General features: G+C 41.2%; 1 protein-coding gene across 1 annotated transcript; it reads right to left on the bottom strand.

Moving 5' to 3' along the window:
* Positions 1–26,019: 26,019 nt before the first annotated feature.
* On the bottom strand, positions 26,020–60,844 carry LOC121627350 (prospero homeobox protein 1-like). Its single transcript, XM_041966211.1, has 7 exons — positions 60,778–60,844; positions 56,851–57,266; positions 56,090–56,728; positions 54,641–55,876; positions 49,007–49,114; positions 41,436–41,630; positions 26,020–27,818 (listed from the first exon to the last, which is right to left on the bottom strand). The coding sequence occupies exons 2-7, from the start codon at positions 57,199–57,201 to the stop codon at positions 27,633–27,635; spliced, it is 2,715 nt and encodes a 904-aa protein (XP_041822145.1). The 5' UTR covers positions 57,202–57,266; positions 60,778–60,844; the 3' UTR covers positions 26,020–27,632.
* Between the last annotated feature and the right edge of the window lie 11,245 nt (positions 60,845–72,089).

Below are 72,089 nucleotides of genomic sequence, written 5' to 3'. Positions count from 1 at the left end.
GACGTGGCTGAGAGGTTGCTGGTTCAAATCCGCGCACAAACTCTAAGAAGCTTTAGGGTTGTTTGTGGTTAACCTTGTCTTCGAAGCTTCATCCCAAACCGAATCGCCTTGTGTGTGCTCATGTGGCCTCTGGAGGCCTTGTATAGTCGATAACATAAGCTTTGCAGCAGAATCCTTGCGTGCAGGTCTCAGTATTGCTGGCCCCGATGGGACAGAAACCACTTACGTTGGTGATGTTGACAACATTAGTCCGACCCGTTGAGCTACACGGCGGTCCTCTGCCAATCTGTCTTTTTGAGCGAGGATTGAGCCTTTCCAATCTGTCACCCAACCCCCTTCTATCTGCTTTAATGTTGTACTTTTTTTTCTCTTTCCAGATCTCAGTTTGAGTCCAGCATTTTTTGTGTTTTGTATGAATGAGTGGAGAATGAATGGGGAAAAGCAGTGGATATTGATGGAAATTGCATAATTTTTTTCTCTCATTTCCCCATCACTCAATCCTCAGGAGTCAAAAAGCATCAATCAGCTGCTCGATGGTTTGAGTAGATGCTGTCTCCTGGAAACCATGGCTTTTCAAACAGCCGCTGAACATAGCTGCTGGGATTGCGTGACAAAAGACAGAAATAGCTTCTGCATCCGCTCACAGCTGATTGTGAATAACAGGACTGAGCTGTTTGCTGGCAGCTACACAGATGGCTCACTGCAGATCTCTGAGGGCCCCTGGTGGTTCATAGATGTAGCAGCAGCACAGTAATGTGATTACAAAGAACAGTGTATGTATACACTGTATACATTTCTGTAAAATACACAAATCACAAAAGATGCAGGCAGATAGAAGATAGCTAGAAGATATATCTGTCAGTTGAGAGAATGACTGATGATGGTCTGAAGTAATCTAGTCACAGATTACCTGGAATCGATAGTTCATCTTGATTCTCTTTAGGGATAATTCCATCAAAAGGTATCACAGCAATCATGTTATTTAATGACAAATGAAAGCAATGCAGTTAGGGGCGTTTTAACCAACACTGCAGCTGAGTCGCACTTGTCATTGAAATAATAATGGGTCTGTGGGGACATCTGGGGGACGCTATCAGGAACTGCAAACAGAGTACACTGAATCAGTACTGCAGCATTTTACTCAAAATATTCAAAGCAGGTGGAAAGGTACATCATTGCAGCTCCATGGCAATCAAGCACAGGTGAACAAAAATATATGAGCCTTAGTAGTAGCAGTGTTAATCCCTCAGGCAGAGTTGTTCCATGCCTCATTGGTCCTTGTCATTTTGTTCTTTTAGATTGTCTTTAGAATAGTAGAAAAAGATTTAGCTTTTCCAAAATGACTGCAGCACAGTTTAGGAAAATGTCATTAAACTATAAAAAAAATTATAAAATTATACATATAGTTTGAGCGGACTATTTAATATCTCTCGTTGTGACGCGTTGCCAAGGTCACCAGCTCTGGCCATCGAACCTGCAGCTCAGTCGGCCGCAGCTCTTATATTAGGCCTAATCAGTGGAGGGAAGTGAGATGATTGCATCTCGGGAGACAGCGCAGATGAACATCTGATTATCTCAAGGTCCGCCTCAGGGATACGAGGATGGTGGATGCTGGTGTCTGTCCCACTCTTTCTGTAACGCTTCAGTATCGCCTTAAAAACAGCATTACTGCCCTTGAACACAGTGTCGCTAATGATGTTGACGTTTCTGAAGTGTTGATTAATGCCGGCGCTCAAACTCCTAAAACTGGCAGCACTGTATTCTCCTCCTTCCTTAGTCGACTGGACAGACGCATAAAACAGTCAAAATGTCATTGAGAGTAGTGGCAGTGTAGCTCTCAAAGTTGATGTACATGTTTTTCTGAGGTAGGAAGTCTCTTAATGTATGAACTGCCCATTTCGTGGTTTTCTTCGTGTTTACCTCGTCCTTTTCATCCTCTAAATTGTTCAGTTCCTCCGGTGTCACCTCCTTGTGTCGCATCTCCTTCTTATATTCTCTTCTCTCTTTCTCTTCTGCTGCATCCCAGTCTTCAAAATTATCAAATTCACCAAATTGGTTAAATGAAACTATATAATCACTCATGTTTTGTCTACTGTCTTGCCGTTGTGATAAATAAACTGTGAAATAACGTATGTCAACATATGTTCTGAGTTTCTGTTGCCACGGTTACCAACTAGCGTTTGAGCCAGCGCAATCATTTAGAACAATCAGGCTAATTGACCGGAACTTCTTTTATAGGTGTCCTATAACACTTTTTAACGGACACCCTGCAGCCAATCAGAATCAAGTATTCACCCAGACCATGGTATAAATGAGGATACTCAGGTTTACATCATTTTTGCCTAGTTTGTACTGTTTAGAAGAACCATATTATAGGATGAGTGTGTAAGATGCAGTTGCATCTAGTGGTGAGATTGCAGATTGCAACCAACTGAATTCCCCTTGCCTCAAACCTTCCTTCTGGGAATGCAGGTGAACCAGTGTGTGTCGTGAAAAATGCCAAAGGGTCTTCTGAGAGTCCGTTCTGGGCTACTGTAGAAACATGGCGGGGCAACATGGGGGACCCCGGGAAAGAGGATCGGCTCCCTCTGTAGATATAAAGAGCTCATTGTAAGGTAACAAAAACACAATGATTCTTATTTTCAGGTAATTATACACAAATGGAAACATACTTAGGAATATTATATTCAATTTCTGCCATATTCTGCCAGTAGATCCCTCTTAATCTCAAACATGGGTAATTTAATATTCCAAAGGTTGGTTGGTTTGTTTGTTTTTGATTATTGTGTTGTGCACATACAAGTACCCAGCCCACATTAACTTTGAAAACAGAAAAAAGTGTGGTGAAAGATTTGTCAAACCTGATCATAACTTCTTAGATTATGTTGAAGAACTTTGTCTTCTGTCCCAGGCTCTGCAAGAACACAGTAGGAATGAAAGACATGTTACAAAAATGAGTAGCACCATCATAGAATGAGCATTAAAACATGAGTCTCACCTAATCACATTAAAAACAATAGGGGGACCATTCAACCTGCCTGTTTTTAGAAAATAAAGAAATGATTTCACCTCACTAATCCCGGGATGTTGATGAAAAATGTCCCAATTAAAGAACTTCCCCATGTAATTTCTCTGTATGTTCACACAGAATGACGTGAAGCTATTTTATATCAAAATAGTTAATCTGGCATCTTCCGTTGCATCAGAATCTCGGACCTGTTAAGATTGTGTCAAAGTAGGATTGAGCTCCTCGTGCACTACCCGTGTATGCCTCTAGAAAGTGCTGTTGCTCTTGAAACAGGAGTTGATTTGAAGCAGCAGGACATGTGAGGTCAGGGATAGGGGGTCAGTTCCTTCTCGCCTTTGCTATTGAATTGAAATTGAATTTTTAAGACATTTCACTTTGAATAAATGCTTTAATGCCTTTTATTTGCAAAATACGAAGGGTTGTTTCACTAGAGCCCGCCTCTTCAGAGTGTGGACCAGAAATTTGGTCAAAGCAAAGGGTGACACACTGTCCCCTGTTTATTCATTTAAGTGTATATATCTGATTTAATTCATGTGATGTCTGAAATGAATAATATACACATATTGTTCTCTTCATTTTTGTAATTTTTTATATACACTCCAATGCATACTTCCATTTTAAAAATAGTTCAAACAAGCTGACCAATTAAAAACATAAATATCCCAACATACTAATAAATGTAAAATAAAGAAGAAAACACTTCAGCTGACTTTTTATTATTTTTAAACAGAGAAGTTCTTAATTCACAGCTCAGCTCCTTTAGTATTTGATGGTGGACAGCAGACAACCGATAAACTTCAGTTGCTTCTGGGTCTGGTTTGAATATGATATATTTCTTTTACTGATGTGTACAAAAAGTCAAAACTTCATTTGACACATTTTTAAAATTCCTATTATACAAGAACAGTAGTAAAGAAATACTCTGACAGACCAGTTTTGCACTGGTAGTGTTAGTCTTAACCATTGCTACATTTTAGAAAGGAACAGAAAGGAAACTCGAGATTATTTTCATTTGATTAACCATGTCATCAATGAAATTGAAAAAAAAAGGCTTCAGATGTCTTGTTTCATTTGACCAAAACCCAATGCTAATCCAAGAAGCGAATGAAAGGAAATGAAGTCTAACAAAAAAGCACATTTGAAAAGAACAACCTGAGAATGAAAACAGTTATTGCATGAAAAATGACACACAACTGTCAAAATACTTGCTGGGAATTCATGTCAGCTCCACATTTTTGCTTGGTCTTTAGCTGGGTGGATGTGTTTGTATAGCTGGAGCTTCTCTGTCACCTGCAGCCCACCCTGATGCCAACAATTGTTAAGTGTCACCACAATCTTCAATAATGCTAAATAAGCTCCTGTCCGAACTCCTGATGCCTCCTCCTCTCCGTGTCATTCAGTCTGGCAGAAGCTTAAACTGATTGGTGGATTTTGGATAGAAAGAAAAGCAGGCCGAACCACACAGGTGATGACCCTGACTTCTTATCTTGCCTTCCTCCCTAGATCCATCCATCCATTCGACTCCCGGACCCCATTTCATTTTTCATCATTTTCACCCCTCCCCTCCTGCTCCGTCCGAGATGAAGATTTGGCTCTCGCTCATCCACTCGGCCCCGCACGACCGCCGTAATTCAATTTTTCCAATCTTTCTAATCTAAAGATTTCGTTTTCATTTTTCTAATACTATCAAAGCAAAAGGGGGGGTGGGGGTGAGGGAGAGGATGCTGTGGTGGGCACACAGCTTGGGCACCATTTGTGAATATTACAACCTCATTTTATTCCTTGTCTTGATTAATAAGAGACTTCTTTGAACCCGTCCCTCCCCCCTTCTCCCTCATGCCTCTTCATCTGTTTCTCTTCTCTCTGTCATTTTTATTGTTCTCTCATCTTTTCATCCATCCCCCTTTTCTTTCACTCTTTTCTCTTTCTTTTTCATCTTCCTCTTTCTTTTCTATCCCCCTTGAGTTGCATCCCAAGTCCCAAATCATTACGATTATGTGGCTCTGGGAGGGGCAGCAGGAGCGTATGGGGAAATGTTAAATCCATGATGGATTACGACGTCCAGATTGTCATTCTGAATTAAAGAAAATGATAAGGAAGATATGAAAAAGAAATATAAAAACAATCATAAGTAGATTTAGTTCTCAAGGAGAAACCGTGTTATAATGACAAGAGGGTGGGGGTGGTGGTTGATGTTACTGCATTCAATCACTGAATATCAGCTCGGCGTGTCCCCTTTAAACCTTCCCTTGGTAAAACCCAGCCGGGCTTAACCGGGACCTGCGTCCGCTCAATTTGGGCTCTCATCAGGAAAGCACTTGGCGGCCATCTTGTTTGTCAGATCGTGTTATTGCTCTCCTCCTTCAACTATCTGAAGAGCAGAGAAGCTTTCTAATAGCCGGTTCTGCTGTTTGTGTGTGTGTGTGTGTGTGTGTGTGTAAGACAGCAAATAGTTGCATGCTTTAGCGTCAGTAAATTTTGTTCAGTTTTGCGGTATCATCTTCCATATCTTTTATTTGCACTATTGTACTGCTGTTGATTCACTAGCCCAGTTCCCAAAATCACTTGTTTAATGCCTTTTTTTTAAAGTCTCATTGTGATGTCAGCAAGGTTTCCATCCAAAAGTAGGACAGATTTTACCCAAATTTCCAGAAAATAGGCAAACGAAAATATGAATGAGGGCTGGTTTCTATCTATGACTGTTTTGAGAATATTTGGAGTTTTATCAACAGCTGGTGGCGTTAGTTCTTCAGTTGGATGTCACTCAACAATTGCAGAAGAAGAGGGTTCAATGAGATGGCACATTAGTGCCAGTCACCACTCAAACAGTGCAAAATAGCGTAGATCCCATGTTTTCTGCAGCCGCTACTTTTAGGACTGATGACTCTGTATTATAAAATGTTCATACTTCATTGTATCAATATTGTAATATTCAGTACCTAATTCATTGTGCAACCCCTGTTACACTGCACTGTTATGGTTTACCTGCCATTTACAAATGCCTAATATATATTATATCCAGACAGAGAAAACTACTACTACAACTTCTGTCCTCACATGACTCTGCATTGCCTATGTGTAGTACAATACCTTTTTATTGTGCACTATTTGCACTGTCACTGTTTACCTGCCTCATCCAAGTGCCTTTATTTAGTAAATATATATTTTTCTTGTTTAATCATCGTGTTTTTATCTTGTCTTCTATTGCGACTGGTCTCTGAGAGTTGTATGCCTGCAATGACAAATACATGAAAAGGTCTTATGTCTTAACTTGTGTTTGAAAAAGACACATCAGTAGAATGAGTCACTTTAAGATCAGTTGTCCTGTGATGTTGACATTCTCACTGTGGGATGATCGAGGTTATGCTCTTTAACACATGGAATCAAACACTGAACACAGACAGTGAATTAAAAATCATTCTGGCACTGCTTAGCGCTACAGAAACTCAAACAGCAACTTGATGAAGGGATGATGTTTAGGGCAAGACTCAGCAAAATTATTTATCTAGCACCATTCAGACACAAAGCAATTCAAAGTGCTTTATAGGGACACATACATAGATTAAAAATCAGACAATAAGAATTTATGAATAAAAATAAAAATTGCATTTAAAACACAAGAACAAAAAGCGAAAACAAGCAAATAAATAGTTACAGATTAAAAAGAAGCTGCTTATCTCATGTATTGGACAACCTTGGTTAACAATAATGTTTGAAGCCCTGGTTTTAATGAGCTGATATTAGCAGACCTCACATATTCAGGAAGCCAACAGGTGGGGAGCACAGAAACTAAAAGCTCCTTCACCTTTGTTTTGACCCTGGGAACAGTGCGTGAACCTGTTCCAGAAGACTTGAGGGGTTTTGATGCTTCGTAATGTACAATTAAATCAGAGATGTATTTAGGCCTGAAACCATTTAGTGCTTTATAAACAACAGGATTTTAATTCAAATCCACTTTCCACTTTCTTGGTGTTTGTGAGAACTCTGACAGCATGAAGCCCAGGGAAGACACATTACCTGTGACCTGGTGACCTGTGAAACACAAAGAGCTAAAGCTTTAAAGACTTCTTGCAGTTGCAGACACTGCCTCAAGATGATTTGAGTAAAGCAAGTCAGCCCCTGTTTGTGTGTGTGTGTGTGTACATGTATTATATTGTGGGGGACATAAATATGAAATCTATATGAAGTCCCCAAAAGTGATGGAAACTTGACTGCGTGAGCATGAACGTGTGTTTGTGTGTGTAAGATCAAGCTTGTCGTCTGAAGATGGAGGGGGGAAGAGTGGATGAGGAGGAAGAGTCGGATTAGTTGCAGAAGACTGCGCTGTCTCCGGGGAGATTATGTCCCCCGGTCAGCAAATGCTTAAACTCAGATTATATTCATGAAAAAAAAAAAAATCTAATTCCTGACATGTGGTCTTTTTTGGAGCAGAGCTCGTCTTCACCTTTGAAATTTCGTCTCATTCCAGTCAGGATGTTGATCGATCACCATATCATTATATATGGGAAGATACCTATTTGCTTTGAGTATTGTAACCCCACAAAGAAAGGACTGTGGATTTTGTCCCCATCATTTATATTGAGAGCATGTTAGGAACGTATCTTATAATGGTCGGGATGAAGAGGACACTGTGCTTTGGCACTTTTGGACTCCAATTGGGAACATCTTGATCCAGTCTAGCATTATTTTTTCCAAGCATTTATTTCACTCTCCTGTCCACCACTACTGTAGTAATCTGTCGTGATCTGTGAAGTCAAAGCAAAATAATCTCCCAAATATTTTCAGAACATTTCATATCATCATATGTTTGCCTTCATTATCCTTATTCAGAGGCTTTCAGTGCCTTTTGTCTGTCCTCTCTGTTTGACTCCCTGACTTTGCTCTCTCACATCTGGACTTGTGCAAGAAAAGGCAGGGGGCAGTAAAAGAGCATTACATGCTAATATGCAGGGCCGTGCCCTGCTGTATTACACAGTGCAACAGGCAAAGTAAGCGGCTTTGAACAGAAAAACCCTGGAGCGTATTGTTATGGATAAACAATGTCTAATTGATTAGTGTGTGTTTTCATTTCAACAGGCAGTGAACATCTTTCTTTTTGCATCTTTTCTGATTTTGTGACCAATGTGCAGCAGAGTGACCCAATAGTAAGACAAATGCTGGAGTTTAATGGAATAATAATACATTGTAAATATTTTTGCAGCCATGTGCTAAAGCCCTATGAGCACCACTACTCAACAACATATGTCTGAATTTAATAACAAATCAAATTACAAAAAAATTAAACTTCAAGTTACGAGGCCATTTTTATCACAACAAATTCAAACCAGAGGCACCTAGTTTTATTGTTGAAAGTTTATTTTGAAAACTTTATTCTTTAATAATATATAATATTGTTGTTGGGGTTTTTCAGTTACAATAAACATTAGATATTAATAATTCATTAAAACAGAGGTGAACATGATGTTGCAGGAAATCTTCAGATCTCATGTGCACACTTTATAATCGCACTCCAGATGCCCCGCACCAACCCTGTTCTTACGCTTTATTGCATGTTAGAGTTTCCACAGCACCACATGATGATAGACCCATAATGAATCGATTGACATTCATAGTTTTCCATCCTATAGCTATTGCACTTTTAGCTTGTAAGAGATAAAAGTCAGGTCGCTCCTCTTAGTAATAAAATAACTTATATGAGATAAATACCCAGGATTTACGACTTTGGCAAGCAGGGGGCTTTCAGTATTGTTATCTGGCTAACCAGGTCAAGAACCTCCTTCCACATTATGTTCCCATGAGCAGTGGAACAGCATTCCTTTAGCATTGTTACATTTGAAGCATGTGTCTGGCATATTTGTATTGTAGGAACTTGAAAACTTCATTGAATCTGGTAAAAGATTCAAGACTCAAGTCCAATCCCAACCAAGTCACTGGCTGCCCATCAGGTTCATCAGGAAAATATTTGAACCAAACTGTGTATTCATCTGGCTACAATAATGCTGTTTAAATGCATTCACAGTTTGTACCTTTATTGGACTTCTTTACTGTAGCAGTGCAGAAAGTGTGTGGATGCTAACAAGACAACTGAAGGCTTCAGAAAATTTAAAAAAACTTATATCCTCCACCAAGTAAAATTACTAATACCACACTGTAAAATTACAGCAAGTGAAAGTCCTGTAAGTGTAATTGTGAAAATGTGCTTTAAGAATTAAAAGTAAAAATACTCAATGCTGTAAAATGTCCCCAGTGAGTACTATCATATATTATGTCATTAGAGTATTGCTCATGCATTAATGTAAAAGCAGGATTCCACTGTTGTAGTTGGTTGAGGAGGAGCTCATTTTGAACTATATTGTGTAGGACTGCTGCTGAATGATTGTTTTCATTCTGGATAAATCTGCTCATTATTTTTTCAGTCAAACAATTGTTTGGTTTTTAAAAATTCTGAAAATAGTGAGAATTGCTGTCACAATTATCCAGAGCCCCAAGTGACACCTTCACAATGCTTGTTTTGTCCAAACCTCAAAATTATTCAAAATAAATTGAAATTATTGAAAAGGAAAAGGTGCAAATCATCACATTTGAGATGGTTTTGCTTGAAAAATGACTTAAACAATTCGCAAAATGGTTACCAATTAATTTTCTGTTAATTTTGTGTCCAAAAATCTTAATTGTTAAAGTCGCTATAGTCACTGAAATTTTCAGATATTCCGCTCTTAGACAAAGTGGAGTAGGCATATAAAGTAGCATGAGTAGTAAAATACAGGTACTTCAGATTTGTACTGAAGTACAATATTTGAGTAAATGTTATATTCCGTCACTGCTCATTTGCTTACCTTACTGCTGACCACATTTTCAACTCTTTCTGCTGTTGAAGCCTTCAGTGTGCTGTGAGCTACAGAGCTGGAGACAGGGAATTCCTCAGTGTCCCGTAATGTTCGCAGTAACTGTAAAAAGAATTGGTGCTAGAGGATGTTTGTGTATTATAAACACACATCAGATTCTTGGCATGTCTCGTACTGATTTACCCTGGCACATGCCAATCTGAGAGCTTAACCTTGTTTTAACCCCAATAAAACTCTTTGGTGTTCTCCTTCAGCCCCATTGTTTCACCTCAGACCTGCTTAGCCGCCAACTGACAGCTGTCCACAAGTGTCTTTGTGTGTGTGCGTATACGTGCATGTGTGCATATGTGTGTTTTATTTTCCATGTGCGCGCCCGCTCCACCAGCTGACCTGCCACTGAACCTTGACTGCTGCATGTTCAAAGAAACCGCACAAGCTTATTTGTAGGCTGTTTGTGTGTGGACAGACGAGCATGGGAGGCCCGAGATTCTTCCCCCCGTTGCTTCTCTTTCATGCCAGTTATCAAGCACTTGTTCATATTCTTTCTTCATTTCTTCCAACTTGCTTTTTTTTCTGAATTTTTATGCTTTCTTTTTCTACCAACCGTGACTCTGCTCTCCCTCCTTTTCCATCTACTAGTAAGCAGTTCCTTTAGGACAATGCCCAGTGTGTCATTTAGTTATTTATAGTATGTGTGTGTTTCTGAAGAGGGCTCTTCTGGGAGCCCTATCCATTTCTTGATAAATGAAATTCCTTGGCCCACTCTGGGGTCTTAACGAAAGGACAACACAGACACTGAGCTTAAGAGACTCAGAACATTTAACTCACATGCAGCTGCTCTACATGTCAAGTTTTTGTCTTTGCTCACATACATATTTCATCCACAAGCAGATTTCCTCTGCAGTAAAGGTTGCATACAGTCATGCAGATGTGTTAGATAGAGGAGCCTGAACTGGGTTAAACCCCAATAAAATAAAGTGAACTGAAATCACCAGATTAATGATATCTAACTACATTGCTGCTCGTTTGGGATTTGTATTTTGCTGTCTTGCATTTTAGCTCTGCATTATTGCATAAGAAGTTTTGTAGTTTTGGTTGAGGTGGAGTGATGCAGCCTACCTTGTGGTTACCAATGCTGTCCTCATGGATGTTTGCTTTGTTGTGCAACAAACTTGGCGTCTGCATTTATTACCTTCCTTAATGTGCGCAGCAGTGTTTTATTTGACTCAGAATACCCCAAAAGTTCCAACATGAAGAAACCCATTTTTATAAATGGGTGGCAATTTACAACAATGCCTTGCTTTTGATTTGTTTTTTTTTTTCCCATTGTAATATTGTTTTAGCATCCCCATCACATTAACCTTGTCTTCTGATGTGAAGCTTTCTTGATCCATGAAAGGAATTACTCCTTTTTTGGTATCTGTCAGGACCGTCACAGAATAGTAGAACTGAACAGGATTTGGTGGATTGCTCAAGGACACGTAGGTGGACTGGATATTCAGTTATAGTCATTTTATCCAAGGCCAGATATTGCTGTTCTTTTGACAGGATCATTTTGCCATAAAAAGGCCTCTCATTAGGTGGTTGTATCTCCCTTGAAATGCTCAAAGCACCATAGAAGTTTACCCAGTGCCCAGACTTGCATACTTTACTTTTCTACATTCATCATCAGTTATATTTTATTTGAATTTAAGTGTTGCAATAGTATCTCCAGAAAAAATTAAATTAAAATTTAAATTCAAAAATCCATTAAATCATTTTGAAAATGTGTTTTTTAAAGCATGTTTATGATTGCAATAAACATGTACAACAAATACATTAAAAATCTGACCTGTCATCAAAATTCATCACTAGAATCTGACACATTGCCTTTGAACAAATACATAAAAAGAGCCGATCTGTGGTTCTTACCTAGATTTCCTGGAACAAAAGAGAGTAATGAAGGGAAAGGAAAAAAAATGAGAAAGATGAGAGCAAAGAGAGGAGGAAATATAAAAACGTGTGAGTTGGGGGATGTCAGGAGAGGTTGGCGATGTGGATTAAAATGGAACGGCCCCGGGCTTCACTCCATTTTTGTCTGGTTAAAGGACAAAGTGAGAGGGGGAAGTTAGTCCTCGAGTGTGTGCACAGATGAGGGTGTATGATCTGTCCTCATGCGTGTCAGTTGATAGAACCCCTGGTATTCTTGAAAGGCTCTTATTGACAGACTTAATGCCATTATTGGACATGAAACACGTGGCTGACACACTCTCTCAAGTGTATGTGTATCCGAGCAAATGCCAAAAGCATGTACTAATGTGTGTGTGTGAACCCCCTGTATCTCTATTGATTTCCACACCAGAAGTCTCCTCTCGCTGCTGGTTGAGTTTTACCATTGCAGGGTGTACAGTCGCTGCCATCAGGATGTCTGACAACTCACAACAGAAAAAAACCCATCCTTTGATGAATAAAAGTTTAAAAGCTTTAGCGGCTAATGCATGGGCTGCAGAACTTTTAGAATGGCAGGTAATCTCTAAAATCTACATTAGTGCCTTTGATTCATCTTTGTAGTGATCCCCCGCTGCAAAATCTGGAACTGGACAGTCATTTTTCAGCCATTTTCACTGCTTTGGTGTTGTCTTTGACAATATGACATTGTTTTAATGACTTTACAAACCTATTGAGGTAGCATCAATTGAAAAGCATTGACTGGACCAAAAGGTGCAGGTGTCCTCGAAACATCATTTTCATTAAATTATTTCCCGTTATTCTTTGAAGCTTTCAGCAAATCCACTTTTTTGTTCTTTTCTTTTTCTTTTTTTTTTTTTTTGCAACTGGAAGGACCATTGTTAGTTAAATTAAATCGCTCAGAGAAAAGGCAGCACATAAATCTAGTGGCTGTAGGAAGCTGCCAAAATTAATTTGTGGCCAATTCTGTTCAACCAATTGTCGCCGAGTTTCTGTAATTCAGTCAACAGACTGTATATACAAAATTGTAAGCCTGGAGAATCAAGGTCAGTAACGCACATGTGGATAACTTTTGTTTTTACAATCCACCAAGACTTAACCTGACATGTCAGATCACTTCATCATCTTAGAAAAGGTCAGGCACTTTAAAAAAAATACTTGGCAGGTGATTGGATGAACCAGTTGTCTATCGCAGTCACCTGCAGTGCTGGCTAACTTCAACCAATCAGATCAACAAACTATATGATCTCGTAGTGAGACTCTTGCTGAGGCCAGTCAGGAGAAGAGTGAAAACATCTTTTCAATGGAGAAAACCCCTCGGTGTTGTTCTTTGCTCTTGTTTCAGTAAAGAAATGCTCTCCAGTTCTAATACAACTGATGCTAAAGCAACATCTATGCTATGCTGTTGTCTTTGAACTAACATTTGCTTCTCTCACTGCTGTCACACCTAAACCGCGCCTGCCTGTAGCTGCCATTAGTTCCTCATAGGATGCTCATTGGTCCGAACCACTGTGGTTTGTCCACAAGTGCAAAACTTAAAACCTGCCAAGACGGATTCTCGGCTGGCGTGTTTTCCCAACTAACGTGTTAAGCCACCAAAGTTACGCGGTAACACAAACAAACTAACCAATCAGGCAGCGGTAGACTAGCAATAGCAGTGTTCTGCCTGGCGAAAGTACTGTTATTGTCAAAGGAGTCTGGTGGGTTTCACATTCACACACACACAGAGTGACATAATGGCTGTTTCTGGTTAAACTAGAAGGACCGTCTCTTTTACCAAATGTCCACAATGTTGACAGACAGAACAATCTGAACCACTTTGAGTGAATGCACTTTGACGGTCGCAAGATTACATTGCAGCCACTGCATGGATGAGATGATCTGAGAGACCTGTTAGTCATTTAGACTCCAAAATGACCCTTGAAATGCTTCACTGTTCCTGCATGTACTAAATATGTGATGTGAAGTCATTTGTCTCTGTCAAATATAGTTTCTTTCTTTTACCATCTCTCTTTTTCTTTTTTACTGTCACTCTGGCTTTCTCCCCTCTATTCTTTTGCTGCCTCCTTTATTTCTGTCTCCCCTCCTCACCCCTTCTCCTTCCCCTTCGTGTGATGAAAAAGTGCAGTCTTGGCGTTTCAGTCTCATATCAAATGCTCATATGCGTAAAGGGAGACAGAGACAAAGATGCCAGCCAGTGTTACACTCTGTGTGTGTGTGTGTGTGTGTGTGTGTGCGCGCCAGGCGAACATTGCATTGAAGCACCAGTGAACATCTGGCCTATGTGCCAATGATTGGTTGGGGAAGTTCCTCAGGATATAACACTTGAAAATGTCTTGGCATGTCTGCAACAACAGCAGTGCAGTTTTTGCTGTGTGTGTGTGTTTGTGTGTGTGTGTGCATGCGCATTGGTAAGTGATTATTTGTGTGAAGCGCGTCTGTGAGGGATGATTGCATTAAATGTGTGAGGAAACTATTATGTGTGAGTGAGTTTAAGGTGATTGTATCTTCTGTTTGTGTGTGAGTGGTGATTGTTCAGTACTTGTGTGTAAAATTGTCTTCTTGTGTGTATGTGTTGGGAGCGTTTACTTCCCACCATTAGCTCTAAACCCTTTTTTGAGCAGGCGGCTGATTCTTCCCTTGATTACTATTTAGACTTCCACTCGTTTACCGAGCGCCATTTCTCCTTTGTTTTATCTCTCCGTTTATACCTTCTGCTAGCTCGTTATTCGTCTTTCTCTGGAATAGTTTTATTTACTTTAGCCGTGGTTCCTAACAGTACTTCCTAGGTTCAACAAGAGGCCAGTAGAAGTTTTTTGTACTTTCTTCTCCTTTACATTTCTATTCTTCTTCACAATTTCTTCTCCCCTTTGTGACTCTCACACCCTGATCACCTAATAGGCTCTAATAGGCTACACATGCATGGTTTTGAACGCCACTGATCGCACATGTGTCTGTTTGTGTTCGCGTATGCCCGTAAAGGAGACAGTGGCCCTCGTCGGCGACGTCCGCTCAGTGGTGGCGGCAGGCGGCGGGCCATGGAAGATGCGGCAGGGTTGTTAAAAGTGTTGTTAAGAGAGCGGCTGGCAGCTGTTCCTGACAGGTTGGGGATGGAAGGACAGATGGTGTTTGATTAGCGAACAGACCGCTTATGGAAGGAGGGATGGAGGGAGGAATGAGGGAGGAGGAGATGAATATCAGTTTGGAGGGAGGATAAAAAAAAGATGGAGGGATAGATGGAAGGATTCTTTGACTTATAGATGGAAATATTATTAACGGAAAAAAGTATATTTGGATGTTTAGTCATGGATACATAACTTTTTAACAGGTTGAGGGATGTTGGAAGGATAGATAGCTGACTGAATGGCTGCCATATGTAACAGCCAGAGGAATCAAATCCTAAATACAAAGATGCAGGATTGATAAGAGGATGAATTAGGAGGAGAAGGAGTATGACCTGATGGAGAAATGAAGTGATGCAGAGCGTGCTGGGAGGAGGAAGTGAAAACGCTGTCGGGGCAGCTGCTCCAAACAACAATTAGCTTCATTCACCTGGGTACCATCTTAAAGAACTGATGCAAATGAACCTGCAGTGCTGGCTGATTAAAGGCTGTTCAACAAGCGAAGTGATCATTGCAGCCAGTGATGGTCCGATTGAACCAGTCGTTTATTTGAATGATCTCTTAAAGTTGCTTGTGTTCAAATGAGTAATAATGGGAGCTGAATGTAGCTTTCAGGTCAGTGCGAGGTCAGACGGTGCGCTGAGGCTCTTCTTGAGCAAATTGAAATCGCAATTAAAACTATATGTAACAGTAGAAATCTAGACAGTCTAGACAAAGAAGTACACACTACAACCCTCAAGCTGACATGTTGTTCTCCATGTTTATGGTTCATTTTCAGAGATCATTTAGTTTGATCATCATTTAATCAGTTGAATATTTTCTGAATTATTCATCCAATTGTCGGGTCGATAAAACCTCACAAAATACCACCACCAGTCCAAAACCCAAAGGTATTTACTGTCACTTAAGACAGATGAAAACCAGCAAATCCTCACATTGGAGAGGCTGGAAAAGAGAATTGTTTGGTGGCAAAAGGGGACCAAATAAAAATAGTTGATGATTATTTTTCTGTTGATTAGTTGATTTCTGTTGGTCGATTAGTCCGCAGTTGTTTCAGCTTCACAAGACAGTATGCAGAAACTGTCCCAGTTGTCATAGTGCTTTCTGCGCGACTAGCACCTTATACTCACTGTGGAAAAACTCCACAGTTTTCTACAGTTTGCTGAAATTTTTAGTCGTTATTGGAAATGAACCTAGAAAAATAGGTTGAGCACAAAGCACTACTGGCAGCGAAACCTTCACCTCTCTTAAAATTAGTCTAATGAACCAATTAATCAGTTTACAGCCTTTAAACAACCCAAGATAATTAAACTGAAGATTTTTTCAACCTTTCCTTTTTAATTCCTTAAATTCACGACATTCAGATAAAGCTGTTTCGCTGTTTAGATGTATTCTAGCTTTATCACCAACTGAGTATTACCTGTTTTCTCAAGGCACGACAGTGTCAAAAATAAATGTGCTTTGCGTGGGTTTGGATTGACTGTTTTGGTTTTATTTTTTGATGATCCAAATAAACATGCAGTGTACCGAACCTTCGTTGCCATTTGGTTAATGTGAAATGTTCTCAGTTTCCTAACGTGACTACATGGTTCAGATTAGGAAATGGTGATCATGGTTTGGATGAAAAATGCTATTGCTGGGTACGTTATGTAACTCAAGTACATTAGGAAACTTTAAAAAGTCAACATTGACTTTTGGTCATGAGACACAAACAGTGGTCCTCTGGGTGAGGGTCCTGTGTTTGCTTGACCCATCTATCCACTTTATGCTATGTCACCTGACTTCCTCCTTTGCTTCTGTTATAATTACTACGATAAATGTAAATGTGGTTATAATGATCAACCTGCACAGATTACTCATATGGTATATAGTATAGTATAATAGTTCATCTGCAAGAAAGAAATAAACTGCATGAAAACGTTGAAACGTGGAATTTCTTTTCACGACTGCTATCATAGTAAAATGCTTCATTTTTGCATTTTTGCCAAAGTAAAGATTCAAACCAATGAGCTAACCACCAAATTATAAGGTAAAAACACAGTTGTTGCAGTTGCTACAGTGAAGTTAGGCTGTTTTTGTCGTCATTCTCACTGTTGAAATTGTAATCTTGTTGCTAGAGACATCAACTTGTGCTCCTGCCTCATCCCAGGCTATTGCATCTGTCTACCATTATGGCATTGGATGTGAAACAAACACACACACACACATACCACAGTCCACTTTAGCAGCAGTTAACACAGAGAAGACAGTTACAGCTATTAGAATAATGTTGAGGAGAGATTTTCCTCCATAATAAACTCTCTCCCTACTCCATAATAATAGCAGCCATTACCCAAGATGTATCACTGTCATGCCATCTCTGCGGACAGTAAGTGTGTTTGTGTCTGTGTCAGTGTGTGTGTGTGTATGACGGGGTGATTGAGAATGAAACAATCAGCAGGCCAACACAAACACAGCTGTTTTATTGTTGCGCTGCTCAGATGTGCTTCCACAGGCAGACGGTGTGTGTGTGTGTGTGTGTGTGTGTGTGTGTGTGTGTGTGTGTGTGTGTGTGTGTGTGTGTGTGTGTGTGTGTGTGTGTGTGTGATCACATAGAGCAACGAGTGACCCCTCCTCCTGTTCAGCCCCTCCTGTTCGAATGAAAAGCTCTGGCAGTACACCCCTCATCTCTCTCCGTCTGTATTTTTTTTGTTGTTCTTAAAGCTGAAGTCTGCAACACTTTTACATAATGTCTCACTATTATATTAATCTGTGTTGTTGAACGCTGCATACAAGTATTACCTAGGAGAAAGAACTTGGACGAGATCACTAAATGATCATGATTGTTGTAGTTGAATGTCCAGAATATTAATTTATGTACTTTGTTTTCTTCAAAGAACTTTGTCACAGACTTTGTTGAAAACCTTTTCAGACAAGACGTTTTACCACCTCTTGTGTCTAAAATACTCCCTAAATTACTTTAAGAGGCATTTCAGCGATTTAGTATCTAATTTGCGAATTTGATACCTCATCTTCAGGTGTCGGCTGGCATCTAGTACCAACCTGATACTAGTGCTCTCTTGTTAAGTCTGTGTACCTCATCACATGGAACACATTTAATTATTTTTAGACAAGCTAACATGCTTGATGTGCTCAATATGGTCGATGTCCTCTCAATGAATTGCATGTTGGTCAGTCCATTTTAATGAAACCAGCCTTTCGATCTTTGTATTCGTCGGCCACCATACACACTCTTCTGACTGTGAGCCAATCAAATCAAAGCAAAGGATAGCTCTGTCTCAAGCCGATGTTTTATTGACTTCCTGTCTAGCTTTACTTTTTAGCGAGGCAATTAGCATGGTTCGAGTGATGGCAATGAGGGTCTCTGAGTCCACCACTTTGGTCCAGACTGAAATATCTATAAGCTGGATTGACATGAAATTTTGTACAAACATTCATGTTGACTCTGGTGACTCTGGTGATCCTCTGACTTTTCCTCATGTACCACCATCAGGTCAGAATTTGTTTGTACAGTATTTTGGTTTTTGACCCCAACGTTCCCATCAGCCTCAGCTGCAGTTTGTGTATAGTGTTAATTATCCAGTGTCATCATGCTAATACACTAAACTAATATGGTGAACAAGGTGAACATTACGCCTGCTAAACATCAGGATCTTAGCTCTGTGAGCATATCATCGTGCTGACATTAGTATTTAGCTCAAAGCATCACTTTGCATATCCTCACAGAGGTGCTAGCATGGCTGTGGACTCGTGGCATTGTTTTTGGCCTTTTATTTTGTGAATAATTTCCTTATCACTTTATTTTATCCTGATTACAATTTTACTTCTTCTTACTTCATAGAAACTGTATTTTTGCAGTCACTTTGCAGAAACCTACAAACTTTTTATCCTGCCATTATCTTCATTGGAGGTCTGGTAATGTATGCATTATTGCATGCAAATGCTGCCATACAATTGTATGTATTTAAACATGTACACTGAAATGTGTGTTCTTCCATTTTTAAACACACCTTGTTTTTTCTTTCATATTTTCTGTGTACGTTAGAGAGAGAGGGGGGAGGAAAAAGAGAGGCACGTTGAGTGCTGGCACTTTATTCCATGCTGGTGATGGTGGTTGGCATTGTGTGATGCCAGTTAGTGTTTGGCGCCAACACACAGAGGGCATGGTGTGTGTTTGTGAGTGTTGGGGACGTAAGTGGTGTGAGAGGAGGACAGAAATAATACCTATGAGAAAGGAAGAGGAGAGGATACAGGAGAGGTAACAAGGGGAAGAGGAGAGCGCAGTGTCAGTGATGAAGGGGTGAGAGAGGATGAACAGAGGAGGGGTAGAGGAGTGAGAAGGATGGTAGGGCAACGGGGGCAGACAGGCCTTGTGCCTTTGTGTGAGTGTGAGTCTGTACCTATGTCTTTTTGTGTTTGTGTGTCTGTCTGTCCCTGCGTCTTTGTACTGGCTAATCTAGGCGTCAGCAGCTTTTTGAGGCTTTTGTGCTGACAATAATCACACAGCGCTCCTCTTTTCAATTCATCAGCAACAACAACAAGGGATCACATGTCCCCATACAGAATCCAGAGAGCGAGCAAGCAAGAGGGAGAGAGAAGGGGGGACTGGACAGGGTTAAAGTGGCCATCATGTTGCCTAGTTACTGCTTGGGTTGATGGGGATTTGGTGTGTGTGGGCAGGCACAAATCCAGCGGCGATAAAGACAATCACACAGTTACACTATTACAAATATTGTTCATTTTGTCAGCTGTTTTAGTAGTCCTGTGTCAAATGTAATTGTTAGTTTTTAGCATGTTTAGCCAACCTCATCCTGGTTTTTCTAGTCAAGTTTTAGTTGACTAAAACTGTCCGTTTTCGTCTTATCTTAGTCAAAGACAATCTTAACTAGTGTCAAACCTAAACCATGAATGTTTCTGTCATTTCAGTCATTATATCATTCTCTGATGAAAAACACAGGTTGAACTAGAAAATTCCCTCTGGGAAATTTTGAAAGGGACACGGGGGGCTACTGCCGGGGGAAACCATCTCTGTCAACATGCACATGATCATCTTTCACTGAGCAATGATTGAGGAGCTGTAATCACATTAAGTCTTCTGTGTGTGTGTATCTCTGTAATCAAGTTGCCTGTATTTGCGTGCATGTGTGTGCAGTAGAGGAATGCCTCAGTCAAAGTCAAAGTCAGCTTTATTGTCAATTCTGCAGTATGTACAAGACAAACAGAGAATCGAAATTACATTACTCTCAACCTCTGTGACAAGACATATATTACAAAGAAACTAGACAATTCCGGCGCCGCCGAAATTTTGACAGTGGCACGAGGGGGCTGCTGGTGTTATCTATTCATGGAGCCAGTATATTATCTACGCCAAAGTTTTGGATGACGGGCGAGTGCGAGTACAACGATTACAGCGTGAAGAGAGCAAGAGTGGGTGCAAAGTATCTCAGCCATCATCAAGACGGACATGTCCCCAGATATAAAGTTTATAGACTGATAGAATTAAAGGGAAAGGGGGTGGAGTTTTGATTTTTGTGAAAGATACCATGCAAAGCGAGCAAATTAATATACCTGCAAGCAGCCTGGAATGTGTAGGGGTAAAAATAATATTATCCCCTCAAATGTCTTTTGTTGTTTTTGCTGTTTATCGACCTCCTGCCACTACAAATGATTTCTTTGACTGTATGTCTGATGTTCTAAAACAGAATGCAGGGAGAGAAGTGATACTTATGGGAGATTTTAACTTAAACTGGCTTGATAAAGCGCGTAGGAAAAAGCTAAAGGACATTCTCAAAATATTTCAGATAACACAAATGATAAGTCAACCTACAAGAATAACAAAATCTTCTCAAACACTACTAGACCTCATCTTTACAAATAAACCAGACAGGATCACCAAAACTTACAATCTGATCACTGGTTTGTCAGATCATAATCTCACATTGGCTGCCAGAAAGCTGACCAAATTACGTTATCAGAATCAACACAAAATGACAAACAATCCTAAGATATCTTTCATCTCAAAGAAAGACTTGGCACTTATTGAAAAAGAAATGAAGGAAATTAGATGGACTGACATTTTTGATAACAAATTCTGTGAACAAGCAAGTAATGATCTGATGATGGCTTTTAAGGCTATAGTGTTGAAATATACAAAAATAAGAAACAAAACACAACTTGGTTTGATAGCCAACTATGGGACACAATGAAAATGAGAGATACTGCTCTAAAAAAGTTTTTAAAGTTAAGATTGAGCACTGATCATTTAATTTTTAAAAGTTTAAGAAACAGGGTTACACAGCAAATTAGAAAGGCTAGGGCAACTTTTTTTCTGGATCTCATCAGGGATGCCAAGGGGAACAGTAAAAAATTATGGAATAGCATCGATAAATTACTTGGTAAAATATACACATGAGAGTATTCAGCTCAAAATAAATGACTCTATCTTAAATGATAGTCATGCTATTGCTGTCCATTTTATTGATTATTTTTGAAAGTCTGTGCAGCAACTTAGTCAGATGTTTCCGGAAACAGACCCTCCGCAACCATTTATTTGTGAGGGGCCTGTATTTGACTTAAAAATAATTAATGAGGCAAAGGTGAATTCAGTTTTATCAAATTTGTTAAATAGTAAGGCCAAGGATATACACTGCTTGGAAATTACTTTTTTAAAGCTACATAAAGAGTCTGTCATTTCTTTAACTACAATAATAAATAAATCCATAAACGAAGGCATTTTTCCCAGTACTTTTAAAACAGCTATAGTGACTTAAACTTAAATCTGGTGACGCTCAGGAGGTCAGTAACTACCGCCCCATTATTATACTCCCAGCAGCCTCAAAGGTCCTGGAAAAGGCAGTGGCAGAACAACTCATTGCCCACCTTGAATCCAAGGATCTTTTACATCCCTGGCAGTTTGGATTCAAGAAAAAACATTCCACTGACACGGTTTGCTGCTACTTCCTTGAGGAAATTAAAACCAACTTAGACCACGGTGGTGTGGTTGGCGCTGTATTTTTAGACCTGCGCAAGGCCTTTCATACTGTCAGTCATAACAAACTACTTCATAAACTTCGTAATTACAATCTTTCATCACATACTCAAAATTGGATCAAATCATACCTGAGTGATCGTCACCAGTGTGTGCGTGTTAACAATATACTCTCCCCACTTAAAGCCTGCCCACTGGGTGTACCACAAGGATCAATCTAGGGGCCATTACTTTTTAGCATTTATATAAATGACCTGCCTTCCGTGTGTGATGATGTCAGCATAATAATGTATGCAGACGACACTGTCATATACACTTACGGTAAGAGCGCTATAGAGGTTGCCAGGACATTAACCAAGGCAATGAAAAAGGTGGCTCTCTGGCTACACAACTCTTGCCTTACTTTAAATTTAGAAAAAAAACTGTAACTATGTATTTTACCAATAGGTTCACATTGAAAGAATGCCCTAACGTCTTAGTAAATGGGCAAAAAATTAACAATGTGGATAAATTCAAGTACTTGGGTGTTTCCCTTGACCCAACTCTTAGTTTTAAGAATCATGTAAAAAAACTGACAAACATACTGAAATTCAATCTAGCTAACTTTAGATACATAAGGAATTCACTCACAGTTGAGGCTTCCAGTATGTATCTGAATGCCATGATCATACCATATTTTTTAAATTGTATTACAAGCTGGTCTCAGTCAACCAAAACAGTTTTGAAACCACTGGAATCATTATACAAAAGTGCCCTCAAAATTCATGATAAAAAGCCACGGCGCTACCATCACTGTCATATACTCAATAAACATGAAATTTTAAACTTTGAAAATCTGATTAAGCATTCAAATGTCTGTTTACTTTTCAAAATTATTCATAATGCAGCAGCTCCCCCCTTGAAAAAATATGTTACACTCTGTTCTGAAAAGTCAACAAGAACAACAAGATCTGCCACAAGGGGTGAGTGTAGTGTGCCCCAACGCAAAACTGTATTTGGGAAGTCATCATTTTGTATTGCTATGACCCAATGGAATTCTCTGCCGGCAGACATCATTTCATGTAAAAGTCCCCACGTTTTTTCACATCGTGCCAAGCGTTGGCTAGTGTCCACTCAAGAGTGCACACACTTAAATTGTGTGTGTGTGTGTGTGCGTGTGTGTGTTGGGAGGCAATCTGTTTTGTTCTGTCGAATCTGCTTTTATTTCTCTATTTATCTCTCCTATATATTGTACCTCTGCCTTGCTCTACGATTTTATTAGTAATTTTTCTTTTATGTATTATTACATCAACCTGCCCTGGGACTACAGGTGGAAATTAACAAGTTGCTATAACCTGGCACAATGCATATTCTCTTGTACAGGATTAATGTCTTATTGTGCGCTGTCCCTGTTGAAATAAATAAATTACATTACATTACATTATACCACTGTTTCTCAAGCCTGGAGTACCACTGCCCTGCATGTTTTAGATGTATCCCTGCTCCAGCACACCTGACTCAAATGAATGGCTTGTTATCAGGCCTCAGCAGAGCCCAGTAACAAGCTGAGCATTTGAATCAGGTGTGTTGGAGCACACCTTACTTGGAGCATGGAGTATTGTCTTACATGGAGCAGCAGAGCAGGGAAGCTGGTGCAAGATCCCTCTTTATTTAAATTTGGTGGGGGCTAACCCTTTAAAATTGAAATCAGAGGCGAAAGGAGATCTTTGTCTACAAAAGAATCCAAGAATTTTGTGTCTCCTATTCACCGTTTGGAGTTTATGGCAATTAAAAAAAAAAAAAATCAGGTTATTTCTCACTGCCTCTCGCACTCTAGCTGATGACATCACCCACTCTAGGGGCAGAAATTCAGAGCATTTTTTGACAAACTTTATGGTCTTCAGATGGTCAGGGATCGAAAACCGTAAGAGATATCAAAAAGTGAGCCAAGGTACATTTTGAGCCGACAAAATTATCTACGTTTTAAAGTTTGAATGAAGTCTCTAGGAGAAAGTATGGCGAGGCAGCGGAAACTTGAAAAAGGCTGAAATTTGAGGACATTTCCCATTCATTTCCTATGGGAAATTTTCGCCCCTACACCTATGAAATAGCTGCAGGGGCCAGTGACTCAGTGCGTTGCCCCGTGTCCCTAACAATAATAATAATAATAATAAGAAGAAGAAGAAACGCGCAGGATAACAATAGTAGGGGCCTGTAGGGGCCAGTGACTCGGTGCATGTGCCCCTAATGATTTAGAATGCAGCATTGCAGAAAGTGTCTGGTCTAGTGATCCGCTGATATCAACTTAGGGAACACATCCAGACATGAAAGATGTTCTGATGGTCATATTTATTTTGAAACAACATGATTCAAGAAACTGGTCTGTGGCACACTACTCTCGTTGAGGCTGGTGTAAAATAATGAGAGCGGTGAACTCAATAAAGCATTTTGAAACCAACCTTTTGGTTGCCCTAAAGCACATGACAAACGTTCCTTTTGAATAAAAGTGGTAGGCCTCATAAAATGGAAAAGAAATCTGTGCACACACCAGTTGCAATCTGCTTGTATTAAGTTGGCAACCTCAGTTTCTTTGGGTGAGCCTTAATGTTTCTCTTCAGGTTTGTGGCATTCTTACCAGCTCTTTTATGGCCACATTGATTCCCTTCTGATAAAGCAATTTTTTTTTTTCTCTGTCCCATTGTAACAAAAAAGGGCCTGAATATGACCGCATTTGTTTTTCCCAAGCCCTGTTGTTATCATTGTTAACTTTAACTTGCTTTCTGTAAAATAGCCGATGTAAGTTACCCTGAATTCTGACTGTGTTCATTGTGTGCCGCTGGTGTCGTCCTGATGTAGCGGCCGCTGAACAGGAAACAAAACTGCTGCATTGAAAAGAAAACAGTCTTTAATGTTTCATCTCCATCTTTTTACATCAACAGCATTAAATGTTGATGTCGTGGCAGTTAGTATTTAATGACATTGGTACAGTCTCGTCGTTGTCTTGTCTTAGTCAAGGAAAAGCATTTTTTTTCATATTTTGTCATCCTTTTGATGAAAAAAATTAAAATTAACACCACTTACAAATGACCCCTTCTTTTTTTCTCAAAGAATAATTTATTTCATGTTGCAGTGTGATGGATAAACAATGAGTAAACCACTGGTCAAGTCTGTAGCAAGCATTAATAATCATCATCATCATCAGAATAACATTAATAGGAATAATTATTTCATTTATAAATAATAACAATATCAGAGTGATCAGAGTAATTATTACATCTATACAAGCTACAAATATCAGCATTTTGTTGTATGACTTTTTTTTTTCTTTTTCTGCTGTTAAAACCTTAAACACTTCACACATGACCCGGCCAGTGCAGCTGCCCCTCTTGGCCACCCAGAGCACGAGAAAAATCTGTTTTTCAAATGAAGGTTTGTTTACGTCCAGTTTCAAGGTTCTTGGCAGAAAAGGGGGGTTACAATTGGACATTTTGACATCTGTGAGTGTAGGAGGCATGAGCTCAATTTTGAGAATGGCTGATTGTACCACAGTTAGTTGTCAGTGTTTTTAATAGTGTTAAAATCTTCCGTGCAAGTGTTTGAGTCCAATCAATGCTTAAAAGAGACACTGTGAAGTCTGTATCGCCAAAGGTTAGCCTGTCTCAGAGCAACATGTTTGTGTAGTGTGGGAATGATGTGCTGCTTAGATGATGGATATGCTTGCACAGATATGTACAACCCCGATTCCAAAAAGGTTGTGACAGAATGAGGTAATTAGCTGATCCTTTTTGACATCTGCTCAATTGAAAACAATTCAAATTCAAATATATTTAATGTTTGACCTCATCAACTTCATTGATTTTTGTATGTCTGCTTATTCTGAATTTGATGCAGCAACATGTTTTAAACAAGTTGGGACAGGAGCAACAAAAGACTGGGAAAGATGTGGAACGCTCCAAAAACACCTGTTTGGAACATTCCACAGGTAAACAGGTTGATTGGTAACAGGTGATAGTATCATGATTGGGTATGAAAGGGGCATCGTGGAAAGGCTCAGTGGTTCACAAGCAAAATGAAGCAAGTTCACCACTTTGTGAACACATGATTGTATGAAGGAGATTAATACCTGGGCTCAGGAACACTTCTTAAAATCGTTGTCAGTGAGCACAGTTTGTTTGCAAACGACTGCATTCTGTTTTTATTTGTTTTACACGACATCCTAACTTTCTTGAAATCGGGGTTGTAGATACTCGTGTTTTTCTTTGCCAGAAATTAAAGAACAGAAATGCCAGAAACAGTGTTGCCATTACATAGTTTGTCCACCAGAAATACTGAAGTGTATTTGTTAACGATAAAATGTCCCACTCAGTACATAACTTTGTCACAAATCCTACATAAAAAATGTCATGGTTCCTTGTCAAAAATGTCTTGGAGGTTGGGGCATTCTCCAATATTGGTATTAGTGTTGGCCGTGCTGTAGTTTTGTAAAATAAGTGCAGCAACCAAGGTTAACGGAGCAGATTCATGACGGCTTAAAACAAGATTTCCCTATGGTTTGTCTCAGGTTTGAAGCAACTCTTTTTCTAATATTGTGAAAAGTGGGACTGTGAAATATTTTGTCTTTGATGCTCTGGGTGCCTGAATGCAACATGAGTCTAGAGGGCGGTCAGGGAAGGGTGGGGCAGGGAGAGCCACACAGTCAAAAAACACCCAGTACGTCTCAGTACAGTAAGAAGAGGGGGGAGTAAAAAGAGGAGGGGGAAAAGAAGGGAAATAAACAACAACTAAGTTTGTTGCCCAGTTGGTCTGGGTTTGGTTAAGGATTTGGGAATGCTACTGTGCTTTCCTATTCAAGAGGTGTGTGTGTGTGTGTGTGTGTGTGTGTGTGTGTGTGTGTGTGTGTGTGTGTGTGTGTGTGTGTGTGTGTGTGTGTGTGTGTGTGTGTGTGTGTGTGTGTGTGCGTGCGTGCGTGTGTGTGTGTGTTTGTGTATGTATGTATGTATGTGTGTGTGCATATAAGAGCATATGTTTGTGGTTGTGTGTGTGTGAATGAGGGTTTATAGAAGAGAGGCTGTAAGCTTATACAAAGGAGAAAAAATACAGAAACACCACTTTTTTTTCAAAAATGTCCATGTAACTTAAAACATCCACAATAAAAAGATTTTTATATATTATCTTCTTCATTTTTAGTTCGCTCCGGACCCCCAGTCATGGGCTGAGGATTGATCCATCTTCTTTCCTCATGCCTTTGTTCCTCCAGAGAGGGAGTAAGAGCAAGCTTGGCCGAGGTGGAGGAGAAAGAGGAGACGGGATTTCAGCGAGGAGGAGCTTTCCTGTAAGTGCAAGGAGGTTCAATTTTCACTGTTTTGCTTTTAATTTATAAAAGTCTCAACATAATTTGTAAATTTGAACATCGTCTGCCTCATAAGTCCGAGCCCTCGTAGAAGTTGTTGAAGAGGATTTTTTTTCTTTAGAAAACATTTTGAGGGCAGTTTTGTTTTTAAAAGATGGGCTGAACAAAAACAACCACCAGCAAACCCCTCCAGAAGCCTCCACGTAGAATCACTTCAAGTCTCTGCATCGCGTCATGAATGTCAAACACCTTAAAACGCATTTCATTGAAGACCTCAACCTAGTCTAACTGCGCCTTGGAAGGCATTTTCTTCCAGTCTTCTCACGGTCCTTGGAGGTTTGTCTTGCTTGCAGTGTTTCCTCCCTCGCTTTCGTCAGTCATGGAGGAGTTCTTGTAGACAGTTAGGAGATTTGAAGACCTCGGGAACCTCGCTGTCCAGTTTGCAGATCACCTTGTAGATGGCCTTCTTCCAGGATGGGTCTGCATCCTTCCCAGCCACGATGGCATTAAAGAACTCGCGAAGAGTCACCTGGGCCACCTCCAGAAATCGATCAGGAACCTGACAGAGATGAAGGAAGTGAGCAAAGGATGAGGGAAAGAGGTAGAAAAACAAAAGGAAATCATTTTTTGAACTGAAGAGGAACTTCACTCTAATCCTCACTCTAAAAATACAGAACTGTGTTACTTCTATATGAGCACATGCACGTCTTCTGAGTAGAAAGTACATCATATGGTCAAATGTAACTCATTCTAAACCTTTGTGCATCAATCTGCTGCTATAACAACCTCTTCTGGGAAGACTGCCCACCAGATTTTGGGACTTTGCGGCAGGAAATTGCTCCCATTCAGCCTACAAAGCATTGGACGGGGTTGACGTCTGGGCCATGTGCGGGCCAGTCAGTCCTCGCCAAACAGAGGAGGCCATATCTATATGGACCTCAGTTTGTGTAAGGTGGCACAGCCATATAGGAACAGCCTTCCCCTAGCTGTTGGCACAATGTTAGAAATATCATTATGTTGCTGTAGCAATAAGATTTCCCCTTCTTTAACTGAAACTAAAATAATAAAGCTCGACAACAAAAGGACACAAAATCTTGTAGCCACATATTTTTGACCATGTAATATATTTTATTGGTTATGAGAATCTTATTAAATGGAGCTGCATGATTGGCAAAACTGAGACCTGTGCTAATTAAATTATTGGAGAACACTGAAGCACATAATGAACATCTATTGGTTGAGTTACTTGAGATGATGTAGTATATTACAGAACAGTGTTGATAATAATAGAATATTCAACATTCTTAATGACTAATGATGGTGTAGTTAATAAGTGGGGGATGTTTTTGTTTCTTTCCTTTAAATTCACAACAGAATTTTCTTTGTCCAAAAAAAAAGATCACAGCTGACATGCAAACATCTTCATACTATGACCAAGTATTCAGATACAGAGAGTTTGCTGTTAGAAAAGTAACCAGTAATCAGTAAAATGGTTAAAAATTAGTTTTGTGTGTTTCAGGTGTCCTTATATTACTATTCCTGTAGTTTTTCTTCATCTGTGAACTTCCTCTAAATACACTTCCCCTTTCTTAACCGCTCCCAGCTGTGTGTGTGTGTGTGTGTGTGTGTGCTGGTGTCAGAGTTCCTTATGCACACACTCACATGTAATGACACACTCAGTCCTTGACAATGGCAGGTGAACAGTTGTCTGTGGTCTGTCACAGCCTCTGTGTGTGTGTGTGTGTGTGTGTGTGTGTGTGTGTGTGTGTGGGGCAGAGTTAAAACAGGAGCAAAGGGATTGCAGGGATCCAATTGTCCTTTCCACATGCAGGCATAAATATACTGTCATCACAAGGCTTTTCGTGTGTTTGTGTGTGTTTTAATGCTGTGTGTGTGCTCATGGCAGTGTTTGACAGCCGAACAATGGCACACACACACACACACACACACACACACACATTTTTCATTCTTTACTCTGCCCTTTCTCCCGGGGGCAAGATCATTGAAAGACACTAAACAACCTGACTAGATCCCTCTTTTTTCTTCTTCTTTGTTTCTTTTTTTTGCATGCAGATGTACAAACACACACACACAGGAGGCTGACTCTTCCAGACGACGTACATGCACCTATATACCCCAACAAACACACACGCAGAGGACGACAGAGTGCCGTCTGGGTGTAACCCCGTCACGCGTGGCAGGACATGCCAAGGTTAGCCGCCACCAGAATGGATGAATCACCCCACATACACTTGCGCGCGCACACACACACACACACACACACACCCTAAATGATTCCCTGGACTCTCATATACTCTGTCTACCATCACCTACCCTCTCTCTCTCTTTTTAGCTGGCCCCTTGAGACCACAGTTATTTCAATGAGGCCCTCTGTCACTGTCTTGCTATAGACACTACTGTACACACACAGACACTCATGCACTTCTCACACACACACTAAAGATTAAACTTAAGCAGTGCTAACTCCAATGCACACATGGTCAACATTTACACATTTGTCCATAAACTGTGATATCATTTAAACATTTACCCTCCACGGTTCTTGCAAAAGTTTACCAAAGCTGGACATACACTGTACACAATTTGAGCCCGTTTTTGACCCTATTTGGGTCAAAGCGCCTGTGTGAATCAGCAAAGCGTGCATCTCAAAGCGCCATGGCAACACGACGCGTTGTGTGGACACAAACTATGGAGTCCAAGTTGGTCGAGCTGTGGCAACAGCATACATGCCTCGTTGATGCACAGAATAGCACAGATTACCAAGACAGTACGTTTCTGCCTTGATAGCATGCTAGCAAGCAATCTCTATTGACAAATGTCAATAGCTAGAATGGGAACAGGGTCTGACGGGCCGTGCAGTGTGACCACTCAGGTCGTGGCTTGACGATCTGGCCATACAGTGTGAGCTCATAAATTGTGAACTTGGTTTTACATTGTAGACTATTTACTCGTACAGTAGGAGCTGGAATGAAACAACACTGAAACAACAAAACTCGTGCAGTGTATGCCCAGCTTAACCTGTCAGTTTTTCTTCTCTTTCATGATGCTGCTGCTGCATTTAAGATCTCAGCAGTTAACTTGGTGAGTCAGTCCTATTAGTAGAGATAGGAATGATAGCCAGAACTCCAAAAATAAGAATAAGACCCCACTTGAAATGAGTGAGAATTATCTTTAAACAAAAAAGGGAAAAAAAGAAATAATCATTAAACCTCAGCAGGTGCCAAAGCATATCGCTGTTCTAAAAGTCTAACCCTTCTTGTTTTACCTCTGCAAGAAAACACAGAAAGCCCCAAAGTCAAGCTGCTGTTTTTAATAGTTTCTGTGAAACCGCCCTCTGGGACAAATAAAAGTTGAAACCTGAGCTTGATCTTGAAGATGAATGCGTCTTTGAGGCGTCCTCTCCCTCCTGCATTATCCCTTCATCCTTTGTTCAAATTGGCTCTCATCTTAAAAGAAAAGACACAATCACTCCTTTTGACATCTTCCCAGAACATCATTTTAATATTTCTCACCTTTCTATCTCTTTGGAGCTCAAATTGAATCTTATTCTGGTCACTTTCTTAAAAGTTGAATGCATCAGTGAAACATGTGAAATACAGGGGTGCAACTAATCTTCTCAACTCCAGTTTTGCTTTTTCTTCTGTCCCTGTGCTTCAATCTGTTGTTTGATATCTCCATCGCAAAGAGTTGTGAAACAAAAACCAGCATGTACAGTAGGACAGTAAGAGATTCTGTGGCCTTGACCTCAGAAGGCTCTGGCCTGAATGTTTCTGTGTTGCTGGCACTACCCTGTTCAGCACAATGATTGGTGTGTTTTTAAAATGTTTCAGGGTGACGTGTGTCATCGTCACAGCAGCGAGAGGGCTCAAACTGCTGAAACAAGACTGCGACAGGGAGAGAAAAGGACATTGCTGACGGGCAGACAGGTAGGAAAGCACGAGCAGAGAGAATGAAACGAAGCCAGGAGGATATTGTTTGTCTCTCTGGGTACCAGCTCGACTGGACAAACGCATACGGACACACACTTGGGTCCAGATGCCCAGATTTGTCTGGCCATCGTAAATCAGTCCAATAAAGAGATCTAAATTAGGCCATCATCAATACAGATGGGCCTGTTTCCCCGTGTGTGTGTGTGATGTACTCCTGGCTTGGATCTTGATATGGTTTGTAGTTGCCAGGAGAGAGAGAGCGAGTGAGCGAGGAATGGGGAAAGTGTGAAAGAAATTATCAAGAAGAAGAAAGACACTTGGTTCCCAGTAAACATAATTCACATGATTGCTCTGGTTTGGTGGGTAAATATTGGATGAAGGGAGGCTCAATTACTCTTCACACACACACACACACACAGGTGCAAGCACACACACAACGAAGAGGACAAGAGCCTGTAAATCTCTAAATCGCTGCCCAACAAAGAGGCCTACTGGGACGCCCTCCCTCTCTCTTTTTTCCTCTTTCTCTCATCCTCTCACTCCCTCTCTTCTTCGTCCTCCTCGCCGGCTCTTCTGCCCCTCGAATCTCTTTGGAAATATGAGAAATACAAGCTCACTGAGTGTTTATTTCACATCACAGGCACTTATTTTAAGATACTTGAAGTAAAAAGTTCCTAGAGTGCTGATGGAAACCTTTGCTGCACAAATGTCAACTGCATGAAAGCTGCTGCATCTGTTTTTGGTTTTCCTGACGCGTTCACTGCTCTTCCTCAGCTTTTGCACTGTATTGCATGCTGTTGTTATTTGCATTTGCAAATTTATCAATCATTGTGTTTTGGTTTCATCATTTTCATCTCTGTCTCATTTGCATTTTAGCAATGTTTGGAAAGTTATGACCCATCTGATCAAAGTATATGAAGAAAAAATACAAAGACATATTCAAACATCTCAAAACAGGAAGAACAAGGACATTATTAAACCACAGTACAGTCTTAAACCGCAATTAACATAAAAATCTTCAACAATTTAATTTGCTTGTCTAAGGACACTAAAAAGTGTCCTTAGACACTTTTTTAGTGTCTTTCCTGTAAAATAAAAAAAATGTGTTTTCTATGTTTCAAGTAGCACCAACAGCAGCTTCTTGTTAGCAATAAACATGAGCATGAGCAGTGAAAACACAAAAGAGCGCCACGTGCAGGAACTCAAACCATCAAAGTGCAGGAACAGCACAGCAGTAAGCACTTAGCAACAGTGACGTCCGCTTTGCTAATTTTGTCATTTTTTACAGTGCAGACCACAAGCACAAAAGGGCAGTGTTGCACTAAAAATTATTTTTAGAATAAAGGAGAGCCTTTTATAAGTAGGTTACTTCTTTATGGATACACTGCCCCATTTTAACACATCCAAAATAGGAGAAAAACTTCACACTGACTTAAGTTACACATGCATGTGGAACAACCACAGAGACAGCATCATCACCCAGAAATTATCACTTATCAGTGAGTAATTTCACTTTATCCATGACAGTGTGGCACAGCAGCACACTCAGTCACACACATAGGAAACCGTCAGTGAGCAGAAGAATCACTTTATCACAAACTATGATTTAAAACACTGTACTCACTTTGCTCACCATCTCTCCCAGCTTTTGCTCTCTGATGACAGATGCTACAGGCCCTCACCCACAAAAATATTCCACTTTAACACCTCTTCTTCCCCATTACAACAAAGACATGTTTGTCAAACCAAGACAAAAGCACTCACAATGAAGGATCTGTGTCAGATCTTATAAATATCGTCTTGGAGTGCTGCCTTCTGTGTGACTTCATGTTTAATGCTACTTCATTCTGTAAAGAAATCCACCAAAATCCAACTATTTCTACCGATTCTCATGCTGTAATTATATGACGTCTTCTCTTCCGCCTATAAATTCGATTTTTTGTTTTCATAGCAATCAGGGTTAATTTATTGCGCAAAGCAGCTAAAAATGTGTCAAACTCTTGAAGATAAAACAGGACAAAATATGAAAATCACTTAACTAGTGTCAAAATAATAACACAAAATCCTTGAAGCATTTTCTTGTTTTAAGGAAATTCTGAATTTAGGACTCTAACTGAAGTAATAGCTTGGTGTGTTTTGCTGTTTGAGGTAAAGTCACTGATGTATAGTGGCAGTAAATGCTGGTTGTTGTTAAATAAGCTCAGTAATAAACAGCATGGTTTAAAGTCATGTAAATTCTCCAAGCACTTCCCTGACCTCTGAATTCAATCTCTGCTATCCCCCTTCTCCCTTAAAGCTTGCTCATTTTTCTTTTCCTCTCCCCGTTTATCCCCACCTCCCTCCTTTCCTTTCTCCCTGCCTCCCCCTCCTCTACTCTTCTCTGAAAACAAGAGGCGTGGGCCGTGTGTGTGTTTGTGTGTCCTCAGCTGACTACCTATTCACCTCTCCACACATCTTGCCACCTGTCTTCCCACCTTTCTGTTTGTTTCCTTTCCATCCATACTCGCAGTCTTGCAAAAAGCAAACGCGCACACACACAAACACACACATCAGGCTCTTTTAAGAAACTCTTATGAAATCACTGTAGAAACATGTTGGATTCTCAAGGTGTATGAACAGTGCAAAGTGCCTCTTATGTGCCTTACCTGGTCATTGATCATTTTTCACCCAACTTTCAAACTGTCTTTCTGTTTCTCGTCTGTCTCAGGGTGCTGCTCTTACCAGTCTCAGATGACCCTCAGCTCACACACACACACACACACACACACACACACCTCAACACTCTCCATTTTGTTGCCATTCATTTGCTCTGTGGCACTGAGGTTCACTTTGCCGTTGATCAAATCATCGAGATAATACTGGAACTCTTTCATGTCCTCCTTCTTCTGTGGACTGAGCTCTGTGGCTCTCTGTGTGTGTGTGTGTGTGTGTGTGTGTGTGTAGTTGTGTGTTTGAGTGGACATATCATTTTTGTGCCAACACACAAGCATCTGCTTCCTTTTTCCTCCTGTTCTCTCTCATTCTCCCTCTCTTTCCCTGCTATCAGGCCTGGCTTTAGTCACGCACACACACACACACCCTGGCAGGAAAATACAAAGACACACACACACACACACACACATATACACACGCTCACAGATCCACAGTTGAGACTCTTCCTCTTCTTCATCTTTTCCTTTTCATCCATTCTCCTTTGGCAGAAATTAAGAAATGGAAATTCCTACTTTGACACTGTAAATCGTCTTTCTGTCCTGTTGATAGAGATGTAATTGTAGGAGGATTAAGGGAGCAAAGATGGACTCTGGAAGCTCTTGGTGGCCATATACTTTGTGCTGTTTTTTCCATCTCTGTCTGCATTCCTGTTTTTCTTATCTGGATCTTTATTGCACATTGAGTATGCTCCCTCTTTCTCCCTTACATCCGGCCTCACACTGACACAGATTCATACATTTTAAGGACACTCCTTAATTTGTGTCCAAAACATGGTTGTTTTGGTTTGTCAGCCTCTCTTTGCTCTCTTGCTGCAACACACTCTTGCTGAATGTCTGTAACTGTCCTCCTTTAGGGTGATATTACCGTGACAGACAAATTACACAATTGTGAATCTTTAACATTTAGGAACATCTAATAAAATTGCAAGCTACTTCGACTGGAGTGTTTAGGGGCAGAGCTGTACGATAAAGCATAAAAATTAGGACTTGATGTTGAAAATAAAACAACTTCAAATCCAGGAACATTAAATCGTTAAGATGAGTAAGACGATGAATGGCAGGCCTTGCTTGGCCACCCACCTTGAATATTTGACCATAGGGTCAATGAAAGGATTTGTCCCTGCTTAGCAAAAAATATCTTAACGCAGCTTTGAAAAAAAAAAATGTTAAAATGCTGCCTCATTTTGTCATCATTCAGAAACCTGAAAGACTTGCCCTCAAGGACCTGGCACTTAAAAGTTGCATCGTCAAGACTTAAGACTTGGCTTTAGTGCCTTGCTCAACGCTACTTTAACTGTAGCTGTTCAGGGACGAGAGAGCAGGACTTCAGTGTCATTCACTTCTGTTCCTCTATGTTCCTGCTGCACCACACATACTGCACATAAATAGCAAAATACAGTAACCTGCTGGTGAGATACTGTTTGACACAGTCACCCATATTTGCACAGCAGCCATTCCAAAGTAAAGCTGGAAGCACGGGGCTGGAAAGCTCACACTTTTGCAGGATTAATATGAAGTTAAAAAACAAAATAACTCATGTATTTTAGATAAATAATCAGCATTACATCCCTGTCTCTCCATCATAGCGTCAGGGTCACAATGATGTGCCTGCTGCCGTTTAAAGAGCAAAATTAAAGGTAAAAGTGGAGACTGGGGGTTCCTCCAGGACATCAGCAATATGTTTCCTTTCTCTGCTGCTCTTTTGTCAATCAGTCACTGATCTCACTGTCACCACGACAATGGCAATAAAGTTTCTCTTTGTTCAGACTGCATGTGACGGAGAGGAAGGGTCTGCGTCCTGAGATTGCGTCTGTGTGTGTGTGCGCTTCTGTTCTCACTATCTCATGAGTGTGTGTATCTTCTTTCTGTGTGCAACCGCGTGTCTTCACGTCTCCGCATGCTGCCATTTGAGTGCGTGCGTTCATACACGTGCTGGGCTTCCTTGGACTGGTGTGTGTGTGTGTGTTCTGTGCTTCCTTGTGTGCGTGTGTGTGCAAGTGTGTGTCACCCATAGAGGACAATAGCTTGGGTCATCTGACTGAGAGGCTGCAGACCACTAGTATCACATGACGGAGGCTGAAGGCCACGTCTTTGTTACCAGGCCTATTGTTAAAGCTAAGGCGACAGCTGGGGCAGGGGAAGGGAATCACTGCATGCACAACACACGCATACACACACGCACACACAAATACAGGAAGACCATACACACACACACGCACACACAAATACAGAAAGACCATACACACGCACATAGACTGTCCTCGTGACTCCAATCAGGCTCAATGACAAAGATGAGGCCTTCTTCTCAACTGGAATACTAAGACACACACACACACACACAAACTGCAAGCAGATAGCTATAATTATAGTGACAGAAACTGGCAGGTGGCATTGTCTGAACCATACCGCTTTCTGCCAACCAGCAACAGAGAGAAGGAGACAGCGAGGAAGACTTAGTTACTTATTGCTCGTGCTGGCTTAATGAGTGACAGCGACAGAGTATGTGTTCACATAGATTAAAGGCTTTCTTAAAAATGTATGTTCATATAATTTGCATTAGCAAACCCTGATCTTCTCTTAACCAAGTGTTCTCAGTCCCCTGTGTTAGAAGCTTTGTTCATCCTTCCACCCGTCCTGACCATCTCAGAAATGTGTTTGGCAAAGAACATTCGTCTCACATAAACATATTTTGCAGGAGACAAGGTTGCATGTAAGTCTGGTCCAATAGTTATGAAGTCTTTTTTTTTGTGTTTGTGTTTGTTTTACAAGAAGTCATTAGTTCTCTGCTGGTTGTTCCTGATCTGAGCTGATTCTCTTGAGACTCCTAAAGACTCAAACTTTGAAGAGAGTGTTTTGGTGTCCAAATTCAGTTTCAGATGCTTTGGCACCCTCTTTTGATATATTTTAAATACTTGGCATGAAAAAAGTCAAATTAAAGATGTCTCTGGTCGTAAAAGTGTGTAAGATGTAGTAATTGCCCAAAGCATCTGCGGTCAGAATGAGGGAGAGATCAGAGTTGGAGCAAGAGGGAGGTGAGAAAAAGAAAGCAGGACAGGTGTAGTGTTTGAAACGTGTGTGTGTGTGTGTGTCTGTCTGTGTGTGTGCATGCACGCCTTCTGGGTAGGTTACAAATAGAAGACACAAAAAAAAGGACAAGCAACAAGGTGGAGATATGAGAAAAAAAAATCTAAACTTAAGCCAATTGGATTGAGGGAGACAAATGTTTTAAATTTTGGTGTGTGTTGATTAAATCATTACAAAATGACAGAAAACAGCCTATCAGCACTGGCACGGTCCACAAAATAGACTCAAACTTCAGCAACAAGGCAGTAATTTAATGATGCAGAGAATTTTCTATGAGAAGAGAGAATGTGACAGAAAGCCCACTTTGAGAATCGATTCCTGAGACTCCAACTCTGCCCTTTTTTCCTCCAATGGACTTGAATGAAGATGAAGAGGAAGTGGAAAAGATGAGTGAATGGATGAAAAAGGACAAAGGATGACAAAGAATCTAAAACGGTGGAGAAAGACATGAGAAGTTCAGCCTTTCATGAAGTGCACAGCTTATGAAACCAGATAGCCCTGAAATGTGAGTGTGTGACCACTCGGTGGCCTCTAGGTGTATGTGTGTATGTGTGTCAAAGTCAAAGGGCAGATTTTGGTCGCAAACACACCCACCCTTCATCTATCTCTGCTCTTTCAGACAGGCACAAATGAGTATCTGTGTGTGTGTGTGTGTGTGTGTGTGTGTGTGTGTGTGAACATGTGTGTGTGAGGCGCAGCTGTGCTGTCGTTTGGTGCTGACAGAGCCAGCGAGGATCCTTGAACTGGAAAGATGAGAATGTCCTCCAGAAGGCTTCATAAAAATGTCTAATTGTCCCTCTTCAGCCATCACAAACGCACACACTAAAATGTGACAACTTCATCCCATTCTTCCACTTCACATTCACGTTTAGTCTGAGCTAAGCAGGGTGTGCATGTGCCGAAGACGCCAAAGCGTAGGTGCTTCAAATATCGGACCAAAACTTCAACAAACACATTCAGAAGTTAAGAGTGCCATGCCCAATGCTGCTGGCAGACTAAAGCAACCACTCGTCAATCTGTTCTCGATATAAAAAAGAAAAATAGGAAGCATTTCTCTATCTCTTGGCAGAAGGTAGAAGCTGATACCTTTCCCTGAGTGTCCTGGCAAAGAAAATCTCTCTGTGTCTCTTTTTGTTTTCCCTCTCTCTCTCTCTCTCTTTTTTTTTTGAAGATGAGACTTCTGTATTCCTTTCCCTTTCTCTAGCCTCCTTCCTTTCTTTGCCTTCCTCATTAGTTAGTGGGCAGAGCTGCAATTAGGACAAAATTGCTTCAGAGATGGGGGAGGCGAGGGAAAGGAGACATTAAGGATGGAGAGAGAGGTAAACAAGAAAGAAGAGTTAAAAGAATGTGGCTGGAGAGGGGAGGAGGCGGAGGTAATTAATGAAGCTGCTATAATTACTGGGGCCTGTTTACGCCAACTTTGCAAGACAACACACACACACACACACACACACACACATACACAAACTCCCGACAAATTACACTCACCTTTCCACAGCAATAATCTACAATGACTATTTAAAATGCTGGTCATGTACGTTAACTAATGACACAAGCTTTTTTCAGCCCATCAAACCAAACAACACAGCGCTGACTAAGATGAAGTCATTTTTTGAACCAGAGAAACATAATAATTGCAAATTTTTTAACCCCGGAAGACCTTCTTTTAGCCGTTAATTTGACAAAGAGCAGAATTTTATGGAAGGAATAAAAGCTGTTGAGGCAGATGAGAGGAGAATGAGACAGTCGATGAAGAGTGGAAAAAATGGCCAAAGACAGACAAGAGGCGGGAGGAGTCAGGAGAAGTTAAGGGTGGGATGAGAGAGAAAAGGAAAGGGGAGGAGAAGTGGAAGACTGGGAGAGAGAAGGACAATAGGAGAGGAGGGAATGGCAGAAGGGGATAGAGAGGGAGGAGAGGACAAAGCTAAATGAAAGAGGGATAAGAGAAGAGAATAAGGAGAGGAGGTGACGGAAAGAACATATCGACAGAGGACGGATTCAGCAGGAAGGGGGGAGGAAGGAGAGGGAGCAAGGAAAGAGCAAACAGAGGAGGGAGGAGGGGAGGAGTGGAGGTGGGTGTGATGGGGGACAAACCAAGGTGGAACTCTGATGATGCTAAATTTGGCAAAAGGAGAAGACTTCTGTGTGTGTGTATGTCGGGAGACTTGCTGAATCGGCCGTGGTTCCAGTTTCACGCCTCTGAGTTTGACAGAGGGGAGGAGAGAGGGGGAGAGAGAGAGAGGGTGAGAGAAGGAGAGAGAGGGTCCCTAGTCAGTAATGTTCCCTCAGGGCGGACGGCGAAAGGATGGAGGGATGGAAGGAGGGAGGTGAAGGGAGAGAAGGAGGCAGGCAGGAAAGGGGACAAAGTACAGGAAGAAAATTTATACCTACCTTTGCAAACACACCATCACTTTATTACACAAAGAACACACACACTGTTTTACTGAAGTCCTACCAGCATCTTCCACTCATTACAAATATATCTTATAGGCCTGTGAATTAGCCCTGTATAGACAAATCTCTCAAACTTTCTTCTACTTTTCAATAGAGCTGCTCAATTATGGCAAAAATCATCATCAGGATTATTTTGGTCAGTACTATTATTTAGCCTGATTACTTATTTTTGGGACCAGTACAAAATTTTGGACCCTTGAACACATTCATCAGTTGACATAAAATAAATCTGCAAAAAATTTGGTAATTGTTAGTAATTTTTCAGCTTCTGAGTTGTGAGAATGTTCTTCTTTTCTTTGTCTTATGCCATTATCAGTAGATAACCTTTGGGGTTTGGACAAAACAATTTGTTTACAGACATTAGGAAGTTGTAACTTTACTCATTTCACACTTACACTTGTTTATTTAAACAAATAAGAGAAAATAATTGTTAGATTGATTGATTTTGACTGAAGTAACACGAAGGTTATTGTTTCGCAAACAGTTGCCAGGGACTAATTGGAAAACTCCAGTGCTGATAGTGCATACATTCAAAGAAAGATATTGAAAGCATTCACGCGAGACTCTAATCTGCAAGTCAAACTCTCACCACTCTCGTTTGCTGAAATTCAGAGAGAGAGAGAGAGAGTTCAATCCCAGATTTCATCAAATACACCACCAAGGAAGAGGTTTTTAAAAAGTCACTGCTTGCAAATGCAATATTCAAACAAAAATACAGGCAACTAAATATTCACTGGAATGATTTGCCTATCTCAGTTTCTGGTATCAAGTGTCTTCAAGTTGATTTTCATATTGAACTGAAGTGAACTGAAACTAATGGACAAAGTAATTATGGAAAATTAATTCAAAATCTTCAAAATATCAAGGATTGTTAGCACTAAGTCAGAGGATAATTGATATGTTGCTGAAAGGCTCAAATATACTGTACAACGTCACAGTTGTGGTGCTGAAACTCCTGAGCTCTTTTTCAACCTCACCCTCTGATCCCTAAAAATAACCCCAGCTAAAATCAGCACTCACACAAATTATTTGCATATGTGTGTTTGTTTCCTGTACAGGCTCTTTACATACACACCTGTGAAGATACCTGACTCTTGTTATGCAAAGCTTGCAAAGCATTTGCTATCCATTCGTCCAGAACAGAATACAAAGATACCTTAAAGTCTGTGTGTGTGTGTTACTCTGCATTTAAGCTCCAACTACGCTTCAGCATTTCTCTCCTTAAGCAAAAAAGGAAAGTAAGTGTGTGTGTTTGTGTGTGTGTCAGCAGAGAGGTGTGTGCTAATGGACATCTAAATGCTGCTGATGTTACGTTGAATAGTTTAAGGGCCCTCAGGTCCCCTTAGACCAATATTGGGAGAGAAAAAGTGAGGGAGAGAATGTGACTTCTGCAAATCGCTTTGACAAGGACACCCACGCCTCGAGCGGCGTCCTCTTTCGCCTCATCGAACAAGCGCACGCACGCACGCACACACACACACACACACGCACTGCAACATCCACACCTCAGCAGAATCGTGAGGTGACTGTTGCACTCTGAACAGCTGACTGGGTAGAGGACGTTTGTGAGTGTGTGTGAGGGTGCTGAATTCAGTTTTAATTCAGTTTTAAAAGAAAGCTGAGAAACAGAAAACAAGAGACAACCGAATTTCCCCGGCTGGTGGTTAGTAAAGTCTTATCTTATCTTATCTTATGATGGGTGTCTCAAAGTGCATTGGATACCGGAAACTTGTTTTTAATGTAATCTAAAAAGTTTTGGAAAAGTTTTGGAAAGTTATGAAAGCAAATGATCCCTTCAGTCCATCTCTCAAGCTTTGAGAGGGTTTGCAGTAATGAAACAAACTTGAAAATCTCACACACATTGCCATTGTTATATTTTCCATTATTGAGTTGAAGAGCTCCGTTCCTCCCTTCCCTTATCTGCCTCCATATTAACCAGACACACACATTAGACAGCCCCCCTCCAGCTCATCTTACCTCAAAGTCGTTGGCCTTGTTGTAGTGCATGTTGAGCGCCCTGAAGAGCTCTGCATCGCGGCCCACCGTCAGCTCCTCTGAAGCGGTCACGCCCTCGTTGATGGCCTGCCGGGCGAACTTCTCCATCTGGATGTAGTAGAACTCCCTGAAGTTGCTGAACCACTTGATCAGCTGGGAGGTGATGCAGCGATTGAACTGCGGCAGAAGACAATTGAATAACGATTCAATAGACAAAGATGTCATCAGCTCATGAGATCAAATTAGCCAGTAATTCATGGGATAGTGACAAACAACTGTTTTGCAAATTTAAAGGATTGTGAAAGATTTTTAAAAGGTTTTTACAGATTTTACTAGATTTAGAGCTGAATGTTGCTTCCTGTTTGATGGTGCTGTAGATTTATAATAGCCCAGCCTGATATTTGCTTTGGTCCCTACTAAATTTGACTGTGAGCTTCCATATGAGTGCAAACTTTGGGTTATGGCACAACATCTACATATGAATTAACAGGTTCCATATTTCATGCAGTTATAGCTCTTCACTTGAAAAAGAAAACTTTGCCAACTCTGAGCTGTAAATGCCTGAATAAGAAGAAAACAAAAATGAGAGGAAATGTTTTTACACATGAGCTCTTTGTATGCTTCAAAATTAATCAATTGTTATGCCATTCAGACTGAGCCAAATCAACAGGAAACAACTCTGTTCAAACACTGTTCCTGCCCTGTAGGCCTTGACAGCACACTGCAAAATATGACATTTAAGCAGTTTTTCAGTTTACAGAGCTTCTTTTTTCTTCCAAAAGTAGTGTTAAAAAATTCTGAATAATGGAATATTTGAACTGTACTTTTACTTGTTAAAATATATTCCAGCAATAAGTGATGTGAAACATGTTGGAATTAAATCAAAAGATGTCATTCTGCTCACAAATTAGACACATCAATTAACACGCGGACTACAGTCGTGAAATGTTACGGTTGATCATTTTGTACACTTGAACATTTGATCACCTTGTCAGGGCTGTGCTAATGAGATACAGAGGAGGAATGAAGGGGGAATGACGCAGTGTTTGATCTCATCTGACCTTTGTGTACATTGCTGGATGTAGCATTTGATCACTTGCAAGTTGTTGGTAATTTTTCATCATTTCATCATTCATTTTTTCATCATTTTCATTAGAAGAAACCAAAACATGCAGGAAAAAGCCACAGTGACAGCCCACTGAAAGTGTTTGTGTGTGTGTTCGGTGAAGGGAAAAAACGGCTTTGATACGGAGATTAAGCTCGGTATTGTTACAAGACAGTGTCTCACAGGAACAAGGGATGAGCGAGAGAGATGAATGGAGCGAGGGAGCATGGAAAAGGAATGCAGGGAGAGAGAGAGAGAGAGAGCAGAGGATGACAGAGAGGGAAAGAGATTTTTTCAGGAGCTGACAGAGGGGGAGACATAATGGAGCATAATTGGGAGGGAGGGTGTGTGAGTCTGCAGCAGAAGGAAGAGGAGTTGGTTTTATAGAGCAGTTTGTGGGAGGGGAGAAGTGTGCGTGTGTGTGTGTGTGGGGGGGGGGGGGGTGACATGCAAAATGAACTCAATAACAGCAATTTACACACATGGTTACACACACAAGCCAATGTCATCTGTCCATCTCAAATCACAAAGAGAGCGAACAGGCTTTAGACTGCTCATTAGACAGAAAAAGATATTTAAAGATGACACCCTGGACTTCTGATTGACAATTTTCACTACTTTCTGACCTTTTATAAATCCAACAATCAAGCACTTTTTGCCAGTGTATAAAATGAGCTCTCATAGGTTTTATTAAATCTTTGATGGCAGTCTATGGGGAAAATGCTTTTGTTGCAGTACCAAGGTTGACCACTGGGACAAACTGTATGTACACTGATGAACAGATAAACAATAGCAGTTAACATTACTATGTTAATATAGTGTTGCTATGTTATTATGTGTCATAAATGCTTTTCTACTACAGTTACAAAAGAAATCGATATAGAAACTTTGCCAGTTGTTGCCCTCAAACTGTCTTTTTCAGATTGCTGATGACACCAACTTCACAGAACTCCTTTTTCCATCTCTGGTTTACAACAAATTCTGTGTAAACGTCTCTTTTCCCCCATGCAACCCTCACCCCTAACCCTAAAATCTGGGACTGTCGAGTGTGTGTTTCTAAACCTGATTGTTTTCTTTCAAAGGGTAGATATTTCAGGAATGACTTCACATGTAGACAGGACACAAACATGCATGCACTCAGCCATCCCACCACCTGCCCACCCACCCACCCACCGTCCCGTCCAGCTCATCACAATCAACACAAAACAAAAAAACAAGAGACAAAAGACTGAGAGAGAATGGAGGTGGGGGCTGGGTCTGTGTGTGTGTGTGTGTGTGTGTGTGGGGGGGGGGGGGGTAAATCAAAATGCTGAGCTCGAGGAATGCCATTTTCTGTTTACAACGAAAAGGGGGAGGGAAAGAGAGAGTGTCAGAGAAAGTGTCAGGGTGCCTCACCCCCCTTTCTCCTTCCCTTGATGGCGGGTGTTGTCAGCCCCCCCAGGCCATTTCGGAAGGGCAAACACACACATCCTTTAAGAATCTGCCCACTTCAACCGGATTCGTCGTAGCTCGGCACATTTTATAGAGGACAGTGTGAATGTGCAAAATCAACACAAATCCATGAGTTGTAACACTGAAGGTTTCCTGTGGATCCTGGGAGAATAGCTGCTGTAGTTACTTTTTCAAATTATGTTTTGGGCATTTCTGCTTTACTAGACAATATACACTGCTGGGAAGTTGTTTGTCTGTGTGAAGTTTATGAGGCAATTTCAGGCATAGCATACAAAACCTCTAATTCATAGTCATACAGTCATCGTAGTTTATTGAAGGCTCTGGTTTGCGAAAGAAGTCTTTTTTAATTTTATTGTAGCACTGTCAATATATGATATTATATGATTATTGTATATTATGAAAGGCTTAGATTTGTTCAGCTAATCTCAATTATTTAGCAACCTTTACCCCAGACTGTCAGGTCATTTTCCAAGAAAGAAAGAAAAGCACACTATAAGTTATTGCCAGGCTGAGTAACCTTCAACCCTGTTTCTCATAAAACAGTGTCTGTTCTCAGTGAGCGATCAAGTAAGATTTGTTTCAATATTTTCCATTTAAAGAGAGCCTAAACAATTAAAAATATAGCTGCATTGTTTCCTGCTGCACATCTCTGCCTTCAGAGATCATCACTTAAACATGGTAGTTACTGAAGTTCAGGTATGTCTGTATCAGTAGACGAGGTTTTGCTGGTTCATATTCTGACGTTGCCAAATTGGCGGTGTTGCTCTAATTGACAAGACGGGTGAGAGGCGGACTGGACGCTAATTGATTCCTGCTGAGAAGGCGGCAACGAGATGTCATTCCAGCCTCTCAAGGCAACAGTCTTCAGGGCTGTCGCTGATGAATGTGTCACCATTTTGCGCTCCATGCATGTATGTGTGTGTGTGTGTGCGCATATGTATGTAAAACCCCCTCAGCTGGCAGAGAACTTGCGAGTGAGAGTGTGTGCGCGAGTTGGAAGGAGCTCCCTGAGCCATTGAACGTCTAATTAATCCTAACTCCTCCAGTCTTAACGAGGTCTTAATTACTCTCGCTGACTCTCTCAAGACGAGACGGCAGGGACCTCGGCGTCTCCTGCTAACATATATGATTGTCTGGTCAGAAGGCAAGAGCTTTCACTACATAATTAAGATCCCGTGTGTGTTTCTGTGTATGTGCGTGCTTGCTCATCTGTGCCTGAAACAGTTGTCAGCTCAACCCACTTCCCACACCGAGCGAGGCAGCCTTTGTGCGTAAGAGGCTCATCTTTAAGAACTAGTTTTCCCATAGACCAAGTCCATTCAAGTCCAATTAGGGAAGCCATTCAGGGCCCTAATTCCCTTACAGTGAATCTGCCTGATCCTCTGAACACATGCTACTTATTGTTCTCTGGGAAGGAGGGGGGAGGAGGGGGAGGAGTAAGAGTAAGAGAGAGGGTGAGAGAAAGAGAAAGAGACATTGACCCGGATTTTGGAAATATGGTAATGATGAGGGTAATGAATGCAGTGGGACAATGAAACAGGACACACACGTACACAGACAGACAGCAACAGGGTGCTCTCTCTCACTCAGTCCCCAGTACGTACACACACACACATGCACACAAAACGCCTTGAAAAGAACAGCCTCACTCATCACAAATAGGATTATCCATGATTCATTTTTTATTAAGCAAAATAATATCTGCAGAGTTCCTCCCACAGATAAATATGACGGATTAAGTGGGATTACGACTCAATTAAAACTAAATTTGGCTATAAACCATTATTTGCATAGAATGTGAGGATTAAGAAACTGTAATTTTCTGAAAGAATAAGAGTGTAGATATATTCTTATTGTCAATTATTATTGCAAGTCCAACAATGAATTGCCCCTCCGAACGAGTGTGTTTCATTTTTCTAAATGTATTTTATTCCTCTGTGCCATAGAGCTCTATAGTAAACCTCATGTTTGGCTTTCATGTAGTTTTCTGTCAATCCTTAAGATTCAGACACTTAATTCCAGTAGAAAGACGTTTTCATTCCAACAAATCTCACTGTTTGTGGTTCTGACTTCAGTTACAGATCGAGCCTGTAATACTGTCCATCTCATGAGCAAAGGGGCAAGCCAAAGCACTGCAAATATCTCCTAATCTAAATCCATGTTTGTTGAGATGAAGAGATTAATTGAATATCAGTTTGGAGATAAACCCAGAGATCTCCAACAGATAAACTCATACCCTGAGCCTATCTGGTAACTCATTAGTCCTAATTTCTTCACTCTACAAATTAAACCCCAAAGCCACGTAAATATGAAGTATCTTTACTCAGATGAATGAAAGTATGCTTTGACACAATCAGTAAGCTGATTATGGAAAATGGTCACTGTCAGCAGACAACAGTTTTAAATTGTTTTGTTTTCCCCAAACTGAAAGTTGGCACGATTTTTTAAACTTGAGTGAGTTTTGCGATGCGCAGTTGTGTTAAGTCTCATAATAGCATTAAAATTAGCTCACATAATCTTTCTATTCAGAAGTTTGGAGATATTCATTCATTTACAGTTTCTTCTGCCCAGAGATTTTCAGAAAAACCGAAGTTTGCAAATTTACAAGGCCTGTCAGCAGATAAGAAGAACCAGTTAATTCATTTATTCAGCGCATTCACTGCTTTCAGAATGGCTGTGATTATCACCATTTGAGCTGTGTTAGCTGGTAGCTGCAGAGGTGCCCGTTCACCTCCAGGGCATTATTTTTATCATTGCTGTTGTTGTTGTTATATTTTGCAGTTTGTGTTAAGGTTGGGAGATTGGATGACTATATCAGCTATCGTGATTGGCTGGATCTGTTGGCGGGAGCGAGCTCACAGCAACGTAACCGCCCACTGAGCTGAAAGGAAATAACAGAACCTTTTCATATCTAACTCTGTGAATTAACGTTTTATTCAATCAAACCAGAGTTGGCGATTGTTGCAACAGTGAAAAGACACATCAAGACGGCTTTGGTGAGTTTTATTGTGTTTCTATCGAGTTTGAAAGAAGACTGTTTTATGATGAGTTAATGAGACAGTTCAGCTTGTCTGACTTCAATGAAAGACAGAAACTTGAGTTCAAAAGGTGGAGGGTTGTGTTTTATTATTCAAAAAGAAAAATAGGCGTCAGAATATTTCCTTTCTTGACATTTCTGCATGAATATATCAGCAATCGCTGGCTGTTGCTGTTGGACTGACGGAAAATTTTAACATACCTCCCAACCCAAGTGTGTATGTACTGTATCATATTTAGCCTGAAGATGATGCACTCTTTTCTTTCTTTTTCTTGGAAAGGATTACCACTGTCAGTTGTCAACCTGAAAAAAGCCTTCTCACTTAAATTATAATTTCAGGCAACAATATGGGACTTTTTTTGAGAGATAAAGTTTTGAATCATGTTGCTTTGTCAGAGAGATGACACAATTCAACGTTTTCCCTTTTACTCTGTCATTAACAATAACGAGAGGTATAACCAGGTGTAATGATATCCATCTATATCACTTAATGGACTCCCAGTTAATGGCAAATCAGACTCACACTCACACATACAGGGAGCAGGTAGCAACCTTGTGTTTGCCTAGCAACCTGGTGTGTCCCAGCAAACCTTGTTGCCATGGCAGCCGATGAGGATGTGGCACTGCCACGAGGAAGTGGTCAACACAGATATGAGCCAAAGGGCAGCTGGTATGTGTGTGTGTTTGTGTGTGTGTGTGCTCATTTGAATACAGCGTCCCGAATCCGTAGAGGAGCCGTATGCTCCTTTGCAAAACACGTAGCAGCCTGTAAACACAGAACAATCAGAGCCTTTGTTTTAAAGCTGTTGTTCTGTTGTCATCCCTTTCTATTCTTTGTCCTCCCCTCCCCCCGCCTTTGTCATTTTCTCAAAACCCCCATAACACACACATGCATTTTCCATCATCATCTTTTTTCTTCTAATTTTCCACATCTTGCCTCATACTCTCTTCTTTTTTCTTCCCGATTTTATTTCCTTTCTTTCTATAATAATTTTCTTTCTACCTGTGCATCCTGCCATCTGTCAAATCAACACTTATTCTGTGATTATTCATCTTGTTCCTGTATTGAAAGAAAAGTTCAACTTCTCATTTTAATTTAGAGAGTGAGAGTGAAAGCATTTTTGTGTGTGTGGGAGGGAGGGGGGGTTACAGTAGGTGTGTGTGTGTGTGTGTGTGTGTGTGTGTGTGTGTGAGTGAGAGAGGGAAAGTGGGCGTGAACAACGCCCCAACCCCAGGCCGATTAGGGCCAGAAACTCTCATTATGCCACAAAGACATGACAGACTGGAGTGCCCATCTGCGCTATAGGGGCTTGCACACATACACACTCGTACAGAGTAACGGAAAAACACACGAAAACAATAAAACTGAATAATATCAGACAACAAAATACAGAAACGTCACAAGCAAATGACTGTGAGGCTATCTGCCAGTGAAAGTTGGTGAGGCGAGAAAGAGGAGATCAGAGAACAATCATGGATCATTAAAAAAGCTTCACACAAACAGCTCATCTGCTCCATCTATCACTGAAAAATACACTGATGTGATTTCTGAAATCTGATTCGCACAGTGCCATTTCATTTTGTGGCCACGCTCTGCCTGACAGTGACTGTAATGCTTGTCGTAACCACCTGTCAATTCAAGCCTGAGTATGTGTCACTTTTTCCTATCTTCTTATATTTGTATGCATGCACATTGTGGATTTTTCTCTCAAAATGACTCAATCTGAATCACAATGCAAATTTGACCTTTTATCTAGTTTTGAATATGCAAGAGCAAATATTTACGTTGCAATCATATCAGTCTCTTAATTGTGATCTGACATGATGAAATGATTAAGTATGTCCAGTAAAGAACAATTAAAACAGAAACAGAAAACTAGAGTTAGAACAGAACAGGAAAAATAGGTTCATAAAAGAAATAGGAGAGAAACACACAGCAGAAGAAAAAGGCAGTCTTACCTTGACGTCGGAGAAGAACATTTTGAGCATGTTGGAGGAAGGGTAGCGGGTGTAGAAGAACATCAGCTTGGCCTTCTTCAGGTGGTTGGGAGACAAGCCCTCCTGAATCTGAATAAGTACATGTTAAGGATGCATCTTCTTTTAGATCTCATGAGGAATACAGCAGCAGAAAGTGTAAGCAGGACCTCAAGTCCAAGTTAATGATCATGAAATGTTCTGTTTACTCTCAATCAGTGAACATTATAACACCTGTCCTTGTTCCATTGGTTTAAGTGGTATTTTGCAGTTGTTGTGTTGGCTGCACCGTAATTACAATCAGGTATGTCAAGTAGTGCAGAGAACAGTGCATGCAGTTCCTCTAAAGCAGTTTGGCTCTTGAGGTCTGCAGTTAGATATTACTGGTGAGAAACTGACATGTTACAACCTAAATACACCGCTCTGCTTTTAGCAGGAGTCAGAAAATATTCATGTGTTGCATGGGCTCCACTTGTTAGCAAAATGCTAGTGGAACCAAATGGGAGTACCATTCGGTACAATGAACAACAGGTGTTTTCCTGAGTGAATTTGATTAAAATTGTCACATTATTAAAAAAAAAAAAGCAAAAGTGAAGGTAAGGTCTTGTAATGGCACTATCTCAGTTGACAGGAAGTATAATTAGGCTAAGAACAACATTTTAATTCAGACAATATGCTGCTTATTTTAATGTTCTGTCGGACACTACCCCTGTAGCCTCAAATGTATATCGCAATTAATTTTCTGAGGCCATGTTCCACCGCAGGGACCAGGTTCTGGTGTGGTTCCGGGGACATTATTTTTATTTTCATTTCAGCCACCATTTTTAAAAATCTGCAGCCGCAAGCCAGTTTGTTTTTAGTTCCCTGTTCTTCAACACCTCAACCAGACCAGGCGTTAGTGAGCATTAGTCACTCCTAAAATTATGTATAAAAACAGCCATCACATGTCAGCGGACTAATTTGCCTCATCTTCACGGGTATCTTCACAAGAAACACAGACAACAATGAGTACCTTGAAAATGGGGCTTAAAGTTCCTGATACTGGATGGAAGTGCACCTATCATTCAGAAGAAGTACAGTTGGCTCAGCTGATACCAGGGTCCAGGGTGAATTTTGCCCCTCACAAAGTGCATGATGGGATAAGCTTCAGCCACCGTCGACCAGGCCGCCAGGAACAGTGTCGGACTTTCAGGCCCAAAACAACTTCTTCCCATATACAATCATTACTAAAGTAACAGCTGTGTCCAAAGGTCACAAACACCCTGAAATCACTCTTCGCATATCAGAATTTGATCCATTAAGTCCAATATTTGAAAAACCTAGAAAAGCCTCATCAGTTAGTTATTTTCACGCTGTTCAATCTCTTATGTGCATCCTCTCCAAAGGGCCTTGGGAGGCATCTTTTAATACAGTATCTAGCTGTCTCATATGCACACCTTTAAACCTGGAAAGAAAAAATAGGCATACAACACAAATGAATTAATGCTCCCTCCCCTTGATTATTCATGTATTATTATTTAAAAGCAATCCACAATAACCAGTGCAAGTGAGAGAGAGATTTCTGTAACCACAGAGTGATTAGTGCCAGAGATGGAGTGATACATTCTGAGAGGAGTGACCGCACAGCAGTATTTGTCAGGGTGACAGCACTACCGTTAAGCACAACCATTGATAATACAGAGCTGCAATAAGAGAAAACCAGTTCTCTGGTAGGCGTGCCATTTTACACCCAAAGCAGAAACTGGAGCACCTGCTGGCTTTGGATCAAATCCCACATTCACTCCTGCATCTCACCGGCTCTGCAACCCCAGTGTCTATCCCACTGTCTCAACAAGGAAAATAATAATTGCGGAGGCCTTGGTTGCAGGGGCACAGAGCGAGCGTGTGGGACAGTGTATTTGTGTGTGTGTGTGTGTGTGTGTATGACAACAGCTGTGCCCAACCACGCTGCCATTACCCCACCACATTAACAGCCCTATAATCTATCAGAGAAGATGAGGCAATCAATGGAACCCCCTGCAAGGTCAATTAGCACACAGACAAACACACACACATACGGAAACCCCAGGGGCCCTATATGGCTGGAAAGGGAGAGAGGGGAGCATCAGCAATCAGAAAAAGAGGGAGAGACGGGAAGTGAAGATAGGAAGCAGAGGGGAAATGTACTGACAAAAGGGAAACATTGAAAGAAACGAAAAAGCAACCAAGATTATACTGATTACAACACAGAAAGTAATCTGACTACATATTGCAAATGACGCCACAGCACTGTTCACTTTGACTCAATAACTGAAGCAAGTGGTGAGTCTTATTGTCATCCATCATTAATGTAGCAGCAGATACGTCAGGTCGCCAGACAACAACACCATCACCTAGTTAACATTAATACCAACCTGTCACTGTCTGTGTGTTTAGAGCAGAGAATGTTTTCTACATACACATACACACACACACAAACTGCACAAACAAATACACACTTAACATCACAAACATGACTCAGAGTAAACAGTCTGAAAAAATATAATGGAAAAAAGCAAATGATAGGTGTGTGTGTGTGTCAATGTAACTAATAATTTTCTTTTTCTTCCATTCCTCTTCCTCTTTCTTTCCTGTGTGTGTGTGTGTGTGTGTGTGTGTGTGTGTGTGTGTGTGTGTGTGTTCATCCTGATGCACATCTGTGAATGTATGTTTGTGTGTGTGTGTGAGTGTTGTGCATAGCTCACTGTATCAGCTGTAACTTGACCTTTCTGCCAGGTGTGTGTGTGTGTGTGTGTGAAAGAGAGAGAATGGGGGGTGGATTGAGAGAAGAAGAGAGGGAGGGGGGGGCACATTCATAAATGAATGAGGGACATCTGCTCAGTTCTGTACAAAGGATTAAAGATACACAGACCTGAGAGAGAGAGTATGTGTGACAGTGTTTGTGTGGGTAGGTGTGGGTGTGTGAGCCCCTTTTTTGTGAACTGTGATCGATGCAGAACACCTTAACCACTCTGCCAGGCTTTCTAGTAGCCTTAAATCCACAGACAGTGCCATCACTATTTTAATGCCGACCACACGAATCCACTTAAGAGGCAGAGAAAGTGACAAAACAAGAAAATAAAGAGAAGTTCAAACAGAAATTGCATAAATCATTTTCAAATTGAGGGAGGATGAGACAAGGTTTATGCGAAATCTGTCTGTTTTTGAGAAAATGTCAATGAAATTTGTCATGTTCTCACAACAGCTTTGGGCAAATGTTAGTCTGTGTGGCTGATTTGCAAGAAACTTAACTGTTTTACACAATAAATGTATCTTCACTTGGCAGGAAAAACTAATTGTACAATTTGTACATAATTTCAGTAAGCTTTCATATAATTCAAAATATCATTTGTGATCAATGGTTTCAGTTACTGGAGCTGGATCATTGCAGTATCATAAGATATCAATCAGGGGTGCAACTAACAATCTGTCAGTAATCTTCTCAATTAATAGAGTAATCATTTAGTGTATAAAATGTCAGAAGATGATCAAATAAAAGCCTGTCACAATCTCAAACGTATTACTTTTCCCACACCACCAGTCTAAACGACAAAGATATTCTATTAAGAATATTAGAAAAAAAAGAAAAGCAAGAAATCCGTAATTGATTTTCTGTTTGTCCACTGTGATGATTCATCAACATAATTTCATGGAATAACAATGTCATAATTTGTTCAGAGGTTATCATAATATAATTTAATGGGATTTGATAGTGAAGAAGTGATAGTGGAAAAAGACATTTCTTATCAAAGTGAATGAACTCATTTTGAAGGGTTGCTGTCATTAAAATGAAATCACCAAACTATTTTAGAATCTTTGACCTACAAAATAAAAAAGGGAGAGTTGAAGGGTGGTCAATATCTTTGAAATACTAATGTCCAATTTCAAAGACTTTTTTTTCCTTCCAGATGAATGGAAAAGCATTTTGGAATGAAACGGCTCAGTGGGATCAAGAGACGTGTCAAATATTTCTTTTTTAATTAAAGCAACATCTAAATTGGCTTTGAAGACGACACTGTGATCACATCCCCATCACAGCTGCAAGGAGTTCCTATTTGTCAGGTTCAAAGTCTTATTTTTCTTTTCACTTTGTTCTTCATGCGTGTGTGTGTGTGTGCGCGCGCGCGTGCATGTGTGTGCACGTGCGTGCGTGCGTGCGTGCGTAGTCGCCAGGAGAAGCCCTCTTCATATGAAAGGTTAGAAATGAAAAGATAAACAGCTACCTGCAAACACCTGTCCACATGCACACGTCATGAAAGGGAGTGTGTGTGTTTCTGTGTGTGCGCACTGTGAAAGGAAGCAAAACACACACTGCTGCCGAGCAACTGCGAGCGAAGGCCAACAAATGAAAGCTCGGAGTAGAGATCAACAAGAAGGAGGGAGACAACTACCTTAAAAACATTTAGAGATTAATGCGTACATTTTAGATATTACGCCTTTACTTATGTGTGCCCACACACACACATTTAGAAAGCTTCCATCAATAAGGCCAAGTGTTCACCTGTTCCTCTTCTGTGCTCTTTGAAATATGATTAGCTTTGAGCTCCTATGTACAAGGTCTTACACCACACCCACACACACAGACACAGTGAAATATGATTTGCTTTGAGCGTTTATGTACAAAGTCTTTGTGATGAAAGAGAGCCTAACAACACAAGAGTGTCTCAGACTGTGTGTGTGTGTGTGTGCGTGCGCGCGCATGTGTTGAAGAGGGATCTCACTAGCCTTTCTCAGCACCTTTAAAAACCACAACCTGCTGCACAGGCTTAAAAGAGCTTGAGAGAGCAGTGTGCGACCTGTTTAATCTTCCTCCCTCTTGCAAGACCCACCGCGTCCCGTTTCATCTTCCCCACTCAGCACGGAAACAAGAGTGTCTGACCGGGAACCAATTAATGCAGGTTAATTGATATTAAAGACTTTCTTTGACGACTGCTTGCTGCTGCTGCCAAGTGGTCTCAGTGTGTTTGATGCCATTAAAAATGTGAATCTTGTGAAAAAGGAAAAAAAGTTCATTTAATGTTAAGTGAGGATATTATTTATGTTTACGGTCACTTTTCTTTTAGTTTATAGTGTTGTATGTGCAGTGTAATACATACTAGTGCCAGTGTGTCCCAATTCCAAACTACACACTTATCCTACATGATAAATAAATGAAGTAATCCGACATAATTTAATTAATTTGGTCAAATAACTCAACTAAGTTAATTAAAGTGAAAATGTATCATGATATACTATATATTTTAGGTCATATTGCACAACAAGTGTTATCTATTAATCTATATTTTTCTTGCATTTAGTATTAATTAAATTTTGTACGTCAATTATACTGACAGGAAAGGATTCAAATCCTCAAAAATTCTCACTGTTGTTCCCAATTTATTATAGTTTTTCAATCTTTGAGCTGCCTCCATGTCCTGACCAGGTTAGAATTCGTACATAGAATGGAATAGGGACATAGCTTAATTCTTTATCTTTATCATTCTTTTTTTTTTTTTTGGATCTAAACCTCACCAACTAAAAAAAAAATAAGGTTTAAAAGACAGACACGCACTCAGATTCACATTCACTCACAGGTACAAAACCTGATAGTATCAAGGATACGGTATTGCCTGAGTAGGGCGATATGTCGGACATGTCTTGCAGGTCCCCACACTCAGACTTGATGAGGGACAGGGACAGACCCTCCGGCCCATGTTGGCTCGGTGAGCTCTGCCTGTGGTGATGGTGGTGGCTAAGATGGCCTCCTCCAAGGGATGCCATTTTGGTTCTGAGGCTGACAGTTTCTCGGGTCATGTCCATGGAATCAGGGGAGGACCGATGGAGGTCCTTGGGCCCTGGGGGATAACCGGATCCTCCACCGTGTGACCCCAGGGGGTTCTGAAAGGGGTAACCCATAAGGGGAAGAGGGAACGGGTGGCGAAATGAAGGAGGGCTAAACCCAAGCGAGGCCGTGAGGGGAGAAGGGTGGAGGGAAGGATGAGGAGGAGGAGGAGGAAGAGAGGAAGAGAGGTTGGTGCTTTCTCCTCCACCCCCTCCACCGCTCTTGCGCACCACCAGCGGCAGTGCCTCTGTTTGGTCGTTGGGCGTTGGCACACCGCTCAGTCTTCCACTTAAACCACCGAACGAATCCAGCGGGCTTGGGACGATAACATCGCTGAAGCAGTGCAGCCTCTGGTTGGAGGAGTGGTAGTTAGGGGTGGGACTGCCGTCGCCATTCATACTGAGGGCCAGGGCGCCACCGCCAAAGCGCGAGTCCGGGGTGAGGGAGGGAAGGGGACCGAAAGGTGGAGGACAGGAAGAGGATGAGTTGGAGGAAGAGGAGGGTGCAGCTGGTGTGCTGCTGTGGCAGCCGTGATGGTGACTGATAGCCTGCTTGGGTGAGGAGAAGCCCTTGACGACCGTGTCGACAACCTGCGACACGGCGCAGTTCAGCTCCTGCTTCAGCGTCTCCGCTAACTGCCTTCCTCCTCCTCCCCCTCCTCCAGCTGCTCCTCCTCTGCTCTTCATCACCCTTTCTCCATTCCTCTCCTCATGCTCCCTGCCGTCCACATCCTCCTCTATTTCTCCATCTATCAGAGCCTGTTCTCGGAGGAGGGCTCGGGCCCTGTCCAGGAACAGGCCTGGGTCCAGCTCAGACAGGTCGTCATGGCTATGCCGTCCTCTGTCTCTGTGTCTCTCCTCCAGGCCATCAGAGCGGATACTGTCCTCTGACAAGTTGCCGTCCTCCTCTCTGTCTCTACCTCGGTCGACCTCTCCGCTCTCACCGTTCTCTTCCTCTTCCTCAGTCTCTGAGTCGTAGATCTGGTAGAACTTCTCCTGGAGTTGACGCAGCTGTTTCTGAGCAACAGAGGATAGAGAATGTTAAAGAAGATGTCTGTTGAACCTGAAAGTCACCTGTTACCATAAATAAGCTGAAGGAGAAATTAAAATAGGAAAGTATGTCTGACAGAAGCAAGTATGTATTCCTTGAGTCTGTGCCACTTTTGGATTTCAGGTGCCACCTGAAATCCAAGACTCTTCATACTGCTCATAATGTCATCTGCTACCAACCTGCATGTCCTCCAGTTGCAGTTTGAGTTGCCGTCTCTCTTCCTGCCTCTGCTCCTGCCTTGAACACACCAGCTGGGTGAAGCTGTGTTGCTGCTGTGGCAGGCGCTGCTTTCTCTTATTCTCCCTGTAAACCTCACCAACGCTGACCACCCCACCCCGTGAACCCGGAGAGTTCAGGAGGGAAGAAGGGCCATTGCTCCGCCTGTGGTCGTGGCTGCTGATGTTGTGGCTGTTGGCGTCTCCTCTGTGGTCATTACTGCTGTTGCTGTTGTTGCTGCTGTTGCTGCTGTTCTCGTTCTCACGGTTGCTTTCTTGGTTGTGGTCGCCGGCGTTGGGCCGGACCAATGGTGAGTGACTCATGCCGCGGATGATGTTTTCCACACGGGCGCGCTTGGCACGAAGGTGCTCGTCTGACAGCCTGTCCAAGTCGAAGGAAGAGAGGGAGAGGGGCTGAGAAGGAGCATGGGAGTTATGGCTCGAAGGTGGCGGTGGCCGCCCGAAGGAGGAGGAGGAAGGTGGAGGTGGAAGAGGAGGCCCTGGAGAGAGGCAGTCAGAGGGGCTGTCCCCGTCACGGGAGGAGTTGCTGCAGGCGTCTTCGGCCTGAATCTCTGAGCCTCCACTGGACAGAGCTCCACTTCCCTGTGAAGGAAAACAGGAGGACAGAATTAGGGAGCAGTTAACAGATTCAATAAATGATTTGATGGATCAGTGAATGAGGATTGAAACTAACATTTCACCACTGCCTGTATATGCGTGTATACCTGGAAACCTGAGTCACTCCCTCCATTCTTCCCCATGTTATTCTTCAGTAACTGAGAGATGATGGTAGCGCCAGAGAAAGGCATTATGGCGTCTTCGTACGAATTGGCCCTCTTGAGCAACTTCCTCAAAACATTCGATTTTTCACTGTCACTGTTGGTGCCCCCATGGCCATGACTGACCAATGAGCAGTCCCCATCCTGATCAATGCCGTGCGATTGGTTCATGCTGTCAAGCAGGGTCTCCCTGGCGCGGGTGAATATCGCGCTACCCACAGTCCTTTTCACCCCAATGTCGACACGTCGGCGCTTGGTCTGTCTGGTTAGGAGGGTGGTGCTGTCATGATCAGGCATCACGCAGGGGAGCTAAACGGACATGACCAGGGGTCCTCACAGACACGCAGGATGAGACGAGTTGCCTGGTCAACGACAAACACAAATAAACACAAACTGCTATTATTTCATCATTTTAATATCACCTGGAAAGCAGCACACAAATGCTCAGCTCTACGGAGAGCTTCAAAGTTTTCGTTCCCAAAATGAAATCTTTAATATTTTGTAAAATGTGATCGTTTTAAAGTGATAATGTTTTGGTCAGAGAGCAGCTCAATCATTGAAATTGGGAGCAATATTTAATGACTCTTCATTCTGAAAAAAAAAAAAGTTGCATAAAATAGTTTGAATCAGGAGTGATTCTATGGGTAAAATTAAAAACTGTATAATTAAAATCAGTCCTTGGTATTTTGAGGCTTTTAGTAACAATGTCGGAATTATTTCATAGAATAAATTCTCCACAGTTAAAGACCTTAAATGACCACAGATACTGTGCTTTTTTCTCTCCAAAATAAATACATCTCCTGTAGAAAAACTTTCTTTAGCGATTTTCAAAGGAGAGACAGTAATTAACAAATATAGAAATCCGGATCACAAACATTTCAAACAACTTGAACCAACCTGCCTGACAGACACGAATGTGGCAGGCACTTTTATCATTTGCACACTGCGCCAAATTCCAAAAAATACTCACAGTACATTTCTTGACTAAAAGCCAAGGGTAACATTGTCGGAAAAAAAAAAAACACTCTTTAAAATAGTTCAAGGATATATCCCCACAGAGAAGTAACACCTGCCAGTGATAACCAAAATAATTTCCCATTTCCTCCTCCTCCTCTGAGGGGTAACCTTGATTTCTGCATCTTGTGAGGAGCTGTGAAGAATCGACAGGCTCTCTCTTATTGTCAGAGGAATTTCACTTCACTTTTTTTACCTCGTCATGTGACTTGAAAGAAATAGGTACTTATCTTACATTTGTGAAAGCAGTGATTTTTTGGTGTTGTTGAACTCTAGGTGTTTTATTTTAACAAGAAAAGTAAAACTCTTAGAAATGCTGTCACTTGAGGTTTTAAGAAGTTCACATACTGCACACTCAAACTCAGTTTCTATTTCTGTCATGGCTGAATACATCTTATCTATTACAATGCAAGTGTGGAGAGAGACACCTGTGGTGACGGTTAAAGCACCTCATAAAAGTTTCTCTCTTGATGCTCTGGAAGCACCAGAAGTTATACCAGATCTGGCTTCATCCACACCCAAAACTTGTAACTGGATTACATAGCTTAATACTTGAAAAAATCTCCATAAAGTGCAGGGTGTCCTTACAAAATTATCAAAACCTGATTTCTTAAAGAAGCAAAAATCTCAGGCCAATGCTTAATTTACTCTACAGGCAATTTAAACATTTTCACTATTTAGGGATCAAATCAAATGGACAAAGACAAATACCCCAAAAATAAGCCTTGGCCATTTTAAAACAGGTGAATGGTGGAAGTGAATATCTGCTTGCACTTGTGCATCACACACAAGCAGCGTTTTCCATGTCAAATGTTTGCATCTGTTTTGCAAGTAATTTCAGGGTCTAGTCTAAGGAAATATTTCACAAATTAAAGCTGCGTCCGACAACAGTTTGCCAGAGCAGTGCCTGTGTTCACACAACGGGAGCTGTTTTAATTCCACTGTTAAAGCGGTTGAAAGATTTGAAAGAACGATGGAAAAAGCGAACTTGCTCAAACACACATGCAGACTAAATTAGGGCCACAAATGACAAAGCAGACACTGCGGGGCCATTACCAAATGAAATACTTTCCAAGCAGGGGAGAAGGGTTAGTTTGAATGTGACTCAGAGATGATACGGTGTTGCAGACAAGAGGTGTTCAGAAAAACACTCAGCCCCTCAACACAGTACTTGGTGGTGACCCAGATACACACACACACACACACACACACACACAGTACATGCATACACACGTTTCTCACTGTTTGCATTATTGGTTCCTCACACACACACACACGGGGAGGTAGAGAGAGTGAGAGACAAACAGTTTAGATTAGGGAGTCCAAAGAGCTTGGAAACTGGTTATTTAGAAATTTGGGTCTGAGGTCAAATTGAGGGTGCATCAGTGTAAAAACAGTAAATGGCTCCTGTTAGTAAAACACAAGACAGCAGAAGAGGGAAAACCTTCATCATCTTTTGTGTGACTAATATTATCTTAAAAACCACTCTCAGGTGTTTAAGTCGACAGAAAGCCCTAAAACCTTTTGCATTCATGTTCAGCTGTGTCTGAAAGGTGAGCACTGAAAGGAGATCTGAGAGTGTGTGTGTGTGGCTTCGGTATCAAAACAGAAACTTGTGTTTTAATCTGAATTTGAAGAGCAGGAGTAACTTGCTCTGTAAGTGAGAACTGAAATGGGAAGTAGCTGATGAATGTCTGTAAATGGCATATTTCCATGTAAAACGTATGGTGGTTAGCTCGTAGTTAAATTACGCCTGATACTTGAAGATTTTAATGAGATGTTTTCGACTTTTTTAATACTGAAAGTACAATGGTCAAGGTGATTGGAAATATGAGGTTTTGTTATAAATGGAGGCACACCTTCTGCCTCCTGCATCCCTCAGAGGAACCAATTAACGTGTTTATTTTTGATATCTTGATATCAGTGTGTAGTAGATCGTTCCCTCTGGCTGCAGCTGACAGTTTGCGCTCTGAGCGGAGATCACCGCTGGCCGGAGTCTTGACAGAAATCACAAGTGTTACTTTTACGCGCGGCAAATAAGGAGACATGTTTGTCATCGTCCAAACAACAATTGGTGCACGATAACAGTGGCAGTCTGCTGCAGACATTTCTTTATTAAAAAGCTGATAAAGTTTCCTTGACTTGGTGAAGCGCCAGAGAGATAAATCCACTTGTTTCGAAAGGTTTGCTCTTGTTTTAGCGCTACCGAAGTGTCAGAAGCCGCTCTGGAAACGAGGCTGAATGAGGAATTACTTGCATGCAGATCAATAAAACGGTGTTGATATACATTTATTTGATTTGGAAGCGGGGGTAATTTTCCCTTTCGTCCACTGTCAGAGTTCTTTATTTGTTTTAAATGACGGAAACAGAAAGTAAGAAATAGGATTTGACAACTCATCTTTTTTTTACTGAATGACTCGTGGATCATCAGTCGATTAAAAACAATCACGGAATCCGAAAGCAGCGGCAGGTGCGGAAATCGATGGGAGGTGAACTCTGCAATGACCACAAACTCACCACAGACCCTCGTTTTATTTTTAAAACAGACTTGAAGTCAGATGTTTGAGTTCACGCAGCCTCGCCGACAGAACCCACACAGCAGTCTGAGACCAACGCGCATAGAAAGTCGAAACAAGCGGAAATAGTTTCGGAAAATGGTCCAAAAAAATCTACTAAAGCATCTGGAACCGACGCGCGGAGATAAACCGTCTCCATGAACTAACAGCGCTGAAGTTAAGTTACAGCGAGCACGGTGCGGTCGGACAAATCACACACACTCACAGACACACACACACACACAGAGCACAGCACAGCACAGTGATAAAATAATGGTAGTAAATAATGCGTGTTTCTACTTACTTCTCTGTCGAGCGTTTCTCCAAGTCGCTCCGTCGAAGAAAGGGCGAGCACAAGAGACAGATCCGCACTCGCCGTTAAGATCAATGCCGTAATTTACTACGGCAAAGTGGAGACGTATGCGGAGCGTGCGTGCGCGCCGGCGTGAGTGTGTGTGCGCGAGAGAGAGACCGAGAGAGAGACTCATAGAGCACGTATGTGTGTGAGAGAGGGAGAGAGACACCGAGAAAGAGACAGAGAGAGAGGCTGCTCTTGTGCGCCGCTCTCCTCCCGGGATGGGAAGTGTTTAGTATCGAGCGCACCCCGGTCCGTCCGGCACTCTCGGCTCGTCGCGAATCCCGCTTTCTCCCTCTGACCGACGGCAAGACTCTCAATAAGAAACAAGACGAGACGCACATGAAGGATACGTGAAGACGTTGCGTCACCGGCCCCGGAGTGAGGTAACGACTCCACCTGACCAATAAGGAAGAGGAACCGGGGACGGTGGATTTTGTTTATAAGGAGCCCCCCGAAAACAGCGCGCAGCCAGAGCGGAGAGGGAGAGAGGGGAGAGAGGAGCGGAGGAGGATGCGGAGGGTAAACTGAAAGCAGGTTCATCAACCGTCCTCATTTGCGGAGAAAGTGCAAAAATCTTCTTCGAATAAATTTAGCTAAATTCAAACCGGACTTCGAGGGCATCATCAGTTGATTTATTTCCATGTTTTATTTTGTTTTTAAATGATGCTCGGAAGGAGGTCATGCCCCAGTTTGTGATACGTATACAATACTAAATCAGTTCAACAGATTAAAGCAGCGAATTTTACATGCGCACTTAATTTCAGACTTGTCATTCAATAAAAATAGCTTTCAAATGCCAGTTATGACTGAAGAGCCACTTTCAGCGATTGACTTCATTCTTTGTATGTTTTTACACTGTGTTACTGCTGCAACAGTATGTCTATGTACAGGTCCACTGCATGCACTCACTTCTGTTATCATTAGGTTTTTTAATAAACGCAGGCTTTAAGTTTATCTGTTTCTTTTCATCCCTCTTCACTGATACTCGTTGCATGTCAGAAACTATAAAAAGAAATACATTCTGTGTCTTTGCGCAGCTGCGATTGTGTGCGCGTGATTGGAAACAACTGTGAGCCTCTGCGCCTTGTCAATCAAAGAAAAGTTACCCAAAACGCAGAAGAATAATGGTAATAAATGACACTTCTGATGGGGAATCGCTCCTCTTCTCCGGAGATCGGGGTCAGGCAAACCCCGGGGCTGAGAGGGAGTCAGTGTTTTGCTCACGGACACTTCAGCAGAGCGGAGGCTTGCTTCGAGCCGGAGGAGCCCTCCGTGGCCACCAATCCAGACCGCTGTCCGTCCATCCAGAGGCACCGAGGGGTGGAAATAAAACATAATCACAGAGATATGCAAGCATATTTCCAGTTAAAGCCAATTTTAAAAGACGACTCGCTGGGGCCTTCTCAGAAACAAGCTGCTTAAACAAAGGAATCCTGCTCCCAATTTTGATTTATTGCTTGAAAATATCAGCTTTCCTTGTCACGAAATACTGAGAGCTTTTAAATACAGTTAAATACAACTGCGAAGGTTCAGAGTTGTGTGTTTGGTGCATTGGTAAGACGCAAGTACAGCATCAAGCTTCACCGATAACTGATTCAACACTTTCTAGAGAATTATTTCACAAGCTGGTCCTGCAGGACGCGGCATGTGTACATCCCGCAGGCGCTCAGTAGATGAGTAAAAATCTAAATCTCTCTCACACAGAGAAAAAATATATATATACACACACACACACTCTCTCTCTCTTTGTGTAAAACAGGGGGATACGCACATTTAACTGTTCGTGAGGGATTCTCAAGAAAATTTGGCGAAAATAAAGAAAAAACAAGGAAATGTGTAAGAAAAGTGCAACTATTTAATGGCAACATTTTCGTTTGATTTTTAAAAACAGATTTAAGCGACATTGGACTGGGGACTCATTGGATTTCGTCAGTGTTTATTTGTGCAGAGGTATGCCAGTGCGCTCCGTGTCTGCGTGGGCCACCTCATGAAAAAACGCTCATTTCTCACCATGGATAAAAGCGAACCTGTAATTCAAAGTTATTGAGATGAAACCATTTTCTTGAAGCATCGTGCTCCTCCTGATTCAAATGAGGCCATTCAAAGTTGAAACGGAAATTCACCACCATTGCTCATTATTAAATATGAGCGGACTCTCACAAACGAGCAGAGTCAGAGCTGTGCGTCGCAGTACCACTTATCCAGCATCTCTCTTCTTAACTTAATTACGTACGGGGATAATCGGCATTTACACGAAGTCATACGATAATTTCAAGTGCTCTGCAGCTGTGCCGTGCGGTTCAATTTGTCGGAGAAGATAAATATTTAAACCCAGAAATGTCCGATAAACATTTCCCCCGAGGAGACCGATGTGTGTTTCGTGCTACACAGGTTGTCCTTGCATGCAGAGGCAAACAGGCCCACTTCGTTTAATGATCCCTTGCCAATTATTTGGCACAGACATGGCAACTTAACTTCACCACAATGCAACGCACAAAGTTTTTTTTTTTCCCCATTTAAAAACGCGCTGTAAAAGCTGTGTCCTTTTTGAGCGACTTCGCCCTGGGTGGTGCCATTTCTTAGTTTGATAACTACGTATATTTATTCATGTGCAGCCTCATCTGCTTCGGAGCGCACAGCTGGGTGATGAGAAAATGCGCACGTCTAGAGAAGACAAGAGTCCAACTTCTACGAAATCAGCTTATGGAAAAATGCATATTTGTGTGGAAAAAAAATCATTTTCCTCACTGTGAGGCCAAAATAGGAGGAGGCTGTCGGTGCACATGGATTATCTTTAAAGAGGAGGGGACAGAGCTGAATTCTGCTTTTGAGACGGTTTTGCAGAAAAAATGAAAATAGTAGGAATGAGACAGTTTGGATGAAGCAAATAATGTCAATTTACAGAACAAGGAGGGAAGTTGCTAAATTTAAAACAGTGGACCAACTAAGAGGACATTGTTTTGTCACATAATGAGCAATGCAGGATGAAAAATAATGTCAAAATAAATATTTATTTTATAATAATTATGTGCTTCCACTTAAGACTATTATGTACAAGTATTGAAGAGACTTGCATCAGTTCTTATCACTATAGAAAATAATTGTATTAATGTTTAACTCGTTGACATCCCCATGTTTACTTGCCTGATGTGGCAATGACCTCCAATAGTGTTTGTGTGTGAGTGTGTGTTACTCAGTGAATGAGAGTCATGCGCACACACACACACACACACAATGTACTTGTATTTTTAAAATAAAGAGAGAAAGACAAAAAGGTGGAAACGGTGTGAGGTGTGAGAAAGAGAAAGCGTGGCATTGTTAGTGTGGTGCATGTGTGTGTTTCAGTCATGGCCAGTCACCCTGAACTGTCTCCACAGTTTACTCAGTGCAGTGGAACATCCCAGAGTTACCTTACAACCCAAATACACACAGTGAGGTTCTTAATCAACCAACCACTGCTGATATTTTCCAGTTTAGCCAAAGAGCCAAACTGACAGCCCAAACAAGCACAAGTCATGGTCAGACAGCACAATCCACTTCACATCCGGCTGACGCTCACCCAGAGTGACAGAACAGTTTCCCCACAAGAGAAGAGGAAGGATAAGGATGGAAATTACACCTGAGGGAGCTCTGAAAGTGAGAGCATTATTCTCAAATGATTTTTCCTTTGAGTGTGACATTTTGGAAGGAATCAGTCTCAACATTTCATGAAGTGTGTAATCAAATAGGAGGAACAAGTAAAATGTTAGAGTGCACTGCACTTAGCATTTGTGATCTATTCAACTCTACAAGTAAAAGAACTTCACTTGTTTGACACTTTTGCAGTACTGTGATTGCATACAGCTTAAACACAAACCACTCGAAACAATAGCAAGTGAATTCATCCTTTTTCAGGCAGTTTAAAGGTGCAACGTCGAGAATGTTAACGTGATGAGAGTCAGTATTGTACATGCAACAAAGTCTGAGAAGATCCTTTGTTTGCTGCTTTCCATGTGATTTACCACAGTTTCACAGTTGCCAGAAAATCTGTAAGGTTTTCTTTGTGGCACTAAACAGGAACCAGTCTTGTCTTGTGAGTCTTAAACAGTTTTCTTCCAGTTCCACTTTTCTGTTTCAACCGTCAACCAAAGAAGACACGCACGTAGCATCAGTGACATCAGCGCCACATCTTTACAGATTGTTCTGGTTAAATTGGCTTGATGTCTTACTGGCATCTGTATCAGCTACTGAGGAAGTCAAAATTATGGCAAAGGGGGAGGAAGTGTGGGCAACCACCATTACTTTCACCAAACTTTACTTATGTTCAAGGACCAGTGTAATTTAGGGGATCTGTTGGCAAAAACGGAATATACATTCATAATTATGCTTTCCTCAGTGTATACTCACCTGAAACTGCGAATCATTGTGTATTCGTTACCTTCGAATTAGCTCTTTATCTATACAAAGAAAGCAGGTCTTCTTCCATGGAGCCCGCCATGTTGCACCGCCATGTTTCTAAAGTAGCCAAGAATGGACAAAGCAAACACTGGCTCTAGAGAACACCTTTCACATTTTATATTACCTGAAGGCCACCACAGCTTCTCCTACACCATTGGAAAGGGGGGACTGAGTGGAGCTGTATTCAGTCGGTGGCAATCTCACCTCACCTCACCACTAGATGTCACTAAATCCTCCACACTGGACCTTTAAATGGAAAATAACATTTAAAATCATACTCAAGACACATTAGTGGAATTAAATGTTGAGGTCTAGAATAAGTGTGGAGGGAAAATGCTAACTTTGCATATTAAGAGAAAGCTTACTGGACTTTTGTGGAGCCAACATCTCTTGTGGCCTTTAGTGATGCGACATCTTGAGGGACTTGCATGGTGGCTTCAGCTACATCATGCTGAAAAAAGGGAATAATGAAAACAGAAAGGCAGAGAGAGGGAATAATGATAGGCCTGCTACTGATAGAGGTCTGGAGGTAGAGACAGATGGATGCAGAGGTTTCTCTTTCTGTCTTTTTCTCTATCTCTCCCCCCTACTCTTTTCTCTCTGTCTCCTTTTCTCCCCATTTCTCTCTTTCTCTCCTTTTTTTTGTCTGCTCTCTCTCCATCAAGATGCCATTATTCAGGACATTAGCAAAGAAGAGCTAAAAGCTCTCACTGTGGAGGAGGGTCCCAGGGTCCTTTCTGAGAGCTGTGACGCAGACACACACACACACACACACACACACACACTCACACTCACACACATGCACACACACTTTGACTACAGAAGTACCATATAGTACAGGTGAAGAGGTAAGAGGTGGTAAAAAGGTCTTATTGGAGGCATTACCAGGTACCTAGGCTCCTCTACTCTCCTCTATGGCCAAAAACATGGACATTAACTGGCACAAAGAAAAATGAACAGTGCTCAATAATGCAACACACTGGGCAGGCATGGAGTTTATTTATACTTTGTGAACTTTGGTTTACATCATCTTCTCTTTTTGCTTGCTTTTCTCAGCTTTCCTTTCCCCTGCCACTCTCATAATGGCGTGAATAAATTCTAAAAATATACTGGTGATTGTTGCATATTGTGTGAACTGAGTATTGATGTGTGCAGCATAACAAAGAGTTCCTATGTGATATGCTGTTTTTCATTGTGCTTGTTTTAATTAAGTTTATAGCCTAAATGTTATCATAAGTTTATTCTCTCAGCTGTGGATTACACATAGAAATTTTTTCGTGAATCTGAATACCAAACTGACTGACTGGACATGTCCTGATCTTCCGACAGCAAGTCCATTTCCCACCAGATTGCACAGTAATCGTACCCATGTAGACTGTATGGATAGAATACCAAGTATTGCATTAAATTAAAATGTCTCATCACAAATAGCTCAGAAGCATGGTTTTTGTAATTATTCAATTTGGAAATATCAAATATCGACCTTATACTGAAGGACGACATGACTTTCTGTCTCCTCAAACTCCTGCTTTCTCTTTAACCGGTTGGTCCATCCATCCAAATGTTATAACAAACATATTGTCTCACTTTCCTCTTAGCCGTGCAGGGGATTGTTTCAGTGGTAGAAGGTTGTTTGCATTGCTTTTTGCTGCAGCTGTTTCTCACCTCAGATTTATGCAGAAAGCATGTTCATGTTCACATGAAACTATTTTGCCTTTGCAGGTACATTTTGGGATTTCAGTAACTGCTCATTTAGTCCAGTCAGGCGTTGGAAGTGACACTTTGTACAACTAAACAGGGAGTTGTGGTAGGAGTGTGACACTCACATTCGTCGTACTGTAGTGGTTTTAATGGTTGTTCTGTTCGTTGAAGTTAAAGGAGATGCAGCAGTGGTGATGGTATTAGATGTTTAGAACGAGTTGTGGTTGAAATAACTGCAGTTATAGAAGATGTGGTAGAGTTTGTATTAGTTATAGTACTTATATAGTAGCCACAGTCTTTCTTTGATATTGAATGAGTTGATTTAGTTGTCATGAATTAGCAACATTAGCACCTTTGATGACCAAAAAGTGTTGCTTGCTTCTCTTGTAGCAGTTCAGCCAGACCAGTACTGTTGTCACTCTGCTTTAGGAAACCTGGTACTATATGCACATTCACTCACAGGCCTCTGAAAGTTCATGTCTGCCATTAATTTCCAAACTTGGCTCTTTAACTTTTCCTAATTATTCCATTTGAGCTCAGGGACTTGGAGGATTTTCATAATTCATCACCCTTCCCTTTTTCTTTTTTTTTTTCTCCCATCACAATTACTGTAGTACAAAACCCTAAAATTATTCATCTGTTTCCTTTTTTTCAATTTACCATTCTTTCTTTCAGTCCCTGTAATTCATGTCTGTTTTTCTTTCTTTTTATCAGTCCTATGGAGCTCTACACTGCTCATGTATTTATTCATGCTTTTCTGCCTCTGAAGGGGCGACATGGACGGAGCTGAATAGGGGCAATGTGCATGTGTGTATGCCTGTGTGTGTGTGTGTGTGTGTGTGTGGGGAGCTCTGCTGTAGACCTCCTCCATTGTGTTGGTTCTAAGAGAAGGTCTTAATCTAGCCACTGCCATTACTGCTGCTGAGACCTCCAGCCTCAATCTCCCCTCTTGTCCTGATGTTGTGCCCAGCCACGAAGGCCCTTTAGTGGGCTGGCTGGCAAGCTAGATCAGGGTCTTGGGTCTGGGGCTTGGCCTGGATCCCTGGTCCTCATCCTCTAGCACCGATGCCCCCTGCAACCCTCACAATGAAGCCTCCGTTCTGGCTTGACTTGGCCCCGAAGCCGCCTTCCTGGCTTGGGGCCTGGATAGATGGAGAGAGGGGAAGAAAGACTGTAGCTGGATGTGCAGTGGAGTGAGAAGAGGTGGAGAGGCTAACAATGCTATCAGAGAGCTGGCGTCCATCTCTCAAACGCATACACACAAACACATATGGCTGTGTTTGTCTTTATTTATCACAGCTCTTCACACATAGAAAACAACAAAGGAAGAAAGGCAGTGAGAGGGTCAAAAACAGAAAGGGGAAGAGGAGAAAAGAGAAAAGTGTCAGAGAAAAAGACAGAAACGGAGCTGAAGGACAGCTTAAAAAGATGGATAAGGGAAAACAAATGGTAACAGCAGAAATCTAAAGAAACAGAAATTTAAAGAAATATAAAGAGGCATTAGCAAAGAAAGACAGAAGACATAGAGTGGAAAATAAGGTGGAACAGAGATGGAGAGTTAAGGAGAAATAGAATGTGAATAAAAGAGGGGAAAAGGCAGCCGTGTCTTCCACCAGTCTGTTGGCCGAAGCCTCTGTGACATTGTCAGGCCTTCTGGATCCCCATGGAAACAAAAATCAACATGTTTGCTTGAAATGCTTTCATTAACGCCTTGTAGTCGAGCCAGGAAAAAAAAAAAAAATCCCAACAAGGGACGAGGAGATGCAGAAAAAAAATCCCAGCACAAATAATGCAAACAAACAAAGGATAAAAAGACCAAAAAAAAAGAGAGCAAAAACAAACTTGGTTAAAGGCAGTTCTGTGGGTTTTTTCTCTTTCTCTCTTTTTTTAACATCTACTCATTGACCCGTGTCGTTTTGTACACAGTGTGACAGCAGACTTTCAGGACGTTTTTGAGTCGCCATCACTTTGGGGATCAAACTATACTCAGCATAATAATGTTGCCATATTTGCACGGGGTATTGTAATGATAGCCTCTGGCACACTAGGATGAGCTTTGGACAGGGAAAGTAGCTTAAACAAACAGTTTGATTGAGTTTGCTGACTTGTTTCATTTAATAAAAATCACAAAAGATAAAGATGAATTAACCTTTGAGCATATTTTTATCTGATCTACATCGTTGTTTATGACCAACTTTTAGTAATATAGTAAATAAAACAGTTAATGTATTGATGCAAACACAAACTTAACTTATTAACTTGAAACTAACATTATTTCAGTCATTCCATGTAATAATATAATAAATATAAGAGTGTATTGACCCCCTCCCCATGCTTCCCCAACACAGACTGGAAACAAGCTGAGTATAATCAAGCAAGGAGAAAGTAGGACATGTGTGTGTGTGTGTGTGTGTGTGTGTGTGTGTGTGTGTCTACAGTCAGCTGAATCTCTCTCTCTCTCACACACACACACACAGCTCTGGCATAACGACAATCAATTAAAGCTTCCTCTTCTCTCCTTTAATTGAAATTGAATTACTGAGTTTTACCTCCCGCCCCTTTAAATGAGCACGTAAGGAAACGCCTGGGGCTGATCCAGAGCCCAGCCGTGCTCCCATTTAACCAACGAAGAAGTTTAAGGTAAAAATATGGCAAGTAATAGGGCTGTTAGGGTATTAAACACAAACACACACACACATACCAAGAGGCATGCGTGCACATGGGCATATACACATGAGCTGAAGTAACAGGGTAATTAAATGGTAAAGCTCAGTCTAGCCGAAGTAAACATGTCTCGAAGGAATATATTTAAGATCGTGATTCTAACAATATATATACACATAATTGCAGACATCACTACAGTATTTAAACATTCCAGCATTTTCATGTTACTGCAAGAAAATCTATATTAAACGTTTCAATGCAATTTATTGACAGAAAATATTGTGATATAATCTCTGCATCACTAACAGCACCATAGTTACTTCATTGAGTCACTGTTTTGAAAAGTGGTGATGTGTCTGCAGTACAAGCTGGTTTCCAAAGGCGAAGCAAGCATTCCAACCAACTCCTCTTCTCTTCCTGCTTTTCCGCTTATGGAAGATATTTATTGCATATTGTTATGCATATTGTTTATAAGTCTCGCATTTAATTTGCTGCATTAAGCATCAAATCAGTTGTGGTATGTCGGGAGAAAAGCCAGCCAACTGGACAAGTTAATGCATAAAGATAAAATATCTACTGTCTCCTTAACCAGTTTACTGTGCCTATAACTGTAGCTACTTTTGATTGTTAACGCAGTTTTCGGGGTTTCTGAATGGTTTCATCACACTGTTAACCACTGTTAACACATCCTTTTGTTTGCTGGTCAGGTACATCTCCACGCTTTGGATGTTTTCCAGAATAAGACCATAAACATAGATCAGCTGAAATACAAAAAAAACATTTTTTTCAATGTCATTATTAAAATTGTTTCCATTATTACAATCATTCAGACATGCAGACCACATCCCTGCTACATAACATTGACATACTCATTACTATATGCCAGGTAATGGATTGGCACTCTGCATGATCAGATATTCTGACTTTATGTATCAGGATCTGTATTGAGAGAGACAAAGGCATATCAGTGCATCCCAAAATAAAGTACATAAGTTGCAGTCTGACTTTGTGGGGCTGGTGCTGTGTCTTGTTTTAGTTGGAAATAAATGAGTGAAATTGATTGATTGCCTTGATTCTACACCAGTGATGTAGGTGCTGCTGGTGTTTCTCCAGCATTTTCAGCAAGTTCTACCTGTTGGCACACAGGTACACTGCGTGAAAAGCCAGTAATCCTTCCTTTCATGACTGTTTAATTATTGATTGTATTTCTCCAGGCCACACAGTGACTAGTTATGTTTCTTTTTTCCAAAAAAAATAAATTAATATCTCTTTTTCTGTCCCTTTTTGTCCAATTTTGTCACCATCTCTTCATCATATCACTCATTCACAATGCTTTTGAGTGTGGTCGTAGGGTATTTGGCATTTCATTGAGATTTCAGTGGACATCCCACTTGTTCCAACAGGACTTGAAAGTGTAGACATGAAGCTAAGGAGCAGAAAGGACAGATGGATGGATGGAAGGAAGATGACAGTAGATAGGTCATATGTAGGTAGACAGAGATGTATCAGTAAAGTGGATATGAAGGTAAATAAAAGGCAGAAAAACAGGATGAATCAGAAATAAACGTGTGACAATAGTAAAAAAGGACTGAATGAGCAAGAAAAAAGAGATAAAAACTCTAAAAACTGAGTGTTAGGAGAATAAAGAGAGAGAATGCAAACAAATGAAAGACGGGGACCTGTGCCAAGCTGTGATTTCCCAGTAAGAGTTAGCTCTTCATCCACCGCTGAACCCCAGCCCTTCAGGAGAACAAAGCCACTCGTTTATCGTCCATTTTTCATCTCCCCTTTTTTTCTACATGCAAGAGAGCTCCCTCCCTCTTTTTCCTCTTTCTCTCTGACGCAGTGGGATAACCCTCACCCTCACAACCTCGCACCTCCCCTACCGCTCCACACACATGCACAGATAGTACATACACACACACACAGCCTTTGCCAGCTACTGATGGATATGCACAAATGCAGCATAAACACACACACACTCATACTGACAAGCACATTCTTTATTTGTGAATATCAGCGCTGTGACGTCCCTTTAACATTCACTTTTTGTTGTTTATTCAGCTCTGTGGTCATTTTGAACATTCGCAGCTCATGTTCTCCCTCTTGTCCAGACTTTTGAAAAATGTTTAGACTGAAGTTTCATGAGCACCACCCCTCCTGCCTAGACCTCAGTCCACCCCTCTCCCCGGTGTGGGTCAGGAGGTGGTGTGCTGACTCCGCCACCTGCTGTCTGATAGCACATAAACAAACCAAACACTTATTTCCTCCTGAGCCGTACCCCGCAATCACAGCACCGGTAAAACCTCACACTCCATTTACCTTCAGTGCAGGTGACTGACTGGGCACTGTGTGTATGTGTGTGTGTGTGGGAAGGGGGATAAAAAGACATACAGTTTGTAGCCAAAAGTATGCGGACAGCACAGATTTCATCATTTCCAATGAATGAAAAACTT

This window comes from Chelmon rostratus, chromosome 24, assembly GCF_017976325.1.
Source record: "Chelmon rostratus isolate fCheRos1 chromosome 24, fCheRos1.pri, whole genome shotgun sequence".
In the NCBI taxonomy this organism is placed as follows: domain Eukaryota; kingdom Metazoa; phylum Chordata; class Actinopteri; order Chaetodontiformes; family Chaetodontidae; genus Chelmon; species Chelmon rostratus.
The sequence above is the reverse complement of the archived record's forward strand: the minus strand, read 5'-3'. Positions and strand labels throughout refer to the sequence as shown.

What these genes read in the sequence shown, in the direction of transcription:
- LOC121627350 (XM_041966211.1), bottom strand. Translation starts at nt 57,201, where the DNA reads ATGCCTGATCATGACAGCACCACCCTCCTAACCAGACAGACCAAGCGC. An exon ending in TGCAACTGGAGGACATGCAG is followed by an intron (nt 55,877 to 56,089) that starts GTTGGTAGCAGA and finishes TCTGTTGCTCAG; the next exon opens with AAACAGCTGCGTCAACTCCA. An exon ending in CGCCCTACTCAGGCAATACC is followed by an intron (nt 49,115 to 54,640) that starts GTATCCTTGATA and finishes GTACTTATTCAG; the next exon opens with ATTCAGGAGGGCTTGTCTCC.